Below are 72,089 nucleotides of genomic sequence, written 5' to 3'. Positions count from 1 at the left end.
CCAAAGATGCCTAATCGCCCATCATTCTCCACTTACTGCTGCAGAGATGACATCCTATCACAGGGACAGGTGACTGCTGCAGGCAATCACTGACTGTAGCAGGTCATCACTGTGGCCAGTAATTGGCTGCAGCAGTCACATGGCCCAGTATCAGAACATCATCCCTGCAGCAGGAAATGAAGCATAGCAGAGAACTGGGAGCCTTGGAGTGGGATTGATATGTATCAATGAAGTACGTATTCCTTTTTTTAAATTTTATTTAAAAAATGCTGAGCCATGCTCCCCCTGGAAAACCCCTTAATTGTTGTAGTCAATGGATATGAACAGCTTCAAAAGTTTGTGTGTTTAGCATAAATAATAGCTATAGACATTAGGCCTCATGCACACGGCTGTATCCGTATTTGAATCAACAAAAAAACAGATCCAGAAAATATTAATAGTTTTCATATGTATTCCATATTCTTCTCCCTCATATCGATAAAAAGGGCTATCGACATTCACATATATGGAAAGGAATAGGACCTGTGCTGAGATTTACAGCCCCATAGGATAACATGCAGGAAGTCCTTATGTTATGGACCGGCATCGATCCTCTAAAAATTGTCAATCCCTGTGCTGTGTTCTGCTGTGGAATTAACATTCCGCAATGTAAATAAAAGTTCATTATGCATTTTCTGAAGCTGAATGTCATTATTCATTTAACAGGGGATGTAGTTCCACCCTCCTTTAGAAAAGAAAGCTAAGTTTTGCGTGTTGAGTGTTGCCTCCTAGGTGCTCAGGTACTCTCCATACGGAGAAATCCAACCAAGGCCTCTAACCTAAATAAGGCAGTTATCTCTGCTCTGCCCTGATGAAGTCATGCTTCAAGGCCTGTTAAAAAGGGCAAGCAGAGAATTATCTGGCTTATAGGACTACTCACACAGGTGAATCTCTCTAGTCATAACTATCAATGCTCCAACATACTACATCTCCCTAACGCTACAGAGGCGTAACCTTAATACAAACATATATGTTTTAAAAGGAACATTGGAACATGCAATATAGAAAAATACCATCATGCATTTGTTATCTCAATCTAACACAGAACACATCAAAAATACTTAATACTTACATATATATCATTATCTGCTGGTTACTTCAGAGGAGAGTCGACTAATTAATGAAAAATGTTTTTTTTCTTTTGTAAAAGAAACAGAAAGCTAAGCCTCTGATGCCACCAGATGGTAACAATCCAATAATCAATGCTCAGTCTTTTAAACAGGCCTTGAAGCATAAGATCAGAGAAGAGCAGAGATCCTGACCAAGGTTTCTTAGCTTGACAAGCTAGTTCTCTTTGCTTTGTGCTGTTGAGGAGTAATCAACCTGAAACAGTTGTCCGCAGATAAGATGCTGGCTTAGCTTTATCCAAGTTATACTTTGAGATCTGTTTTAAATGTTGAACATTGACTTCACAGTATAGCTACCAGAAACAAAACTTCTTTTTTCCTGTCTCCCAAACAGAAGCTAATTTTTATTTTTATTAATTCCAATTCAGCATAATCAATTTGCTCGTCTCAAAATATTTCAGATAAAGTAATGTTACCATCTGAATAATATATTGCAAGTAAATCAAAAGATTCAAAATATCTTAAGGCATTGCAGGAGATCATTTCTTCTTACAACATGGAAGCAGTTAATTGCATTCACTTTGTGTCATGTAGTTTGATTCTAGCCTCCTTGTCGGACCACCAGCTGTCTTTGGTGATCAGTGCTAAAATGCCAGATCTTTGCAATCAAGCAAGAAAAAAGATGCTATAACACTACCAGTAGCCGAACACTAATTTTACTAAAACATTGCGATGCTCGGCACATCGTGGTGTTCGGCCAAATACTGAGTGTGCTTAAGCGCAATGCTCGAGTCTCCTCCCCGTACGTTTGTTGGCTGCTACGCAGCCCAAAAATGTACAGGTAGGTGCTGCCATTCACTGTAATTCCGTAGCCATGTTGGCTACTGGCATTACAGCGATTGGCTGTCCGGAATGCGTCATCAGTCTTAGTCAGGGAGAGCTGGAGAGCAGAAGGGAGAGATAGTGTAGGGAGTGAAATAGGAAAATTTTAGCTTTTATACTTGTTATAAGCCGTGGCCAGGTACGGGTGGCTTAATGTTCTGTATTTGTTGTGACGCCAATTGCAGCATGCACAGGGTACTATCACAGGGCCCTTCCAAGGTGTTATAACGCACGTCCCAGATTAGGAGTGGTGTAATGGCTTATAATGTCTCTATAGGTGATGATAATTGTGTCAACGATGTCTCCTACCTGGGTATGTCTGGACTCCTGGCTCCTGGCTCACTTGCAATAAATGTGAGTGTAGTGATAGGAAGAGTAATAGAGGAATTTTGCAGCAGAAATGATGTCCAGACCTTTAGAGGAAGTTCAAACTTTTCTTTACTGAAGATAAGTTGAATCCAAACAGTATGCAGCTTTGGTCTTTGGTCTTTTGGTCTTTGGTCTTTGGTTTTGGGAATCGTTGGCAGGAATAAATGCTTCTGCTTTGAACTGTACCTTCTGCTTTGTGGGGACAGACTAGCTGAGGAGGAATGGATTCTCTAGGCCTCTAGACCTGACTTACAGATATATTCTCAGGGGATGCTTTCTTCCTGGAACTGGAAGTCGTCTGTAACTTTCTGCTTTCTTTTAATCAAGTTGAGCTGCAGGAAACTAAAACTGGTTCTAACAGTTTTTTTCCTCCCTTGCTGCAGGAAGCCGGAAACCTCAATTTCTCTTCAGCAGGGGGGCAGAATAGAACCGGATTGTTCCACTCTGAACGGCCATAACATTAAGACTAGCTCTACCAATGATGCTGCCACCTGCTGGCGGACATGTAAAATTACAAGAAAACAATTACATTTAACATGGTTTTAGATGCACAGTTGTGGGGACATAATACAAATTATATCTAATGACAATATAACAGCTCTTAAAGGGCAGTAGCGGAGTAGAGGAGTGTAGTAACACAACTCTGGGGTGTTACATATAGACTATTGTTGTGTGTGGCAGAAATATATATTTTTAGCGCAACATGCACTAAATTGCTAAAACTTGTTAGAGACCCAAAAGTCCTTTTAAAGGGGTTGCCCGAGTTATATAAATATATGCCCATGTGCCTTATAGCCTATCTAATAACACTTTTGTAATTTACATTTTATTTCTATAGTACCAGGATTCTGCAGGACCAATGCGGGTCATGTGATCCGCAAAGTCATCCACAAGGCTCCCTGTGCTGAAGTTTTGTGCACAGGCTTATCCCTGCCTGAGAGAGGGGCCCGGCTCTGTAGATGAAACGTCAGAGCCTGGGTGCCTGCCCCCTTCTCTCCCTGTATCTGGCTGCCAGACAGCTCCTGTGAGGGATCGCGCATGAGTGATCCTTACCAGTGCCGGCAGCTGTGTGAAAACGCCAGAGCCCTGACCCACTGGTGTGCTCTCCCCCTCACTCTGTGTCTGGCTGCCGGATGGCTCCTGCTACCAGTGCAGACGGCCGTGTGAAATCAAGTCCTGTCAGATGCAGGTAATCGGACCCCAAAGCCACCTCCCCCTATCCCCGGACAACCACATACAAGTAAAGCCTTGCCCATGATATATATATATACATATATAGAAATATACTAATCTATACCTGTATATACATTTTTATAGATGGTATATATAGATATATATGTATATAGTGATATAGATCATTAAATATATATCTCCATATACATATATAAAGATGGTGTGTGTGTGTGTGTGTGTGTGTGTGTGTATATATACTGTGGGGATTCGCTCTGGTAGGCAGGTTACCGGACGCAATGGACCAGGTTTTAAATCAATCTTCAGTGTTTATTTACATGCATAACAAAATAAAACAATCCCTTTTCAGGCTTGGTGCGTGTTCAGACACATAAAAACCAAAAAGACATTCACCGGGTTTCCTGGGTGTCAGTTCACACCAGGCTGAATGCTCAGCCTCAGAAAGTCCACTTGCTGGCTGTAAGACGGCCTGCTCGCCTGACACATAGCTTTCAGACCTCACTGCAGAGAGCTCCCAAAACCACAGCATCTCCATAGATTCACTGTGAAGTGGAGGATAATCCATCCAGCTGAGACTGCTAGCTGGGGTTTTATATCCCGGCCAAAACCCGGCCTGGAGCGTGGGGAGTAGCCACCCACCCTGCACTTTGGTGACTCCCAGTAGGAGCCATCCCGGATCGGCTCTACAGCCATACTAACTAACAAATAGTGTCAGTCATCAATAACTGCCGCTGACACTTAAAATTACCGGCTCTTACCTCACCGAGGGCCAGGAATCTTGGTGACACATACCTTCCGTCAATGACGGACCCTTGTGCTTTCCTACAATATATTTTATAGTAACATAGTATATAAGGCCGAAAAAAATGACATTTGTCCATCCAGTTCGGCCTGTCATCCTATAAGTTGATCCAGAGGAAGGCAAAAAAAAAACTGTGAGGTAGAAGCCAATTTTCACCACTTTAGGGGAATAAAAAATTCCTTCCCGACTCCAATCAGGCAATCAGAATAACTCCCTGGATCAACGACCCCTCTCTAGTAGCTATAGCCTGTAATATTATTACGCTCCAGAAATACATCCAGGCCCCTCTTGAATTCCTTTATTGTACTCACCATCACCACCTCCTCAGGCAGAGAGTTCCATAGCCTCACTGCTCTTACCGTAAAGAATCCTCTTCTATGTTTGTGTACAAACCTTCTTTCCTCCAGACGCAGAGGATGTCCCCTCATCACAGTCACAGTCCTAGGGATAAATAGATGATGGGATAGATCTCTGTACTGACCCCTGATATATTTATACATAGTAATTAGATTTCCCCTCAGTCGTCTTTTTTGTAAAAAAAAAAATAACCCTAATTTTGCTAATCTTTCAGGGTACTGTAGTTGCCCCATTCCAGTTATTACTTTAGTTGCCCTCCTCTGGACCCTCTCCAGCTCTGCTATGTCTGCCTTGTTCACAGGAGCCCAGAACTATACACAGTACTCCATGTGTGGTCTGACTAGCGATTTGTAAAGTGGTAGGACAAAGTTCTTATCACGGGCATCTATGCCCCTTTTGATGCAACCCGTTATCTTATTGGCCTTGGCAGCAGCTGCCTGACACTGGTTTTTGCATTATTCCTTCCCATGTGCATAACCTTACATTTGTCAGTGTTAAACCTCATCTGCCACTTCTCTGCCCAAACCTCCAATCTATCCAGATCCCTCTGTAGCAGTATACTGTCCTCTTCAGTGTTAATTACTTTACACAGTTTAGTGTCATCTGCGAAAATTGATATTTTACTGTGCAAGCCTTCTACAAGATCATTAATACATATATTGAAGAGAATAGGGCCCAATACTGACCCCTGAGGTACCCCACTAGTGACAGTGACCCAATCTGTGTGTGTACTGTTAATAACCACCCTCTGTTTTCTATCACTCAGCCAGTTACTTACCATATACAGACGTTTTCTCCCAGTCCGAGCATTCTCATTTTATATACTAACCTTTTATGTGGTACAGTGTCAAATGCTTTGGAGAAGTCCAGATATACGACATCCATTGATTCGCCGCTGTCAAGTCTAGAACTTACCTCCTCATAGAAACTGATTAAATTAGTTTGGCATGACCGATCCCTCATGAAGGCATGCTAATATGGCGTTATTTGCTTATTTCCGTTGAGATGCTCTAATATAGCATCCCTCAGAAAACCTTCAAACAGTTTACCCACAACAGATGTTAAACTTACCGGCCTATAGTTTCCGGGCTCTGTTTTTGGACTCTTTTTAAATATAGGCACCACATTTGCCATGCGCCAATCCTGTGGGACATTCCGTGTCAGTATAGAGTTCGCAAATATCAGAAAAAAGGGTCCTGCTATGACATTACTTAATTCCCCTAGGATACAGGGGTGTATACCATCCAGTCCTGGCGATTTCTATTTTAATCTTTTTAAGTTGCTGTTGTACTTCTTGCTGGGTCAGACAGGACACTTTTAATGGGGAATTTATTTTTGCATTCAGCATTTCATCTGACAGTTTATTTTCCTCAGTAAATACAGTGGAGAAACAAATATTTAACAGCTTTGCTTTCTCCTCGTCGCTCTCTGAGACTCCCCCCTTATTACTCTTCAGATTTATACTTTTTAACATTTATATAAATGAAGAATTTTAGGGTTAGTTTTACTCTCTTTGGCAATTAATCTCTCGGTCTTGTTTTTTACATTTTCTATTTTTTTTCCTTATAGTTTTTCAGTGCTTCCTCGTTACCCTCTTGTTTTAGTGATTTATATGCTTTCTTTTTGTCATTTATTGATTTCTTTACAGTTCTATTTATCCACATTGGTTTCTTTTTGTTCCTTAACCTTTTATTCCCATACGGTATATACCTCTCACAATGAGATTTTAGGATGCTTTTAAAGATATCCCATTTTGTGGCTGTATTTTTATTTTTGAGGACTTTGTCCCAGTTAGTTAGGCCTATGGCCTCTCTTAGTTGGCTATATATAGCTTTTTTGAAGTTTGGTATTTTTGTTTCTCCCTGTAGAAACGCTCTTTTGAATGATAATTGGAAGGTTATTACTTTATGGTCACTATATCCCAGGTGTCCCCCAATCTGCATGTCTGTTGTTCTGTCAGGCCTATTGGTTAATACTAAGTCCAGTATGGCCGTCCCTCTAGTCGGGTCCTGAACCAGTTGGGAGAGGTCATTGTCTTTGGTTATTGCCAAGAACCTGTTATCTTTATGGGATGTACAGCTTTCAGTTTCCCAGTCTATATCTGGCTAATTGAAGTCCCCCATAATAACCACCTCATTATGATTTGCTGCCTTGTCTATCTCGTTTAGTAGAAGATTTTCTGTGGACTCTCTTATATTAGGTGGTTTATAGTAATTTACTATTGTTTTTAGTTCCATGTATCTCTACCCACAGTGACTCCAAATGTTCATGTCCCTCACTTATATCTTCCCGGAGTGTGGGCTATAGACAGGACTTTACATAAAGGCATACCCCTCCCCCTCTCCGGTTTTGACGATCCTTTCTAAACAGACTGTAACCTTGTACATTAGCTGCCCAGTCATAGCTATCATCCAGCCATGTTTCCGTTATTAACATTATGTCATGGTCCTCCTCACACATCACTAATTCCAGTTCCCCAGTTTTATTAGTCAGGCTTCTGGCATTAGTATAAAATATATATATACAGTCAGGTCCATAAATATTGGGACCTCGACACAATTCCAACATTTTTGGCTCTATACACCACCACAATGGATTTGAAGTGAAACGAACAAGATGTGCTTTAACTGCAGACTGTCAGCTTTAATTTGAGGGTATTTACATCCAAATCAGGTGAACGGTGTAGGAATTACAACAGTTTGCATATGTGCCTCCCACTTGTTAAGGGACCAAAAGTAATGGGACAATTGGTTTCTCAGCTGTTCCATGACCGGGTGTGTGTTATTCCCTCATTATCCCAATTACAATGAGCAGATAAAAGGTCCAGAGTTCATTTCAAGTATGCTATTTGCATTTGGAATCTGTTGCTGTCAACTCCAAACTGGAATCTGTTTTGCTGTCGATCCAAAGAGCTGTCACTATCAGTGAAGCAAGCCATCATTAGGCTTAAAAAACCCATCAGAGAGATAGCAAAAACATTAGGCGTGGCCAAAACAACTGTTTGGAACATTCTTAAAAAGAAGGAACGCACCGGTGAGCTCAGCAACACCAAAAGACCTGGAAGACCACAGAAAACAACTGTGGTGGATGACCGAAGAAATCTTTCCCTGGTGAAGAAAACACCCTTCACAAAAGTTGGCCAGATCAAGAACACTCTCCAGGAAGTAGGTGTATGTGTGTCAAAGTCAACAATCAAGAGAAGACTTAACCAGAGTGAATACAGAGGGTTCACCACAAGATGTAAACCATTGATGAGCCTTAAAAACAGGAAGGCCAGATTAGAGTTTGCCAAATGACATCTAAAAAAGCTTTCACAGTTCTGGAACAACAACCTACGGACAGATGAGACCAAGATCAACTTGTACCAGAGTGATGGGAAAAGAAGAGTATGGAGCAGGAAAGGAACTGCTCATGATCCTAAGCATAGAACGTCATCAGTAAAGTATAGTGGTGGTAGTGTCATGGCGTGGGCATGTATGGCTGCCAATGGAACTGTTTCTTTTGTATTTATTGATGATGTGACTGCTGACAAAAGCATCAGGATGAATTCTGAAGTGTTTCGGGCAATATTATTTGCTCATATTCAGCCAAATGCTTCAGAACTCATTGGACGGCACTTCACAGTGCAGATGGACAATGACCCAAAGCATACTGCAAAAGCAACCAAAGAGTTTTTTAAGGTAAATAAATGGAATGTTATGCAATGGCCAAGTCAATCACCTGACTTGAATCCGATTGAGCATGCATTTCCCTTGCTGAAGACAAAACTGAAGGGAGAATGCCCCAGGAACAAGCAGGAACTGAAGTTAGTTGCAGTAGAGGCCTGGCAGAGCATCACCAGGGATGAAACCCAGCGTCTGGTGATGTCTATGCGTTCCAGACTTCAGGCTGTAATTGACTGCAAAGGATTTGCAATCAAGTATTAAAAAGTGAAAGTTTGATTTATGATTATTATTCTGTCCCATTACTTTTGGACCCTTAACAAGTGGGAGGCACATATGCAAACTGTTGTAATTCCTACACCGTTCACCTGATTTGGATGTAAATACCCTCATATTAAAGCTGACAGTCTGCAGTTAAAGCACATCTTGTTTGTTTCATTTCAAATCCATTGTGGTGGTGTATAGCGCCAAAAATGTTAGAATTGGGTCGATGTCCCAATATTTATGGACCTGACTGTATGTGTATGTGTGTATATATATATATATATATATATATATTTATATATGTATAAGAAGATATATATTTACTGATCTATATCACCATATACATACAGTGCCTTGCAAAAGTATTCACCCCCCTTGACTTTTTTCGTATTTTGGTGCCTCACAACCTGGAATCAACATGGATTGTTTGACGATTTGCATCATTTAATTTACAGAACATGCCCACAACTTTGACAAAATAACAGAAAAGGTCTATGTGCAAAACTATTCACCCCCCTAAAGTCAATACTTTGTAGAGCCACCTTTTGCAACAATCACAACTCCAGGTTGCTATGAATTAGTGTCTATGAGCTTGCCACATCTTACCACTGGGATTTTTGCCCATTCTTCCTTGCAAAACTGCTCCAGTTCCTTCAAGTTGGATGAATTGCACTTGTTAACAGCAATCTTTAAGTCTGACCACACATTTTCTATTGGATTGAGATCTGGGCTTTGACTAGGCCATTCCAACACATTTACAAGTTTCCCCTTAAACCACTCAAGTGTTGCTTTAGCAGTGTGTTTGGGGTCATTGTCCTGCTGGAAGGTGAACCTCCGTCCTAGCCTCAAATCACGCACAGAGTGGTACAGGTTTTGCTCAAGAATATTCCTGTATTTAGCACCATCCATCTTTCCCTCATCTCTGACCAGTTTCCCAGTCCCGGCTGCTGAAAAACATCCCTACAGCATGATGCTGCCCAGGGACGTCGTTAGGTCAAAACATTCGGGGATGGAGCCCCGAATGTTTTGTCCAGTGCCCCAAATGTTTATGCTGGTGGTGGGCATAGGCGTTGGGGTTCTTTCAAGACTGGGAAGCTCTATAATTACCTCTTCCTTCCTAGTCCTCGGTGCTCCACTGTGAAGGCTGCGCACAGTGTGAGGCCGCGCTGTGACCTCACACTGTGCGCGCCCACACAACAGACTATACAAGAGGATTACCAAGTGGGGGCGGTGATGAGCAGCAGCATCCGGAGCAGGAACGGTAAGTGTATTTTTTATTTATTTGGGGGCTGATGGAGGCACTGGGGGCTGAAGAGTTGCACTGGGGGTTGAAAAGAGGCTGCTGGGGGGCTGATATGAGGCACTGTGGGTGCTGAAGAGAGGTTACGGGGGGGGATTAAGAGGGGCACTTGGGGCTGATATGAGGCAAGGGGGGGGGCTGAAGAGGGGCATTGGCGGCTGATGTGAGGCACTGGGAGGCTGAAGAGAGGCTGCTGGGGGGTTGAAGAGAGGCTGCTGGGGGGTTGAAGAGAGGCTGCTGGGGGGCTGCAGAGGGGCAATGGGGGGCTGAAGAGGGGCACTGGGGGGCTGATATGATGCACTGGGGGCTGATATGAGGCACTGGGGGGCTGATATGAGGCACTGGTGGGCTGAAGAGTAGTGTTGAGCGCGAATATTCGAATTGCAATTTTTTTTCTCGAATATCGCAATTTCGAGATTTCGCAAATATTTAGAATATAGTGCTATATATTCACGAAATCGAATATTAGTTTATTTTTTTTTTATGCTCCAGTCAGTGCCCGTTGCCGCTTCTGCCGAATTCCGTGCTCATGGAGCGTCCCCATCACCATGGGAATGTCTCCATATACTAGAATGTACTGTCGGATTTGAGAATTATGTTGAAATCGCAATTCGATTAATTCAAGTTATAATAATCGAATTGCGATTTCAACTTAACTGCTATATTCCATATTCGTTAATTCTTGCCTAATATGGAATATAGCAGTACTAAGTTGAAATGGCCATGCGATTACTTCGAGTTATATTAATCGCATTGCGATTTCAACTTGGACCTGGTTTACTATGGTTGGCTTCAATGGCTTGGTAGAATTTGCGAATATGACTAATTATATTACTTAGCTTTTTTTTAAAATAAATAGAATAATTATAATACCTGATAATTATTATAATTATTCTATTTATAAAAAAAAAGCTAAGTAATATAATCGCATAGCGAATTAAACTTATCTGTCTCTATAGTCAACTTTCCTATATGATTGCTAGAATTCGCGAAGTTGATGAATAGGTAGCTAAAACGAAGATGGAGAATATCTTCGTTTTGTAGAATAGACGAATACATTCGTTATCTTTGTTTTGTGGAATATGACGAATACATTCGTCATATTCGCAAATTCTACCAAGCCATTGAAGCCAACCATAGTAAACCAGGTCCAAGTTGAAATCGCAATGCGATTAATATAACTCGAAGTAATCGCATGGCCATTTCAACCTAGTACTGCTATATTCCATATTCGTTAATTCTAGCCTAATATGGAATATAGCAGTGCTAAGTTGAAATCGCAATTCGATTATTATAATTTTACTTAATCGAATTGCGATTTCAACTTAGCACTGCTATATTCCCTATTAGGCTAGAATTAACGAATATGGAATATAGCAGCAACCATAGTAAACCAGGTCCAAGTTGAAATCGCAATTCGATTAATTCAAGTTATAATAATCGAATTGCGATTTCAACTTTTTACATATATACTTAATATTGCTCTAACTTCGTCTTTCAGATTATTCGTAATATTCTAAAAGACGAAGTTATAGCAATATAACGAATATTCTAAAAGACAAAGTTAGAGCAATATAACGAATATTCTAAAAGACGAAGTTATAGCAATATTACGAAATTTCGTAAAATACACATAGACTGCAATTTAGCTAATATACTGCTATAGTAATTTTTTTTAATAGTGTACATATTTAACCAAACTTAAGTTCAGAAGAGACAAAAAAAATTTGAGAAAAAAAGGATTATAGCACTATATTAGCTAAATTACAATCTATATGTGTATTTTACAAAATTTCGTAATATTGCTCTAACTTCGTCTTTTAGAATATTCGTAATATTCTAAAATACGAAGTTAGAGCAATATAACGAAATTTTGTAAAATACACATATTAGCCTAGCCATAGTCAATTAGTCATAAGGACGTTGCATTATACTATTAAAAGAAAAATCGCAATACGCGATTAATTAAATCGCATATTATCCGCGATAATTGGAAATAATTACGAATATTCGATTTTGACGAATATAACACGAATATTCATACGAATATTCGCGAAATATCGCAAAATCGAATATGGCACCTCCCGCTCATCACTACTGAAGAGGGACACTGGGGGGCTGAAGAGGGGCACTAGGGGGCTGATATGAAGCACTGGGGGTTGATATGAGGCACTGGGGCTCTTATCTGAGGTCTGATTGGGGGTCATTCACATTCAGGTCTGATCTGAGGTCTTATTGGGGTCTGATTAACATTGGGGGTCTTATTGGGGTTGTTAGCTGAGGCCTGATTAACATTGGGGGTCTGATTGGGGGTCTGACCTCGGGTGTAATGAAAAATATTTGTTTCTTATTGTCCCCTTCTAAAACCTAGGTGCGTCTTATGGGCCGGAGCGTCTTATGGGGCGAAAAATACTTCTCCCTTCTTTATATTGATAGTGCGGGTCTGTATGTATATATGCAGAATGTATTTGTGTATATATATATATATATATATATATATATATATATGTATATATATATATATATATATAATTGTGTGTATGTGTATATAATATATGATAATACAATAGGCTGCGCACGCTAGCCATCTGGGCAATCCCACAGATCCTCCCCCAACCTCCCTTGTACTTGTTCCACTACTTGCAGACAGCTAGGACCTTCACTGTAGTTTTTAACCCCTTTCTGCAGCCCCCCATTCATTGAAGGGGTGACTGCTGAAAGGGGTTAATAACTACTGTGAAGGCCCCCCCCCCCGTTGCCGATGAGGGCGTGGCTTCATGGGGAGGGGGTGTGGCTTAATGTGGGCTCATGCCCCGGATGTCTTCAGACCCTAGCAACACCCTTGATTCTGCCACCACTATGTTTCACTGTAGGGATGGTGTTCTTTGGGTGATGTGATGTGTTGGCTTTGCGCCAGACATAGCATTTTCTTTGATGGCCGAAAAGTTCAATTTTAGTCTCACCAGACCAGAGCACCTTCCTCTATAAATTTTGGTAGTCTTCCACATGCCTTTTCGCAAACTCACAGCGTGCCTTTTTGTTTTTAGCTGAAAGTAATGGCTTTCTTCTGGCCACTCTGCCATAAAGCCCAACTCTATGGAGCGTACAGATTATTGTCGTCCTATGTACAGATAATCCAGTCTCTGCTGTGGAACTCTGCAGCTCCTCCAGGGTTACCTTAGGTCTCTGTACTGCCTCTCTGATTAATGCCCTCCTTGCCCGGTCCATGAGTTTTGGTGGGCGGCCGTCTCTTGTCAGGTTTGCTATTGTGCCATGCTCTTTCCATTTGGTTATGATAAATTTGATGGTGCTCCTGGGGATCATCTAAGATTTGGATATTTTTTTATAACTTTACCCTGACTTGTACTTCTCCACAACGTTGTCCCTTACTTGTTCCTTGGTCTTCATGACAGTGTTTGATTAGTCATGCCTCTTGCTTAGGTGTTGCAACCTCTGGGGCCTTTCAAAAAAGGTGTGTATATGTAATGACAGATCATGTGACACTTAGATTGCACACAGGTGGACATAATTTCACTAATTATGTGACTTCTGAAGGTAATTGGTTGCATCAGAGCTTTTTATGGGCTTCCTAAAAAAGGGGGTGAATACATACGCGCATGCGAATTTTCTGCACGCTATTTCTAAACAATAGTTTTATTTAGATATTTTCTAATTTCATTTCACCAACTTAGACTATTGTGTTCTGATCCATCACATATAATTCAGATTAACAAAACATTGAACTTAAGGCTGTAATGTAACAAAATACAAAAAAAGTCAAGGGGGGGGTGAATACTTTTGAAAGGCACTGTAGAGTTTGGTAAATGAGGTGTGGTAATGATAACCCGCATGCCGAGGTGTCCCACGGCTGTGTGAGACCACCACCACAGCCGTGGGACGCCTCGGCGTGCGGGTTATCATTACCACACCACATCTACCGAACTCTGTTTGGATTTAACTTTTGCTGTGGGTCCCCTTGACTGGCAGGTTTTATCAGAATCTATTTGTTCTATATGTATCAGCCTGTTTGAAGCTATATTGACTCTATCCATCGTCTTCAGGACGTTTTACTCCTTTAAAGGGAGTCTGTCACCACATTTGAGCATATTAGACTGATCAAATAGCGTTTTCTTTCAGCCAAAAATGAACTTTTAAGATTCTGTAAATGCGCCCTCTCAAGTGCCCAGGGCGGCGTCTCAATCGTCCGAGCCCCAGGCAGCACCTCCTCAACGGCTCATAACCCCGCCCTCCGTGTGCCTCTGCCCGCCCGTTTACTCTCCTCCTCTCTCTTTTTCCACTGCGGCTGCGCGGTCAAATTCGTAGCGGGCGCAGTGGAAAAGGAGAGAGGAGGAGAGTAAACGGGCGGGCAGAGGCACGCGGAGGGCGGGGTTATGAGCCGTTGAGGAGGTGCTGCCTGGGGCTCGGACGATTGAGAGGCCGCCCTGGGCACTTGAGAGGGCGCATTTACAGAATCTTAAAAGTTCATTTTTGGCTGAAAGAAAACTCCATTAGATACAACAAGGTACAGTTTTTAAGTTCTCGTGGCACATAACGCTTTTTGATCAGTCTAATATGCTCAAATGTGGTGACAGACTCCCTTTCAGAAATACGCTTTCAAGCACAAGCACTTTATATAGAGTTTATCTCCAACTAAGCCCCCCCAACTCGAGTCTTATTATCCGGATATTTATATTTCCATCTTTATTTTCAGTTTTATTTGCATTCTGATGTTTTTATTGTATTGCATTTAGATGTTTGTTAAATGTTTTATTAACGATTTTCGTTCCATATGCCTGTATGTGAGTGCTCGGACTATACTACATTTCTATAGGACTATAGTTATATCTGGCAGCAATATATATTTTAAGCGCAACCTGTGCTAAATAGCTTGCAATTGTTTGGCCGCTGCAGAAAGCGACATTATATGCGCTACATCTCTTGTCTAACGTGTGCGCAGCCTAAAAATATCTGTGACATCCAGTGTACTTTTTCCGTAGACGGTGTCCGCAGCGGACAGTTACATTACCTGCGCAATACCTCCTGTATAACATTTGCCCATCCTAAATATCAATTACATTAATTCAGTGTAATTTCTAATTAGACGCTGGTGACAGGGGATATGATAGAAACTTTTAAATACATAAAGGGAATCAACAAGGTAAAAGAGGAGAGAATATTTAAAAGAAGAAAAACTGCTACAAGAGGACATAGTTTTAAATTAGAGGGGCAAAGGTTTAAAAGTAATATCAGGAAGTATTACTTTACTGAGAGAGTAGTGGATGCATGGAATAGCCTTCCTGCAGAAGTGGTAGCTGCAAATACAGTGGAGGAGTTTAAGCATGCATGGGATAGGCATAAGGCTAGGGGCTATCCATAGTTTTCAGTATATTGGGCAGACTAGATGGGCCAAATGGTTCTTATCTGACGACACATTCTATGTTTAAATTATTTTTTTCGCTGCTGATGATAGCAACATTATCTGCACTACATCTCCTGTGTAACATGTGCGCAGCCTAAAAATATCTGTGACATCCAGTGTACTTTTTCCGTAGATGGTGTCCGCAGCAGACAGTTACATTACCTGCGTTACATCTCCTGTAAAATTTTATATATCCGAAATATCAGTGATATTCAGTCTAATTTTTTTGCTGCTGGTGGCAGCGACATTACCTGCACTACATCTCCTGTATAACGTTTGCTCATCCTAAATATCAGTGACATTAATTCAGTGTAATTTCTTATTAGACACTGGTGACAGCGACATTACCTGTGCTGCATCTCCTGTATAACAATTGTGCATCCTAAATATCAGTGACATTCATTCAGTGTAATTTTTTATAAGCCGCTGGTGACAGCTACATTACTTGCGCTATACCTCCTGTATAATGTTTGTGCATCCTAAATATTTGGCCAACACCGACTACTGGTTGATCACCATTGTCGACCCCCACTACAAAGAGAACTTCTCATCTCTCATGGTGTCACAATCGACAACTAACAAACCCCTTATAACTAATTCCTATAATAACGACAGACAACCAACTGTGGATAAATAAGGCCGCGGTCTTTATTAAAATCTGGGGGTTAACCAATAAATATTACCACAATAAATTAATCATACTGAGTTTAAATTAAATAAATAACTAACAATCCCTTAAGTTAATATCCGTCCACCCAAAAGACTGGGCGACTAACCCCCCCCCCCCCCCCCCATATTCAACAAGACCGCAACATAAAATGGGAGGGCGGGCGGGGGATGCTTGCTTGAAGATTCTAACAGCCCGGACCCAGGTGAGTGACCGACCTTAAATAGTGATCCCATTCCCGCCACAGAACCTCCTGGCCAATCCTTGATTCAGGCTAAAAATAGCCTGAGCCCAGCAACCGGACAGCAACCCTCCTGAGCCAATCACCTGCCGTCCAGTTGCCAGCTTCACCTGAGGAGAAAAACAAGGAGAGAAAAGAGAAGGGGGGGGGGGGGTGAGGAGAAAACATGGCCATAACATAAAAACGTGTCTCAATGAGGGGCAAGCGCCAATTTCAGCCTTGCCCCTATCATTCCTGTGGTTGAGAGGACGAGCAAAATGGTGCAATACCAGAAGGTCCATGTGGAAAAATTGCTCCAAAAGTTTCCAGTTGACAACGCTGGCAGCAGAGTACGTAGTTCCATGGCCAACAGAAGAGGGGAGACGAGGGGAACACACAACAGTTCCATCAAAGGCAGGGCAACACTCTCCAAGGCCTGGGACAGTTTTATGACACCCGCCAGCATCCTCAACCTGATGCATGGCCTAGTGTCACAAGGAGGAAAAAATTTTGGAAGATGGTGAAGGAGTACGTAGCACACCGTATCAGCGTCCTCAGTAATACCTGTGTTCCTTACAACTATTGTGCACGAACTGGCGCTCTACGCATTGGAGGTGCTGGCCTGCCCAGCTGCCAGGGTTTTATCAGAGCGTGTATTTAGTGCTGCTGGAAGCATAATAATTGATAAGGGCATCCGCCTGCTGACCAGTTTACTCTTCTAAAAATGAACAAGGCCTGGTTTGCCCCTGACTTCCTTACTCCACCAGAGGAAAGCAGCTGAACGTAAAGGCCCTCTAAATGTGGCTTTTATGGTGTATTGAATACACTGTATTCCCATGCACTTCTTCCACTACTAAAAAGTGTATATGGTTCAATCTCCCTTTTCTCGTCCTCCTCCTCCTCCATCATATCAACATGCTTATTAGACTACCCTCTCTCCTAATGTTTTAGATTGTCAGATCAGCAACAGGCCCTCGCCCCTAATGTTTTAGAGGGTCACCAGCAGGCCCTTGCTCCTAATGTTTTTGAGGGTTACCAGCAGTCCATCAATCATAATTCTTCAAAGGTGTGTAATAAAGGGTGTATTGGAGTGCCGTTTCCTTGCAATTTTTGGCAGCCCTTTCACTTAGTGCATAGGCTTTATGAGTGTAGGAGTCCCACTACCTGAACAATTGTACCACAATGTGAATGAGGCCCTCCTTTATGTGATATACAGGTTGTATCGGAGTGCCTCTTCCTTGTAATTTTTGGCAGCACTTGCACTTTATATACAAGTAAATATACAGGAAAGAATGTTTCCTAACAATTTTGTCCTCTAAAATCGATTTTATCTTCGGTTTGGTGCGTATTATTGTCAGTCTGTAAAAGTGGCATACTACTCGGACAACATCATTCCCAGCAGCGACCTGGGTATCCCAGATGCATCCAGACATGCTCCCCATGCTGTTCCCGAACCATTTCAGTGGTGTTTCCATCAATTTCTGACCTTTTCCTATGAACCACATACTCTCCCCTCTTCAGAGCAGGGGGTGCCTGGTTTAGTGCTAGGGTTCTCCCATTGACTTCCATTGTGCTCGGGTGCTTGGTAGAGCACCCGAGCATCCCGAGGTGTTCTAATCGAGCACCCGAGCACTTTGGTGCTTGAACAACACTAACTACCAGTTTAACAAGTCATCCAAGTCTGATGACATTTTTAAAAGAATTTTAGGATCCAATGTTAGGAAACAACCTAAAATCACAGATATTCATGTAAAATACAGATATTACAGGTATTGGCACACAACTATTAATCATTGAATTCAGGTGTTTCATTCGGTCCCATTGCAAAAGGTGTATAAAATCCATCCCCTAGCCATGCAGTCTGCCTTTACTAGCATTTGTGAATGAGTAGGTTGTTCTAAAGACCTCACTGAATTCCAGGGTGGTCCTGTAATAGGATGTCACCATTGTAACAAGTCACTTCATGAAATGTCTTCCCTCCTAGACATCCCACCATCAACTGTGAGTGATATTATTGCAAAGTGGAAGTGCATATGAACCACAGCAACTCAGCCATGAAATGGCAGGCCACATAAAGTTATGGAGCGGGATCGTCAAGTGCTGAGGAGCATAGTGGTTAAGTCACAAATGCTCTGCTGACTGCAGAGTCCAAACCTCTTCTGCTATTAACATCAGCACAAAAACTGTACCAGGAGCTTCATGACAGGGGTTTCCATGGCTAAGAAGCTGCATGAAAGCCTTTCGTCACCAAGCAAGAGGCCAAGTGTGGTGTACACCATGCCACCAATGTATCCCAAAAGAAAGAAAGATGGTCCAGCTTCACTGAAAAATACTTGAGGCTTTATTCAATCCCGTGCAGATAAAAACCAACATACAGCAATGCAGAAAATCAGATTTTCTGCATTGCTGTGTGTTGGTTTTTATCTGCACAGGATTGAATAAAGCCTCAAGTATTTTTCAGTGAAGCTGGACCATCTTTCTTTCTTTTGGGATCCGTTGTGCGCCCAAGGTTCAGGACGAGGTCCGGGCTCCTGGCTTCCTGTGGAAGAGCGCGGCATTTTCCAGTGTTGCTTTACATGCCACCACTGTACTCTGGAACAGTAGAAACATGTTCTGCGGCATGAATCACACTTCCCTATCTGGCGGTCTGATTGAAGAGCATTGGTTTGGCAAATGCCAGAATAAGGTTACCTCCCTGACTGCATTTTGCTTACTGTAAAGTTTGGTGCCTAAGCGATAATGTTATGGGGTTGTATTCCAAGGGTTGTCCTAGGCCCCTTAGTTCCAGTGAAGGAAATCTTAAAGTATAACTGTCATATATATATTTTGGGGAGTATTGGATTGTGGTGATTAATATCTCCTTGGTGGCCCTATTTCAACTTTTCACTGTGTATTCAATTACCCCTTAATTCCACATTTTTGTTCCCTGTACTGCCTGCTTTTACCTGTGCTTAAAATAGGGTTGCTAGGCATGGTCCGTCTCTCTATTGAAGGACGGAGGACGCGGAAGCAGGCTACATGCAAGGTCACATTCCTGACAGCCAGGGATTGTAAGTAAATGATTAAAGCCAGGTCCTCCCCAGCAGCTGATAACAGTGCCTGGGCTGTGTGCACTTCTCCCTGTCCCTGCGCTTGGCAGACGCTCCCTCACTCACCAGACTGGGACAATGCAGAGCCGAAGCAGTGCAGAGCAGGGAAGGGAGATCTGCCGTCTGCTCAGTGTATAAATGAAAGCAACGTGTGGTAAGAGGACCCCTTTGTGCTGCAGGAGATTAACCCTTTAGAGGGGAGGGCTCTGGTTACTGACACTTTTGGGGGGCTATTGTTACTGGCTAGTGAGGGCAGGCGGGATTAGCCTCAGGGTGAGGGCAGTGGCGGCCATCTTAACTGAATAGTGAAATTGCAGTTTTATGCAGACTGGTTGCTAAGGGCTGAATCTTATTAAATATGGGGTAAGTCAGTCTAATAGTAACTGATTCTGGAATATCATGTTATTAGTAACTACATATATGAAAATTGAAATTAGGGTCTAAGTGTGACAGTTATCCTTTAATGCTTCAACATATTAAGTTATTTTGGTTGATTGCATGTTTCCAAATGTAAGAGAACAGTTTAGTGAAGGCCCTTTTCGGTTCCAGCATGACTGTGCCCCAGTACACAAAGTCCCATAAATGCACGGTTGGGTGAGTTTGGTGTGGAAGAACTTGAGTGGCCACATAGAGGCCTGATCTCAACTACCTTTAAGACACCTTTATGAACTAGAACAAAGAAAGCAAGCATGTGTCGGATCTCACAAATGCTCTTCTGGAGTTAGCAAAATTCCCATTGACGTACTCCAAAATCTTGTAAAGCCCTTCCCAGAAAGGTGGGAACTGTTTTAACAATAAAGATGGGACCAACTCCATAGCTATGTAGGATTTTATAAAAGCCTCTATAGGTAAAATGTAAAGGTACGTCAATACTTTTGTACATATATTGTATGTTCTATTCTGGACAATTTAGTCAAATTATCCCAAAATAGAGCGATGCCTTCAATCATGTTTACACGCAATAGAAAATATATTGGTAGTCCTGTTCCAATACATTTATGGTAGTTGTATACTTGCATCAAAAAAATGTGAGTTGGCCAAAACTTTTTGTGTCGAGAGGGGCGCAGATAGGGCGATCTGTCACAAAGATCGGGATCGTCGAACGGTGTGTTGTCTTCCTGGTGCCAAACATTGCGGATCGGGTTGACAGATTACTGGGAGAGGCTGGAGAAGAGCCAGCAGTCATGGTCCATATTGGAACCAAAGACAAATTTAGAGGTAGGTGGAGCTTCCTTAAAAATTATTTTAGGGATTTAGGTCACAAGCATAGGGAAAGGACCTCAAAGTTAGTGTTTTCTGAAATGCTACCTGCACCACGAGCCACACAAGAAAGGCAACAGGAGATTAGGTAGGTTAACAAGTGGCTGAAGGACTGGTGTAGGAAGGAGGGGTTTGGGTTGCTGAAGAACTGGGATGACTTCTCTGTCGGCTACAGGCTCTATCTTATGGATAGGCTACACCTCAATGGGGAAGGGGCAGATATGGCTAGAAGGTTGGCGGAGTGTTTAAACTAAGGATGGGGGGGGTAATTATGTTATAGGATGGGAAGATAGTGCAGATAGATACCGGGGTCAAGGTAATGGGACTGGGGGAGGAATGGAAGGAGGGACTAGAACAGTTCAGAAGGAAAGGTGTAGGGTTAAAAAATATACATAAACCTCCTAATTGTATGTATACTAATGCCAGAAGCCTGACTAATAAAACTGGTGAACTGTAATTAGTGATATGTGAGGAGGACTATGACATAGTGGGAATAACTGAGACATGGCTGGATGATAGCTATGACTGGGCGGGTAATGTACAGGGTTATAGTCTGTTTAGAAAGGATCTAAAAAAACGGAGAGGGGGAGCGGTCTGCCTTTATGTAAAGTCTTGTCTAAAGCTCACAGTCCGAGAAGATATAAGTGAGACATGAACATGTGGAGTCACTGGGGGTAGAAATATATGGAAGCAAAAACAATAATAAAATACTAATAGAAGTTTATTATAAACTACCTAATATACCACAGTCCACAGAAAATTGGCTACTAAACGAGATTGATGAGGCGGCAGATGATAATAGGGTGGTTATTATGGGGGACTTCAACTACCAAAAAATAGATTGGGAAACTGAAACCTGTATATCTCATAAAGGAAACAGGTTCTTGGCAATAACCAGAGACAATTACCTTTCCCAACTGGTTCAGGACCAGACTAGAGGGACAGCCATTCTGGACTTAGTATTAACCAATAGACCTGACAGAACAACTGATTTTCAGGTTGGAGGACACCTGGGAAATAGTGACCATAAAGTAATAACCTTCTAATTGTCATTCAAAAGAGTGTTTCTTCAGGGAGGAACAAAAAAAGTAAAATTTAGCCAACTAAGAGAGGCCATAGGCCTAACTAACTGGGAAAAAGTTCTGAAAAATAAAAATACAGCCACAAAATGGATATGTTTAACCCCTTAAGGACCTCCGCCGTATATGTACGGCAGAAGTCCGGTCCCTAAACATGGCGCCCGCTCGCGCATGCATTGGGCGCCATAGTCACCAGATTTCGGCACATGTATTCGATCAGCCATAAGGCTGATCACATACCTTTTACCCTTCAGATGCTGCGGTCAAATGTGACCACGGCATCAGAGCAGTCCGGAAGCAGAAGTCACACGATTCCACTCCGGGAACAGCGTTACCCGCATGAGATCGGGGCACCTGTTACATTGCGCTAATAGACCGAAGCCTCAAGCAGGCTTCCGTGTCTATTTCAGGAACACACCAATACAGGCCACTAGGTGGCAGCATTGTATTGTTATATTCCAAATGAAGTGTTCAATGATGGCTATTTAGCCATCAATGAACACAATGGGCAATCTAATGATTGACAGTTATTGTCACCCAAGGTGACTTAAAAAAAGTAAAAAAAAAAAAAAAAAGCTTTTACAAATATAAAAAACAAAAAAATATAAAAGTTAAAATCACCTTCTTTCCTTAAAAAAAAAATACTTAACCAATAAAAAAAATAAACATCACGGTCATTGCCATGTGTAAAAATGCCCATACAATTAAAATATAACAACATTAATGGCATAGGGCAAATGGCATAACGGGAAAAAAAATGTAAACAGGCAATTTGCCATTTTTGCCACTTCAAATACCCAATATTTTTTTTTATAAAAAGTGATCAAAGTCACACACACTTCAAATTAGTATCAAAAGTTATAGGGGTCAGAAAATGGTTATGAATTATTATTTTTTCCCTCAAAGGTTTACAGTTTTCTTTCCAGTATTAAAACGCAAGAAAAATTATACAAGTGTGGTATTGTTTACTGCATAGTGTACAGTGTAAAAAAAATAATAATAATCCTTTATCAGAATTGTATTTTTACCTAATTTTACCCCATTTGGATTTTTTTTTCCACTTCCTACTACATGGTATGCAACCGTAAATGGTGCCATTAGAAAGTACAACTTGTTCCGCAAAAAATAAGCCCTTATAACGCTATGTGAATGGAAAAATAAAAAACTATGGGGAGGTGTGGAGTGAAAAACAAAAATGCTAAAATTTAAAATCTCAAGGTCCTTAAGGGGTTAAAAGCATCCTAAAATCTAATTGTGAGAAGTACATACCTTATGGGAATAAAAAGTTAAGGAACAAGAAAAAACAATGCAGATAAATAGAACTGTAAAGAGAGCAATAAATGACAAAAAGAAACTATTTAAATCACTAAAAAAAGGAGGGTGGCGAGGAAGCACTGAAAAACTATAAGGAAAAAATTTAATATATTAAAAACTAATAAAAGCAGCCAAACTTAGAGCCCGAGAGATTAATTGCCAAAGAGAGCAAAACTAACCCTAGAATTTTCTTCAATTATATAAATGGTAAAAAGTATAAATTTGAAGGTTTCAGCCTACAGAGTAATGAGGGGGGAGTTGCACAAAGCAATGAAGAGAAAGCAAAAGTATAAAATATTTTTTTCTCCATTGTATTCACTGAGGAAATTAAACTGCCAGATAAAATGCAGAATGTAAAAGTAAATTCCCCATTAAAAGTGCCCTGTCTGACCCAGGAAGAAGTACAGCGGCATCTTAAAAAGATTAAAATAGACAAATCGCCAGGACCAGATGGCATACACCCCCATATCCTAAGATATTAAAGGGGTTTTCCGATTTTGCTAATTCGTCTTCACCTGGAGCCAGCTCTGCTGTTCACTTCCTGGATTCATGCTTCTAAGACTGGGCGGGCTTATGCAGTTTGAGTAAAGCCCTGACACGCCTCTTTCTGACATCACACTCTTTGCGTGCTCGATCATGTGTCTCCTATACCCACCGCTACTCTCCCAAATCTCTGGGTTGCGCTTGCGCAGAAGAAAATTATTTTTTCACCCAGGAGGCCGCTCATTGCAGTCCTGTGAGCTCACGCTGCCGAGCATGCACAAAGCTTATTTCTTTAGTGCCGCGTCTCATACAAAGCTGCGCTGCATACAGGGCATGCGTGGCTCTGTATGAGATGGGCACTGAAGAAATAAGCCTTGCGCATGCGAGGCAGCGTGCGCGTTCAGGACTGGAATGAGCGGCCGGCTGGGTAAAAATAAAGTGTCTTCTGCGCAAGCACAGCCCATGAATTCAAGAGGCAAGCACAGGGCGTATCTATGGGATACCATATGACAACAATGAGGTAGGAAGGAAAGAATTTTATCAAGAAGGGTGGGAATTTGCCAATACAATATATTTACAAAAATGATCACTGGCACATCACTAAAAGATTAAACAGTGATCATTGTGATGGGAATACCCCTTGATGTAATGTCATAGCTAGACCCTTATTTCTGATATTTAAGGACTCTATTCTGATAGGGAGTGTTCCACAGTATTGGCGCATAGCAAATGTGGTGGCAATTTTCAAAAAGGGTCCAAAAACAGAGCCCGGAAACTATAGGCCGGTAAGTTTAGCATCTGTAGTGGGCAAACTGTTTGAAGGTGAAGAGATGCTATCTTGGAGTACCTTAATGAAAATAGGCAAATAACACCATATCAGCATGGCTTCATGAGGGATCGGTCATGTCAAACTAATTGAATCAGTTTCTATAAGGAGGTAAGTTCTAGACTTGACAGCAGCGTATCAATGGATGTCATATATCTGGACTTCTCCAAAGCACTTGACACTATCACATGAAAGGTTAGTATATAAAATGAAAATGCTTGAACTGGGAGAAAATGTCTGTATGTGGGTAAGTAACTGGCTCAGTGATAGAAAACAGAGGGTGGTTATTAATGGTACATACTCAGATTGAGTCACTGTTACTAGTGAAGTACCCAGGGGTCAGTATTGGGCCCTATTCTCTTTAATATATTTTTTAATGATCTTGTAGAAGGCTTGCACAGTAAAATATAAATTTTTGCAGATGACACTAAACTGTGTAAAGTAATTTACACAAAAGAGGACAGTATACTTCTCTAGAGGGATCTGGATATATTGGAGGCTTGGGCAGATAAATGACGGATAAGGTTTAACACTGAAAAAATGTAAGGTTATGCACATGGGAAGGAATAATGCAAGTCATCCGTACATACTAAATGGTAAAACACTGGGTAACATTGACATGGAAAAGGACCTAGGAATTTTTGTGAACAACAAACTAAGCTGTAGAAACCAATAATATAATGGGTTGCATCAAAAGGGGCATAGATGCCCGTGATGAGAACAGTCCTACCACTTTACAAATCACTAGTAAGACCACACATAAAGTACTGTGTACAGTTCTGGTCTCCTGTGAACAAGGCAGACATAGCAGAGCTGAAGAGGGTTAAGAGGAGGGCAACTAAAGTAATAACTGGAATGAGGGGAGTACAGTACCCTGAAAGATTATCAAAATTAGGGTTATTCACTTTAGAAAAAAGACGACTGAGGGAAGATCTAATTAATATGTATAAATATATCAGGGGTCAGTACAGAGATCTCTCATCTATGTATCCCCAGGACTGTGACTGTGACAAGGGGACATCTTCTGCGTCTTGAGGAAAGAAGGTTTGTACACAAACATAGAAGAGGATTCTTTATGGTAAGAGCAGTGAGACTATGGAACTCTCTGCCTGAGGAGGTGGTGATGGTGAGTTCACTAAAAGAGTTCAAGAGGGGCCTGGATGTATTTCTGGAGTGTAATAATATTACAGGCTATAGTTACTAGAGATGGGTGTTGATCCAGGGAGTTATTCTGATTGCCTGATTGGAGTCAGGAAGTTTCCCCTTTAAGTGGGGAAAATTGGCTTCTACCTCACTTTTTTTTCCCCTTCCTCTGGATCAACTTGCAGGATAACAGGCCGAACGGGACGGATAGATGTCTTTTTTCGGCCTTATAAACTATGGATTCATGAAGACTTCATATCTTTCACCATTACTGATTTCCATATTGTACATTTTGCCATGTTCTGAAAACTAATTATCCAATCATTCTTAGGGTGGGTTAACATTAGCGTTATTAAATCCATTATAGGGTTCCGTTATGACAGAGTTATAATGGAACATAACGGACTTCTGGACGGATTAATAGGCTTTCAATTTTGCTCCATCCTAATAAATGTCTATGGCCCCAAATAACGGTTCCGTTATACATGACGGAAAAAATAATCCTGTCGACTGTTATGTTCCATTATAACTCTGTTATAACAGATCCCTATAAAGGAATTCATAACGCAACTGCGGACCCACCCTTACCTATCTCCTCTGCTTTAAGAATATCTCTTGTGCACAGCACTATTAAGTGCCTTTTGCGCTGTAACATTAGAAGAATTTTGATATGTCTGACTTTTAGTCTAACCTACTGTCTGTTACTCTGTAATTCCTCTAGCGCCGTTCTATGGAAACAATAGGTTTAAAGACCACACCAAATGCTTGAAATAACTTCACAAAAAGATATCACAAAATGACGGTATGCATAAGATGGTGGTTCAACGGTTCAATCTTGTCATTCAACATAAAATGGTGGATATATTTCTCTCTTGAGTATATGTACTCTCATTTTTATTTATTTAGGACTTTATGATCTCCCAGAGAGGTATATCTGAGGTCTAACTAATAGTTCACTTGTTGAATTTGGTCACAATTTGCAATATGCAGTTGGCAGTAACTATTTGCAGATTGGTTGAATATGATCTGGTATGGTTGTATGCAATTTGGACTGCAATATAGAATTTGAATTTGGATTGTGAACTTTGCAGTTTGCAATTGGTGGAACTGTAAGTAAACACACACATAAATGGTTCAGTATACAGTTCTATTCACTATATTAACAGTAGGAACATTATATTACTGTTTTAAATACCTATTTTGGCCTCTTTGCTTCCATAAAACACAGCTCTTAGTGGAGTGAATGTCTGTTCAGCTTCTCTCTCTGGTGAATAATGCTAGGGAATTTCCCACACAGACTGTGTGTGAGGCTGGCTGTAAGTGGCCAAGACTCCTGCTGTGTGTGAGGCTGGCTGTGATTTGTCTAGAATCCTGCCCAGCAACAACAGTTTAACTCTATGCTTTCTGTTGTTTCTTCTGTGTCTTTGAGCTTACCTCACATCCATATAATGAATCTTAATAGCATATTATCTTTTCTGCTTCTGTGAACACAATATATATAATAGTTATATGACATCCAAACATGAAGTCACTGTAATTAACTCTGCTTTTGTCTTTAACACACAAACATAGGAACTGTATTAAGGTTATTGGCAGGGCTAGCTGTTTAAATATACAGTATATGCTATGTTAGCAACCTGGGACAGGTCTTAGCTGGCCAGCTACATCTCTCCTTAATGTGATCCATCTGGTCTGAAGTCTTTAAAGCAATTTATCTTTCAAGTGCCACCTATAAGTAGCTAACTACCATGTAAATCAACATCCAACCCTTGCAGAGATTTGAAATATCACTAAACTTATTAAGCACACCAGACACCCATTTGTTGCTCCTTTTCAACCAGAATCCTATTGTGTACTGATGAGCAGCAACAAACAGTACTGTCCACAGATATGCGTCTCTGGGTTGGCAGATAAGAAAGTCATGCTTTACCTTTCTATACAGGTCAGATGAAACTACCTATAGATGGCACTGGTGAAATTGTGTTATTCAATAACATTAGTTAATTTATCACAGTTTTGTGATTACATAACTTTCATTAAAATCTTTAGAACTCAGCAAATGACAAGATGAAGTAAAACAAAAATAACATATGTATGCCTAAAATTACTTACTAAAGGCATACTAAACTCTTAGATGTGAAAAACATTTCCGAAATGCTAAGCTACATGATTACAAAAATCCTTTACAGTATAATTAGAAAAATCGCCATCAAGAAGGTTGTCATAGTAATCACAGGGGAACATAGCTTCACATAAATACCAAGAACAAGGTTATTTCAGTTATCTCTTGCCTGTAAACAAATGACTCATAACTCATCTAAGAAAAACACATAAATACAGTTTATGGTTGATTTACAGGTGGCTAAATTAACGTTTTTTGTATTCTAAGGTCTGCATGACAAAGGGGACATTTATGATATCCCCTGCCCTGCCGGAGGATGCTCCTAATATACAGACGTGGACAAAATTGTTGGTACCCTTTGGTCAATGAAAAAAAAAGTCACAATGGTCACAGAAATAACTTTAATCTGACAAAAGTAATAATAAATTAAAATTCTATAAATGTTAACCAATGAAAGTCAGACATTGTTTTTCAACCATGCTTCAACAGAATTATGTAAAAAAATAAACTCATGAAACAGGCATGGACAAAAATGATGGTACCCCTAGAAAACACAGAACATAATGTGACCAAAGGGACATGTTAATTCAAGGTGTGTCCACTAATTAGCATCACAGGTGTCTACAACCTTGTAATCAGCCATTGGGCCTATATATATGGCTCCAGGTAATCACTGTGTTGTTTGGTGATATGGTGTGTACCACACTCGACATGGACCAGAGGAAGCAAAGGAAAGAGCTGTCTCAAGAGATCAGAAAGAAAATTATAGACAAGCATGTTAAAGGTAAAGGCTATAAGACCATCTCCAAGCAACTAGATGTTCCTGTGAGTACAGTTGCACATATTATTCATAAGTTTAAGATCCATGGGACTGTAGCCAACCTCCCTGGACGTGGCCGCAGGAGGAAAATTGATGACAAATCTAAGAGACGGATAATCCGAATGGTAACAAAAGAGCCTAGAAAGACTTCTAAAGAGATTCAAGGTGAACTTCATGCTCAAGGAACATCAGTGTCAGATCGCACCATCCGTCGTTGTTTGAGCCAAAGTGGACTACATGGGAGACGACCAAGGAGGACACCATTGTTGAAAACGAATCATAAAAAAGCAAGACTGGAATATGCCAAACTACATGTTGACAAGCCACAAAGCTTCTGGGAGAATGTCCTGTGGACAGATGAGACAAAAATCGAAGTTTTTGCCAAGGCACATCAGCTGTATGTTCACAGACGAAAAAATGAAGCATATCAAGAAAAGAACACTGTCCCTACTGTGAAACATGGAGGAGGCTCTGTTATGTTCTGGGGCTGCTTTGCTGCGTCTGGCACAGGGTGTCTTGAATCTGTGCAGGGTACAATGAAATCTCAAGACTATCAAGGAATTCTAGAGAGAAATGTACTAGCCAGTGTCAGAAAGCTTGGTCTCAGTCGCAGGTCATGGGTCTTGCAACAGGACAATGACCCAAAACACACCGCTAAAAACACCCAAGAATGGCTAAGAGGAAAAAATTGGACTATTCTAAAGTGGCCTTCTATGAGCCCTGACCTCAATCCTATTGAGCATCTTTGGAAGGAGCTGAAACATGCAGTCTGGAAAAGGCACCCTTCAAACCGGACACAACTGGAGCAGTTTGCTCATGAGGAGTGGGCCAAAATACCTGCTGAGAGGTGCAGATGTCTCATTGACAGTTACAGGAAGCGTTTGATTGCAGTGATTGCCTCAAAAGGTTGCGCAACAAAATATTAAGTTAGGGGTACCATCATTTTTGTCCATGCCTGTTTCATGAGTTTATTTTTTTACATAATTCTGTTGAAGCATGGTTGAAAAACAATGTCTGACTTTCATTGGTTAACATTTATAGAATTTTAATTTATTATTACTTTTGTCAGATTAAAGTTATTTCTGTGACCATTGTGACTTTTTCTTTCATTGACCAAAGGGTACCAACAATTTTGTCCACGTCTGTATGTTGAGGCATTCCCCCCCACCCAAAAAAAAATGCACAATAAAAACTCCTGTATTTGTTAACCACATGCAGACTACTGGATAACTTTTAAGCATCCAGCAGGTTCAAATGTAACTCTGCAAGGATGTTTCTGAATGGAGATTGTGCAGTTTCTGGAGTGCCGAGTAACTCACTCAGTGACAGCCGGAATCTCTACAGAAAAGGCAGAAACAGCCTATTACCTTATCCGCCTTTGTATACATCATGCTCCATGAGAGTCCTTTATACAGAAATAGGAGTGGCAGTGCTACTACCTCCTCCTGCTAACTTCAGGAACTTATGTGTCATGTTCCAAGGTTCATACAGACCCCAAACATCTCACAGGTATACAGTGATGGACAACAGGCCAGAGACAAACAGAATACTTTATTAAACAGGAAATCAGGTGTTCCTTTTGTACGTGCAGGCACACCAATTATCGTTTCTCAGCGGCAGTTCATGCGATATAAACAGCAATCTGCTGCCAAGAAACAATGATTCTGTATGGGGACTATAACTATAGGGATCCCTCATCCTCATACTGTGGAGGTGATCACTGCATGTGAATGCAGCTTTCTCCTTCACTGAGCGAGCAGCCGACTTTCAGGAAGACATTTTATATACAGTAGTTTTAGGTCATATTTTTGCAAAAAGGTAAACATTTTTGAACAGTTCATAGACTTTTAAGCACCAATATGCTTATTTTAAATATTTTCCTACTTTTTCCAAATAAAAACATTTTTTTCTTTAAAGAATATTGTCATGAACAGTGCTGTCATTTACTACCTTGTATGTCTATGCTATCCCCCCACATCCTTGCAGTGGTTGCATTGTGTCACTAGGAGATCAGTGCAGAATGCTGATGTCACTGACTATTACGATCCTACAGGCATCTTAAATGATAATAATGCTTCTTTTTGATTCTTTGAGCTTGTGACCAAACCCTCCTGCTTCAGTTATTGCTAATTGCCTCCTCCGGTGCTGTGCTCCTGTGTCTCTGTAGCTATACCTTCATTTTTTGATTCTATGTTGAGGTTATCAAAGGTTGCTATATACTCCAACCAGCCTATCAATTCAGTGCCTGGCTGCAAGTCAGTCTGTCTGTGCCTCTTGCCTGAGATACTTCTACATTGATTACTACATTGATTTGTCTATTTCTTAGCTCCTGGACTGGCTTGCTGATATCTCTAATTCTACCTCCCAAATACTGACTTTGGCCTGCTTCTGGTCTCTGTTTACAACTAGAGATGAGAGAATCGAAGCTGATGAAGTAGAATTCGATCCGAATTCAAGGAAAAATTTGATTTGTAATGAATCAGAATTTCCTCGTGCTTCGTGTTAACTTATCGCAATTTTTCCTAAAATGGCAGCTAAAATGGTGGCTACACGTGTGAGGACATGGGGCAAGGAACTCTGGTAAGGTGGGATGATCCATATTGCCATCCATGCAGCCAATCAGCAGCCACTGATGTCACAGCCCTATAAACATGGCGGCCATGCAGGGAGAGGCGTGAGAAGGCACTAGGGACAGCAATAGGAAAAACCTCATTGTGACAAAAAAAAAGTAAAAAAGCGATTTATAAGTGCAGGGAAAGGATAGGGAGGAATCATTTCACAGCATCTTAGTGCAGGGAGAGACGTTAGAAGGTGCTAGGGACTAGAAAATCTATATACTATATAAGTGCAGGGAAAGATTATTTGGGGATCCAAATAGCCATTATACAGCTTTGTCATTCCAGCAAATTTGTTCTTGGGGTGCAAGTGCTATGTTGAAAAGCCTTTAGTGGCTTATAGCTGGGGAAAAAGAAAAATATATATGCAGTTCACTTCTGCAGTTATATGTGGTGAAAGCGTTTAGTGGCGCATTTCATTACAAAAAAAAAAATATGTTCTCAGTTCACTTCTGCAGTTATATGTGCTGAAAGAGTTTTGTGGCCTATTTCAGTACAAAAAGAAAAATATATACGCACTTCACTGTTGCAGTTATTTGTGTTGAAAGCGTTAAGTGGCCTATTTCAGTACAAAAATAAAAATATATACGCACTTCATTGTTGCAGTTATTTGTGGTAAAACTGTTTAGTGGCCTATTTCAGTACAAAAATAATATATATTCTAAGTTCAGTTCTGCATTTATATGTGTTGAAAGCGTTTAGTGGCCTATTTCAGTACAGATAGAAAAATACATACGCACTTCCCTGTTGCAGTTATTTGCGGTGAAAGCTTTTAGTGGCCTATTTCAGTACAAAAATAAAAATATATACACACTTCACTGTTGCAGTTATTTGTGGTGAAAGCGTTTAGTGGCCTATTTCAGTACAAAAATAAAAATATATTTGTCGCTTTTAGGGGTGTTTTAATTTGCTTTTAATTTATTTAGCTCATATAAAAGTATGTCAGACAGAGAAGTGCCAGGCCATGCACAGAGGAGTGGCAGAGGCCTAAATGTTTCTGGCACAGGCAGAGGTTGCAACAGAGTAACGGGATGTGGCATCAGAAGTTGCAGCGAGAGGCCTGAGCTTCCGGTGTCATCTACCGATCGTGTCTTGACCAGCAACTCAGGGGTTCTTGATTGGTTAACTCGATCATCCATTTCATCCCAAGTGACATCAGACACCCCCATCCAACAGTTGGTGGGTTTGTCAGACACAACCCTTAGTTGGCATGGCCTGGGAGCAGGACCTGTGCCCTCACCTGCCTCTGTTTTTTCCTCCACTAGGCAGCAAAGTAGTGATGAGGAGAGTGTCGTGGGAGCTGGTGTTGCCAGTGGTTAGGCTTCTGACCCAGAGACGGTTGAGGAGGACATCAGTGATGTGCAGACAGTACTCGATGGTGATGATGTAGCTGATCGCACTTGGGAGCCAGGTGACTAAGGGGCTTCATTTTTTCTTTCTTTATATAATAATGTAATATTACAAAATCCAGTGTCTCCATGATAAATCTGCAGCGTGGGGGCTCAGTTTGGCTTCTACACACTTTCAAAATAATCCTTCAGCGAATAGATGCCGGATTAGTGGGATGCTCCATGACCTTCCTAGTAGCTTCTGTCGGTAGCAGCGGTTCTTTTCTGAGACATCCGTATAGTGCGGGAGGAATCCGAAGACCCTCTCCATTTTCGTGCACCACAGGATGTCCTCCTTCCCATCCATGCTGACTGGGAACTTGTGATGTTTTCCACGACGAAGAGACCAGGGGCTGGCTTTGAATCTTGATGAACTCTTCCGGGCTCCAAGAGGTCTTGAAGCGTTGTCTTCTCATTGTCTGTAGCTACTAGAGGACTGTTCATGCCAGGCAGGTTCCCCCAGAAATATCTGGCTCGATGAGCAGCTGATACCGCACTTGGATCAATCTTGACAGGATTCGTCTCCAGGTGGAGAGAAATTGTTTTTAGAATGCTTTCTCCATCGCAACCACGTTCTCGAATAACTAGAAGACTGGCCGATTCTCTCCTGTCTTAGGCAACACTTTATTGAGTAATCATGGAAAGTCAAAAAACTGTTGTCCACTGCCTCCATAAAGGCCTTTCCGGTGTGGGTTAACCACAGATAATTCATTACAAGGACTGCCACTAATTATCAGATCGAATTGTCCCCATTCTTCAATCTGTTTCCTGGTTATATTCTGTATGTCGCCCACATATACAATCTTCCCTGGATGGCATACCCGTCCACGGCTGGTGCAAGGATTTTTGCCACCCTAGGCAAAAGCTAATTTTGCCACCACGTTTACTCCACCCATTGACCATGCCCTTTGATCCGCCCCTTTTTTTTGCTGGCCACCTATTTAATGATTGTTGCATGCAACACTTTACTTGACAGCTAATTTTAGATATTCTACAGCAGTCCCGTTACAATCCTCCCTCCCTCCCAATCCACCTTTCGACCAAATAATAAAAATAGTAAAATAGAACATTTAATTAAAACATTTTATTGTAAACATTTTTCATATGCAAAACATAAAATAGCAGCATTGCACATATACAGCAGCACGTACCTCTCACATCCAGGGCCTCCGGGTGACGTCTCCTCCAATCTAGATCTTCTCTGTCATCATCTTCTCCATTCGGTCCGGACACTTTTCTCAGCCACCTCGTCTTTGCAGAGTGTGACACACAGACATCTTAGTGTCCTCACTTTTTTATCATCATCCCCCAACCTGGAGTCCCCACAGTGTTATCCTGATGCTCGCTGTGCCCCGACCCCAATACCACAAATACTATCCTGAAGAAATAATAGTGCCCCCATAGTAATAGTGCTCCTCATAGCCCCACCAATAGTAATTCCCTTTTAGAATGCCCTCATTAGTAATACTGCCCCCTACTCTGCCCCACATTAAGTAATATGCCCCCCACACTGACTCAAATTAAGTAATTTCCCCTCACACCGCCCCACATTAAGTAATTTTCCCCCCACACTGCCCCACATTAAGTAATTTGCCCCCCACACTGCCTCACATTAAGTAATTTGCCCCCCACACTGCCTCACATTATGTAATTTGCCCCCACACTGCCCTACATTATGTAATTTGCCCCCCACGCTGCCACACATTATGTAATTTGCCCACCACACTGCCTCACATTATGTAATTTTCCCCCACACTGCCCCACATTATGTGATTTGCCCCCTACACTGCCCCACATTAAGTAATTTGCCCCCCACACTGCCACACATTAGGTAATTTGCCCCCCACATTGCCCCATATTAAGTAAGTTGCCCCCCACACTGCCTCACAATATGTAATTTGCCCTTCGCACTGCCTCACATTATGTAATTTGCCCCCCACACTGCCCCACATTATGTAATTTTCCCCCCACACTACCTCACATTAAGTAATTTGCCCCCACACTGCCCCACATTATGTAATTTTCCCCACACACTGCCTCACATTCATTCCCCCCCCATACTGCCCCACATTATGTTGTTTTCCTCCCCACACTGCCCTCCATTATATAATTTGCCCCCACACTAATTTATTTTGCCCCCACACAAGTTAATTTTGCCCTCAGACTGCCCTCCATTATGCAGTTTGCTCCCCCGTACTTGTGTCGCTGATCCTGTACAGTCTGTACTTGCCGACTGCGCGAGCATGAGTTCAGTTAAGTTCACTGTTTTTGCTGCACAATTCTGTCCTGCAGCGTGACTGAACTCATGCCCGCGCAGCTGGAAAGTACAGGATCAGATCAGTGACACAAGTACAAGGGGGCATAAGACTGGTGTCACCCGGTGCGGCCCGCACCCGTCGCACCCACCTTGCAATGCCACTGGCGGACAGACTTCAGAGAGCCGGTGCCCCCAGCAAGAGTGCGCTCTATGCGGTGGCCTACTTTGCTTATGGGTGGCGCCAGCCCTGTACCCATCCTACATGATGGCGTCCTTGCACACCTCTAATGCCATATATTTTTCAACTTTGATTCTAAGCTTTTTCAATGATGTTTTCCCTGACGAAGACACCAGGGGCTGGTAGTTATGGTTTGAATGTTGATAAACTTTGTGACTTTTCCAGGCTCCAAGCAATCTTGAAGCTTTGTCTTCTCATTGTTTGTAGCTACTAGAGGCTTGTTCATGCCAGGCAGGTTCCTCCAGAAGTTTCTGGCTCGATGAGCAGTTGATACTGCACTTGCATCAGTCTCCAGGTGGAGAGAAATAGTTTTTTGGAAAGCTTTCTCCATCTGAACCACGTTTTTGTATAACAAGAAGACTGGCCGATTCTCTTCTGTCTTAGGCGAAACTTACCGTATTTTTCGCCCTATAAGACGCACTTTCCACCCCCCCCAAAAGTGGGGGGGAAATAGCAGTGCATCTTATGGGGCGAATGCTGCTGATTTTGCCGTATTTTCAATGATACACCCGCCACGATGCAGCGCGGCGGGTGTATCAGCTGTGAGGGAGGAGGGGCTGGGCGCTGGCATCTGCATTTGTAATGACAGCGGGGCCAGTGCAGTGACTGTATTCTACTACACGGGCCCCGCTCACTGTATAATCGTATCTGTATTCTGTAATAGTTAATTGTGTATATACCGGTAATCGCATAATCAGCGCTACTTACAACTACAAGCGCTGCCAGCGCCTGTCCTCCTGGCCTGCCTCCTCCCTCCTCTCTGCTACCTACCGAGCGCTTGTAGTTGTAAGTAGGGCTGATTATGCGATTACCGGTATATACACAATTAACTATTACAGAATACAGATGCGATTATACAGTGAGCGGGGCCCGTGTAGTAGAATACAGTCACTGCACGGGCCCCGCTGTCATTATAAATGCAGATGCCGGCCCCCAGTCCTTGTATTGAGGGTCATTCACTACAGGGACACTGTTATGGAGGGGATCTGTGGATGACACATAGCATAAGATGCTATTGTAATGACCGGCAACACGCACAGGGAGGAAAAAGGGAAAGTCCTGCCCAAGGGAGAGGGAAAGGTGGTGACCCCTAACTCTCCTTGCGGCTGGCACCTGATTGCCCTGACGTCCCTAGACGGGTTCCTCACCTGTGCGGCGATCACGTGCCTAAACCCTGGCTTTCCCTGAAATGAACCCTAGATAATGAACGGGCTGGTGGGATTGCTAGTCCTCACCACTGCACTAAGAGGGAAACACCAGGGAGAGGACAGACAAACACAGACAAACACAAACACCCAAGTGGGCGACCACAGCAGTCCACAAAGGTCCAACAGGGATCCGGAGGGTAGCGTTCTAAAGCAACAATCAGAGAACGCAGCAACACAGCTCCAGTGGGTCAGAATAGATGTCCAGGCAGGAAGCTCTATATCTGGCAACCAGAGAAGTGTGAGAGGGGAATATAAGGAGGATTGGGAGTGCTGGACAAGGAACAGCTGAGAGAAGGAGCAACGGATCCCTGAGTGAGCCAAAAGGGTTTGCAAAGCAAACCCAAAAAGCTACAATAAGGAAACATCCCTATCTTACATAGAGCGTGCAGCCAACCGCTGCGACCTCCTGACCCCGGGTACAACGGAGTCAGGCGTGGCTCTTGACACCCTCGTGACAGTACCCCCCTCTCTACGAGGGGCCTCCGGACACTCAGGACCCGGTCTCTCAGGATGAGAGGCATGAAAAATCCGAACTAGCCTGTCAGCGTTTACCTCAGACGCAGGAACCCACATTCTTTCCTCGGGACCGTAACCTCTCCAGTGCACCAGATATTGGAGAGAGCGGCGGACCCGATGAGAATTAATAATTTTAAACGTCTGAGGTAACTCCAGGCGAAAACCCACGGGGTTGATGATGGCTACAATCTTGTAAGGACCAATAAACCTAGGACCCAGTTTCCAAGAGGGAACCTTCAATTTGATATTCCTAGTAGATAACCACACATAGTCATTCACTCCTAGGTCCGGACCTGGCGACCGTCTCTTATCAGCCATGCATTTGTATTTACCTCCCATATTTTTCAAGTTAGCTTGCACCTTCTGCCATACCGATGAAAGAGATGACGAAAACTGTTCCTCTTCGGGAACCCCAGAAGATCCCCCCTCTTTGAAAGTACAGAATTGGGGATGAAAACCATATGCACCAAGAAATGGTGACTTGCCAGTGGATTCCTGACGGCGATTATTTATGGCAAACTCAGCTAATGGTAAATATGACGACCACAACTCTTGGTTTTCAGACACAAAACATCTTATATATGTCTCCAGGTTTTGGTTGGTACGCTCAGTCTGTCCATTCGACTGAGGATGGAAAGCTGAGGAAAAGGACAAGTAAACCCCCAAACGGGAACAAAAAGCTTTCCAAAATTTAGAAATAAACTGGGTTCCCTGATCCGAAACAACATCGGAGGGGACCCCGTGAAGCTTCACGATCTCACTGACAAATACCTGAGCAAGAGTTTTAGCATTAGGTAGTGCGGGTAACGCAATGAAGTGTGCCATTTTGCTAAACCTGTCCACTACTACCAAAACACAGACAAAGGTAAGTCAGTGATAAAATCCATAGACAGATGTGTCCATGGTCTATTGGGAATGACGAGTGGTAATAGAAACCCTGCAGGACGTGTATGTGAAACTTTTGCGCGCGCACAGGTAGAACAAGAAGACACAAAATCCAATACATCCTGACGCAACCTTGGCCACCAAAAACGACGAGACAATAGCTCTAAGGTTGCTTTACTACCCGGGTGCCCAGCAAGTGCCGAATTATGATGTTACTTTAATAATTCGAGACGTAGGTTCAACGGTACAAGCAATTTCTCTGAGGGGCAAGAGACCGGGGCGTCCCCCTGGGCCTCTAACACCTTCCCCTCCAAAGCAGAGTGTACCGCAGAGAAAACCACTCCTCTTTGTAGAATGGGTACCGGATCACTCACATTACCCCCTCCAGGGAAACAACGAGATGGTGCATCAGCCTTGGTATTCTTTACCCCAGGACAATAGGTAATCACAAAGTTAAACCTGGTAAAAAATAGCGACCACCTAGCCTGTCTAGGGGTGAGACGCTTAGCTGATTCGAGGTACAGCAGATTTTTTTGGTCCGTTAACACAGTGATGGGGTGGACTGCCCCCTCTAAAAAGTGACGCCACTCCTCAAACGCAAGTTTAATAGCTATCGGTTCCCTATTGCCAATATCGTAGTTCTGTTCTGCTGCAGATAGTTTTTTAGAAAAGAAAGCACAAGGACGTCATTTGCTAGGAGACGGACCCTGAGACAGTACAGCCCCCACTCCCACCTCTGATGCATCGACTTCAACAATAAAAGGCTGAGAGACATCAGGTTGGACTAGTACAGGTGCTGAGATAAACCTCTCTTTTAGAGAGGAAAAAGCAACTTTAGCGGCGTCAGACCATTTAGAAAAATCAGTCCCCTTCCTAGTCCTGTCAGTAAGGGGTTTTACGATCACCGAATAATTTTTAATGAATTTCCTATAGAAATTTGCGAAGCCCAAGAACCGTTGTAGTGCTTTGAGGTTCTCAGGAAGATCCCAATCCAAAATTGCCTGGACCTTCCTAGGATCCATACGGAAACCTGACGCAGATAAATAATAACCTAGGAATTGTATCTCCTGAACGGCAAAAACACATTTTTCAATTTTAGCATATAATTCATTCGTCCGTAGGACCTGTAGTACTTGTCTGACATGCTCCTCATGTGTTCTCAGATCAGACGAATAAATTAGGATATCATCTAGGTATATTACCACAAACCTGCCGATTAGATGACTAAAAATGTCATTCACGAAATGTTGAAAGACGGCAGGAGCATTGGTCAGGCCGAAAGGCATAACTAGATTTTCATAATGCCCCTCAGGGGTGTTAAAAGCTGTTTTCCACTCATCCCCCTCTTTAATACGAATCAGATTGTAGGCCCCCCTAAGATCGAGTTTGGAGAACCACCTAGCACCCGCAATCTGGTTAAACAGGTCAGGAATGAGAGGAAGAGGGTATGGGTCTCGGATGGTTATCCGATTTAATTCACGAAAATCTAGGCAAGGACGCAGGCCCCCATCTTTCTTTTTAACGAAGAAAAACCCTGCAGCCACGGGTGAAGAAGAGGGTCTGATGTGTCCCTTAGCCAAACTCTCGGAGATATAATCCTTCATGGCTTGTCTCTCTGGACCTGAAAGATTATATAACCTGGTCTTGGGTAATTTTGCGCCGGGAATAAGGTTAACCGGGCAATCATAAGGACGATGAGGTGGTAACTTCTGACAACCCTTTTCAGAAAAAACGTCCTCAAAGTCCGAAACAAATGTAGGTACGGTAGCTATGGAGGCGACTAAGCAATTGCTATTTAAGCAATTTTCTCTGCACGGCTCACTCCACTCCAATATCTCCCTGGCCTGCCAATCCACCACTGGATTGTGCGCTACCAACCAGGGAAGACCCAGCACTACCGGAGCGGGAAGCCCCTCCAGAACAAAACATGAGAGCATCTCGTTATGGTGATCCCCTACCCGAAGGTGTAAATTATGAACAATGTGGGTGAGATTTCTCTGAGACAGAGGAGCAGAATCAATAGCAAATATGGGAATAGGTCTCTGTAGTGTACAGAGAGACAAACCCATAGTGCGGGCAAAATGGGTACCTATCAAATTTACCCCTGCTCCACTGTCTAGAAAGAAAAAAATAGTCTCTGTCTTATCACCAAAAACAATAACCGCTGGCAACACAAATTGCGATGTACATATGGAGGAAACGTATACCCCCGGCTGACATCCTCCACACAGCCTGGGGTTAGTAGCTTTCCGACGTTTTTTTGTTTCTGAGGAAAGAAGGACAGACATTAATGAAATGACCCCTCTCCCCACAAAAAAAACAAACCCCACGCCTACGGCAAACCTCAGGAGGACGGACCTGACGAGTAGTTCCTCCTAGCTGCATAGGCTCGTCTAAGTCCGTACAGACTAACTGCTGCTTGGGAGGGGTTACCAATGGCTCCGGTTTTTTCAACCTGTCCCTAAGGCGTCTATCTATACGGATAGAAAGGGACATAACTGCATCAAGGGAAAAGGGGGTCTCATACAAAGCAAGCGCATCCTTAACCCTTTCGGATAACCCAGAGCAGAACTGACTCCTGAGAGCCGGGTCGTTCCATTGGGTATCCATAGCCCACCTACGGAAGTCAGAGCAATACTCCTCTACCGGACGCTCTCCTTGTAGGAGTCTCCGCAATTTTGATTCAGCCAGTGCGACTTGATCAGGGTCGTCATATATGAGACCCAAGGCCCTGAAAAACTCATCCACTGACCGAAGCGCCTGAGAATCAGTAGGTAAAGAGAACGCCCAGGACTGCGGGTCCCCCTGCAGCAGGGAAATAACAACACCCACCCGCTGTTTTTCATTACCAGAGGAGTAAGGACGCAGTTTAAAGTATAATTTACAGGCCTCACGGAAAGTCAAAAACTTGTCCCTTCCATAGAAACATAGAAACATAGAATGTGTCGGCAGATAAGAACCATTTGGCCCATCTAGTCTGCCCAATATATCTGAATCCTATGAATAGCCCCGGCCCTATCTTATATGAAGGATGGCCTTATGCCTATCCCCCAGAAAATCTGTCAGGGAGAGGGACCTTGGGTTCCGCAACAACCTGGTTACCAGTAGCAACCGCTGGGCTTGCGGTCTGTTGTAATTGCTGCTGTTGCTGGAGGACCGACGCCTTCAATCCTGCCACCTCCAAAGACAGGCCATGAAATTGTTCGGACAGAGCAGCAATGGGATCCATACTGGATTCGAAGTAGGTAAAAAAATGTTTTTTTTTTGTTTGTTTTTTACCTACAAAAAAAATAAGGGCCAGATATAATGTAATGACCGGCAACACGCACAGGGAGGAAAAAGGGAAAGTCCTGCCCAAGGGAGAGGGAAAGGTGGTGACCCCTAACTCTCCTTGCGGCTGGCACCTGACTGCCCTGACGTCCCTAGACGGGTTCCTCACCCGTGCGGCGATCACGTGCCTAAACCCTGGCTTTCCCTGAAATGAACCCTAGATAATGAACGGGCCGGTGGGATCGCTAGTCCTCACCACTGCACTAAGAGGAAAACACCAGGGAGAGGACAGACAAACACAGACAAACACAAACACCCAGGTGGACGACAACAACTGTCCACAAATGTCCAACAGGGATCCGGAGGGTAGCGTTCTAAAGCAACAATTAGAGAACACAGCAACACAGCTCCAGTGGGTCAGAATAGATGTCCAGGCAGGAAGCTCTATATCTGGCAACCAGAGAAGTGTGAGAGGGGAATATAAGGAGGATTGGGAGTGCTGGACAAGGAACAGCTGAGAGAAGGAGCTACGGATCCCTGAGTGAGCCAAAAGGGTTTGCAAAGCAAACCCAGAAAGCTACAATAAGGAAACATCCCTATCTTACATAGTGCGTGCAGCCAACCGCTGCGACCTCCTGACCCCGGGTACAACGGAGTCAGGCGTGGCTCTTGACACCCTCGTGACAGCTATATATGTGTCATCCACAGATCCCCCTCATAACAGTGTCATACACAGATCCCCATAACAGTGCCATCCAGAGACCCCAATAAGAGCCACCCACAGATCTCCATAATTGTCACCCACAGATCCCCCATAAGTGTCACCCACAGATCCCCCATAAGTGTCACCCACAGATCCCCCATAACAGTGCATCACCCACAGATCCCCCATAACAGTTTGCCATCCACAGATCCCCCATAACAGTGCGCCATCCACAGACCTCAAAACCTAGGTGCGTCTTATGGGCCAGTGCGTCTTATAGGGCGAAAAATACAGTAATTTTTTTAATTACATTTATTAAATATTTAATAATAAATCGAACCAAAACTTGATTGAAATTATAAGAAACTAAACTTAAATTTGCCAATATATTATCCCAATCTTCGATGGAAATTCCCGGACAATCAATTTACCAAGCCTTTTGTGCCGGAGAATGTGTGCAGAGCTGAAGTGGCCTCTTCCTGCTGCTGTCACCTCCATACTTTGTTGCCGTGCCACTCTATGGCCTTCTCATGCTGCTGCCCCCCCCCCCCCCACACACAATCTCTCGTCATTCTGCTACTCTGTGGCCTCCTCATGCTGCTGACACCTCCACAATCTCTTGTCGTCATGCTACTCTGGCTTCCTCATGCTGCTGACACCTCCACACTTTGTCGTCGTGCCACTCTTTGGCATCCTCATGCTGCTGCCACCTCCTGTCTGTGTAGCAGCTGTAAGGCCTGTATGGTCCTATCAGAATTGGCTTATGATTTGGTAGCCAAAAGCAGGAGTGGGTACAAAACACAGAAGACATGCAAATATTCCAATCACGTGTCATCTCTGTTTTAGATCCGTTCCTGTTTATTTTTGGGCATTAGCAATACTGATGGATTATTGAGCAAATGCTGACCTAATGAAGGCGTATGCTCCACAGACAGGATCTGTTTTTTTGTGGGCTATTGGGCAAAATTAATCAGTGACGTCAACACAAACTTACTGCTGACACCCTCTCCACTCTGTCAGGGGGGCTCTACTTGTATAAGCGTTTAATAGAACAGGTTCTGTGGACATCTATGAGGAATCAGCTGTCGACGGTGTAAAAGGAGTGCGCTTCTTCTTGGAACTAACATCGACCTGTAAGGCTGAGTTCATACTTGAGTTATTTGGTCAGCTTTGGCTTTGGCTCCGTGACTGCCCAAATAAGTGAAGTGTGCAGTGATTCTAAGAGCGAAGCCTGTCATCTGCATGTCTTACGGACTCACAGTATTATTTTAGTGATAAGCGGCATAGGCAATATTTGTTAATTCGCGAATTCTAGAATCCGTCATCTCCAGTCATTATTTTTGCGATTGTGCAAATCGGCACTAATAATGCACATATTTTGGGCGCAATACATGAAAATTCTCATTTTTTCAGGTCTGAGAAGATATTAATGATTGGTGCACTAAGTATTGTTGTGACATCACAGCACTATGCATGTATCATGTATGTATGGACAGCAGAGAAACAGTAATTCCTATCACACTACCTAACACCCTGCACTGGAACCTATCAGCTACACTATATCACTATATAACCTACACTGACTATCTCCCACTAACTATTTGTATTATATTTATGAGCTAACTAACTATCTAATGTAACTGGATAAGGAATAGGATCCAGATGAAAGCACAGAGCACAGCAATGACACTGCTCTCTCTCAGAACTTCAAAAAAACTGTATTAAATGGCTGCTGGGGAGTTTCTTATATAGTAAGGGGTAGGCAGCTAGGGATGTTGCTAAGCTCTGACAAAGATATTGCAGCCTTCTCATCAACCCATAAGAAAGAAGGGCGGTTACTGATGAAAAGAAAATCTAGAATATTCGCGATTTCGAAGTGCCGATATTCACGAAAAAAATTAGCAATTAGAATATTTACATGTTACTGCAAGGCACAGTGTTCTACACCACTATAAAGGCTCTCTGCAGCCAGAAAATAGCAGTTTTTTAACGTAATTCACTGTGAATACATTTGGATCGAAACAAATTCTTCCAAAAAATTCAGTGAACCGGCGAATCGAATTTTAGAAAAATTCGCTCATCTCTATTTACAACCTAGCTCCTTAGATTTGTCTGTTCAGACCTTTCATTTTATACCTGGCTCCATCTGACCACACTTTCATCCCAACAATGCTGTACATTTCAGTGTGTTCTTTACCCCTGTGTCCTGTTGATGCTACTGTGTCTGCCTGCCTACAGATAGCAGCCACATGGATCCAGATGTAAGTTATGCGGTACGTGACGAGTCTTAACTTTTTTTATTTTCTCATCTATAAAGCTTCATCAGGACATGTTTTCTGTGGAAAGCATAGTTTTCATTGGTACCATTTTGAGATAAATAGACCTTATTGATTAACTTTTATTCCTTTTTAAGAGAAGAGGTATGATCACTATTCTGTCAGCATTTTTTTTTTTACAGCATCCCTCATGCAGGATAAATTATATTCATCTTGCCAATTATGTGTACATTTTTATATTTTTATTTACAATAATAAAGCATTTAAGTAATGGGAAGCAATTTATTACACTTTAAAAAAAATAACATTAAAAAAATTAAGTATCCAATAAAATATTAATTATAATGCATTGTTTTGAAAAAAATAACTTTTTAATGTGGGCTTTTAGGAAATCAAGGTCCTGGTAATAATGTAGTTAAGGACTAGAATCTGTCAGGATTTGCAAACTTAAATTCAGGAGGGGAGCCTACAGGGTCACGCAGGACCTCCCTTTGTCATCACTCCTTCCTGAAGCTAATCAATCACCACTCGTCATATCAGGCTGGCAAGACACCTTTGCATGAAATATCATCTAAGTACACGCTACAACTGCTAGCATTCACAGGGTTAATAACTCAATATAGGTAACGCTTCTTCTAAGGTCATGGAATTGTTAGAACACAAAAAGCTCTTATTAAAATGAAGTTTTAATATAAAAAAAGGACAGTGCATACAAACAATGGGGTTATCAGAGAAAAGACAAAATAAAATATACAGACCTAGACATACAGTGCAAAATAACAGTTTGCTAAATAAAAGGGATGAAAACAGAACTTACGTTATGTGACGGTTAGGTCCAGTTGCCTGGGGAAACAGAAATATCGGTAAGTCCATCAGCAATTGATCTGCAAAGAAATGATAGTTTGCTTTTCTCCATGCATGTGTTAAAAAGGTTCAGTGTCTTCCCCCCATCACTATTAGGACAGAGAGCCATTGAATGCCTTTTAAAGGCTACCGTTTTGTATTCCGACATAATTCAAGTCTTTAGGTAGAAGAACAGATCCGTCCTTTCGTCTTATGGATTCCGTTATTTTACATTATAACCATGTTATAACGGAAAGCCATAACGGAATCCCTAACACTAGTATGAACCCACTCTTATCTAATTGCTCCCTGTTACTGAGCTGAGATCGATTTGGTTTTAATACCATGGAAGTATATACATGGCCTGAGTTCTCAGGAGGAAGCACGTGGCTCAAATATGGATTTGTCCACTTGTTTCTTCCATGTATATTTGTCACGGAAGGTGTACAGGAAACAAGACAACACAAAATGAATATACGACTCACTGGATCCGAAACTAAGGAACAAAAAGGGAGACCCCTGCATCAGACCTGGCACTCTCCCTGACTTCTCAGCCTATGCGAAAATCCCAATGGTAGATGATCGCATATACTCGTACCTCGACTGTATAACACCTGAACACCCTATAATAGTGAAGGGACACGACCACCGGCTCCCTACACTATATACGGAGGGAGTCAGGGTCACCTGAGATCCAGCAAACAGAAAACACAAATGAATGCACAACACTTAACTTGTAGAAGACTGGGAAGTAGGATCAGCATGCACACACACTCCAGGAAGTAATATAAACCGCAAACTGATGCACTATGGGGAGGAATTTAAAGGGATGCAATCAGTACAACTACATGACAGCTGAGAGAGGCTAATGAGATGAGGAACTGAAAGTAAAACAAAGGAAGCTCAAGGAGGAGGTTCTGAAAGGCATCTGTCAGAGCTTCTCAGATGTCTGGTGGTGACAGTACCCCTCCCTCTACGAGTGGACTCCGGACACTCAGAGCCCACCTTCTCAGGATGGGACCTATGGAAAGCCCTAATGAGACGAGTGGCCTTAATGTCCGTCACTGGGACCCACATCCTCTCCTCAGGACCATAACCCTCCCAATGAACGAGGTACTGGAGAGAACCACGGACAACACGAGAATCCACAATCCTAGAGACCTGAAATTAAAGATTACCATCAACCATAATCGGAGGAGGAGGCAAAGACTAGGGTACAATGGGTTGGACATAAGGTTTTAATAAGGACTTATGAAAAACATTATGGATCTTCCAAGTCTGAGGAAGATCAAGACGGTAGGCAACAGGATTGATGACAGACAAGATTTTGTATGGCCCAATAAACTTAGGACCCAACTTCCAGGAGGGAACCTTCAATTTGATATTCTTGGTAGACAACCACACCAGATCACCAACATTCAGGTCCGGACCAGGCACACGTCTCTTATCTGCCACACGCTTATATCTCTCACTCATGCTCTTTAGATTATCCTGAATCTTTTGCCAAATAGATGACAAAGACGAGGAGAATCTGTTCTTATCAGGTAAACCAGAAGACCCCTCTCCCGAGAATGTCCCAAACTGCGGATGAAACCCATATGCACCAAAAAATGGTGACTTATCAGAGGACTCCTGGTGACGGTTATTTAAAGCAAACTCAGCAAGGGACAAAAAAGAACACCAATCCTCCTGATTCTCCGCCACAAAATAGCGCAGATATGTCTCCAGATTCTGATTGACGCGCTCTGTCTGGCCATTCGACTGCAGGTGGAAAGCAGAAGAGAATGACAACCGAACCCCCAAGCGAGAACAGAAAAACTTCCAGAATCTGGAAACAAACTGCGTGCCCCTATCAGAGACTATGTCTGAAGGAATACCATACAATTTGACAATGTGATCAATAAATAACTGCGCAAGCGTCTGAGCATTGGGCAAGCCAGGAAAAGGGATGAAATGCACCATTTTGCTAAAACAGTCCACCACCACCAGAATCACAGTCTTCCCCAAGGAACGAGGCAGGTCCGTAATGAAGTCCATGGACAGATGGGTCCAAGGACGGGAAGGAATGGATAAGGGAAGGAGAGGACCTGATGGCCGTGAATGAGGGACTTTGGCATGAGCGCAGGTCTCGCAGGCTGCCACAAAACTCTCAACCGACTTACGAAGCGCCGGCCACCAGAATCTCCGAGCAATGAGATCCACTGTGGCTCTTGCCCCCGGGTGCCCAGCAAGGACCGTATCGCGGTGTTCCTTAAAAATCTTGTGTCTTAAAGCGAGAGGTACAAACAACCTCCCAGGAGGACAAAGATCAGGAGCCTCTGACTGGGCTGCCTGCACCTCTGCCTCCAATTCAGGAAAAAGAGCAGAGATCACCACACCTTCAGCCAAAATGGGACCCGGGTCTTCAAAATTCCCACCTCCCGGAAAACAACGTGACAGGGCATCTGCCTTCACATTCTTAACCCCAGGGCGGAACGTGACAACAAAATTAAACCTTGAAAAGAACAAAGACCATCTGGGCTGTCTCAGGTTCAGACGCTTGGCTGACTCCAAGTGGGCTAGATTTTTATGGTCAGTAAACACGGTAATAGGGTGCCTGGCTCCCTCTAGCCAACGGCGCCATTCCTCAAAAGCCAACTTGATGGCCAACAACTCCCTATCCCCCACATCGTAATTTCTCTCTGCGGAGGAGAGTTTATTTCGAGAAAAAGGCACACGGTCGCCATTTGGCAGGAGAGGAACCTTGAGACAAGACCGCACCCACACCCACCTCAGAAGCATCAACCTCAACAATGAAGGGTAGAGAAATATCAGGTTGTACCAAGATGGGAGCGGAAGCAAAACTCTCCTTGATATCAAAAAAGGCCTTACGCGCCTCTACCGACCAGGAAGAAAAATCTACCCCCTTTCTAGTCATATCAGTGAGTGGTTTAACAACAGAGGAATAATTCAAAATAAACTTCCTGTAATAATTAGCAAAGCCCAAAAAACGCATCAGCGCCTTCTGATTTTCAGGAAGCTCCCACTCAAGCACAGCGCGGACCTTCTCGGGGTCCATGCGAAAACCAGAAGCAGAGAGAAGAAACCCCAGAAATTGAATTTCTGGAACCGCAAACACACATTTTTCCAGTTTTACGTACAATTTATTCTCCCGCAGGATAAGCAAGACCTGACGTAAGTGTTCCTTATGAGTTTTGAAATCAGGAGAAAAAATCAAAATGTCATCCAAATACACTAATACAAATTTCCCCATTAAATGATAAAAAAAATGCTGTTCACAAAATGCTGAAAAACGGCTGGAGCATTCATCAAACCAAAAGGCATAACCAAATTCTCAAAATGGCCCTCAGGGGTATTGAAGGCCATCTTCCATTCGTCTCCTTCTCTGACCCTGACCAGGTTGTATGCCCCTCTTAGATCTAATTTGGAAAAAACTTTAGCCCCAACAATCTGGTTAAACAGGTCCGGGATCAGAGGAAGCAGATAAGGGTCACGAATTGTGATACTGTTCAGCTCCCTGAAATCCAGACAAGGTCTTAAAGAACCATCTTTTTTCTTAACAAAGAAAAAAACTGCGGCAACAGGTGACTTTGAGGGTCGTATGTGTCCTTTTCTCAGACTCTCAGAGATATAAGCATGCATAGCGACCCTTTCAGGTTGGAAGAGATTGTATAAACGAGATTTAGGCAGCTTGGCGCCTGGGATGATATTAATAGGGCAATCGTACTCCCTGTGCGGGGGCAAATCCTGAACTGCGCTCTCAGAGAAGACATCTGAAAATTCAGAGAGAAAAGATGGTACAGTCTTAGTATAAACCTCAGAAACAGATGTCGTGAGGCAATTCTCTCTGCAAAAGTCACTCCAACCATTTATTTGCCTCGCTTGCCAATCAATGGTGGGGTTATGTTTAGTGAGCCAGGGTAGCCCCAACACTAGAGGAGTAGGCAATCTGCTAAGGACGAAACATGACACATCCACAACATGAGCATCACTCACAATTAAACGGATATTGTGAACTATGCCCTTTAATGATTTCTGAGAAAGTGGAGCGGAATCAATAGCAAAAACAGGAATATCCTTTCCCAAAGTGCATACCTGGAAACCATGAGTTATTGCAAATTGATTATCAATGAGATTGACAGCTGCTCCACTATCTACAAAAATCACACAAAAAATGTTCTTGCTCTCTAGCGCCACCCTGGCAGGCAGGACAAAACGAGCACTACAAGGAAACGGAAAACCTTCAATTTCCGCCTCAACCCTGCCAATGTTAACAGAGGAAACATTTTTAAAGGATTTTTTCCTTTTTGTTTCTTTATTATTCTCAAAAGACTGTCTGAATCTCCTAGAGGGACAAACATTTGCCAAATGATTTATACCTCCACAACAGAAACAAACCTTCCCATGCGGGCTGAATCTTCTAATTGTCAGAGGCAATCAACCCCAGCTGCATGGGCTCCTGCTCAGAAGGGGTTGACAGCGACTGAGACCCCTGCGCATTGAATGAGAGCGCCGCACTGTCCTGGGATTGAGTATGACAGGAAGGAGTGATCTCTCCTCTCTCTCTAAGATGCCTGTCAATACGAACGGCCCGAGACATGGCAGAGTCCAAGGAGGTAGGCCTCTCATGAAAGGCAAATGCATCTTTCAATCCCTCTGAAAGACCATGGCAAAATTGACTTCGGAGTGCAGCATCATTCCAACCAGTATCAGCTGCCCATCTCCGAAATTCTGAGCAGTATATCTCTGCGGATTGTTTACCCTGGCATAACAGACGTAGTCTAGACTCAGCCAAAGCAATACGATCCAGATCATCATATATCTGACCCAGGGCTAAAAATAATTCATCCACTGAACGGAGGGGGCGTGCCCCCACCGGCAGCGAAAAGGCCCAGGACTGAGCGTTATCCCTGAGCAGCGTTATAATGATCCCCACCCTCCGTTCCTCATCACCAGAGGAGTGGGGAAGTAGACGAAAATTGAGTTTGCAAGCCTCTCTAAAATGAAAAAAATTCTCACTACCCCCGTAGAACGTATCCGGAAGCGAGATCTTAGACTCAGAACAAACTCCATGAACGTAAGCAGAAACGGTCACCTCAAACTGAGAGACAGTTTTCCGGAGATCTTCTACCTCCAGTGAAAGACCCTGCATGCAGTCAATCAAGGTTGAAACCGGATTCATGCTTAAGACGGTTTTGACGGTTTATAATGTCACGGAAGGTGTACAGGAAACAAGACAACACAAAATGAATATACGACTCACTGGATCCGAAACTAAGGAACAAAAAGGGAGACCCCTGCATCAGACCTGGCACTCTCCCTGACTGCTCAGCCTATGCGAAAATCCCAATGGTAGATGATCGCATATACTCGTACCTCGACTGTATAACACCTGAACACCCTATAATAGTGAAGGGATACGACCACCGGCTCCCTACACTAGATACGGAGGGAGTCAGGGTCACCTGAGATCCAGCAAACAGAAAACACAAATGAATGCACAACACTTATCTTGTAGAAGACTGGGAAGTAGGATCAGCATGCACACACACTCCAGGAAGTATTATAAACCACAAACTGATGCACTATGGGGAGGAATTTAAAGGGATGCAATTAGTACAACTACATGACAGCTGAGAGAGGCTAACGAGATGAGGAACTGAAAGCAAAACAAAGGAAGCTCAAGGAGGAGGTTCTGAAAGGCATCTGTCAGAGCTTCTCAGATGTCTGGTGGTGACAATATTGCATAATAAGGGTTTCATTTGTGACTTCGGCTGGAAAGGACACTAGCCTTTTTCTGACCCCTCTAATGATACTGGTCTGTATCAAACTGGTATCTGACATCTTCACACTTTATGATAGGGGTCTGGTTTCTTACTGATTTTTATTGCTGCAATCTCAGGCCTGGACAGACATGAAAGAGGTGATGACCCCTTACAGGAATGTAAAGGGAGTGGTTGTCTACTCCTAAAAATAATTTTTATATCTGGATTAGTGTTGAGCAAGCATGCTCGGCCGAACACCACGTGTTCGAGCACTTTGGAGCTTGATCAACACTAATCTGGATCCCTCTATCACTACAACAGCCATTTCCATTATTATTAGGGCTAACATCTAACTGTTACCTCAACAGCTTATAAAGATGTCTATTTCAGACTAAACTAAAGGGTGATTCCGAAATTAAGGTTCAAAGGTTCTATATGAAGAGCTTAAACTAATAATGCCAGCCATAACTTCTAGCCATCTACATTGTAGAAAACAATGCACACAACCATATTTTCGGGTCTATCCGATCCTTATTTTTGGTGTGTCGCATGTTGATCCATTCATTTCTTTCGGACCTCAAAAAATGTGGACAGAACATGGATGTCATTCGTATGCTGTCCGCATCCGCGCAACCATGCCGCAAATTATAGAACATCTCTTATCCTTGTCCATTTTGCAGACAAGAATAGGCATTTTGACAATGGGCCCAGAAGAAAGTTCAGGATGCACACAACCTGTGTCCACCGTTTGCAGACCACAATGCAGGATCAAATTGGATCAACCACTTCCAAACAAAAATTGAGTTTAACTTCTTTATACAGTAAAATTAAATAAAAATACTTATCAGTCTAGTGATGATCCAATATATAGACCAACACCATAGGAGTATAAATGGTACACTATAATGGTATTCGACAGATGGACAGTGTCCACATTCTCATGTGCATCCTCCATGATACATGATACAATGCACAAAGTGCTCCAATGATGGCATCTATATTGGAGAAACTATGCAGAATCTACATTCTGACATGAATTTATATTGGCATACAAAAAAATATGAAAAATTGGACTCAATTCTTTGGCTCAGATCACAGTATCATGGACTTAATGGGGTTGTCCGGGTTCAGAGCTGAACCCGGATATACCCTTATTTTCACCCAGGCAAGCCCCCCTGAGTCTAGCATCGGAGCAGTTCATGCTCTGATGTGCTCCCTTGCCCTGCGCTAAATCGTTTATAATAACACACTGCCAGGAGGAAGCTTCCGCCCGGCAGTATGTTAAGTGATGTCACCAGCTCTGATGGGCGGGCTTTAGCACTGCCCTAGCCGTTTTACAGGCTAGGGCAGCGCTAAATCCCTATCAACCGTCAAAATACTTGACTGGTAGTTGTATACTTAACACTATCACTGAAACCAACTACCTAACACATAGCTTTTATTAACAATATAGTAAAAATCAAGAAGGTCCCTCACATGGGGACAGATGTACATACAACAAGACAAACAGTAAGAAACCAATTAAGGATCAGGTGTAGGTATAGATGTTAAAAATGGTGTACCGAAGGCAATACCATATGGGTCCCTTGTACATCCCTAGGGTATCCCTGGTCTAGTCTCTGCCCAGAGATAAATCCCGCCTATCAGTGCCGGTGATGTCACCGGGCATCCTGGCAGCCCCATGGAGAGCCCAATATGTCACCGGATCTCCCAAAAATGCCTTTGCCCTGCACGATTTAGAGCAGGGCAAAGGAGAGCACCGGAGCATGAACTGCTCTGATGCTTAAGTCAGGGGGGGCTGCCTGAGTGAAAATGGAGGAATGTCCGGGTTCAGCTCTGAACCCCTTCAAATGTCTTAATACTAAAATGCTATTTTAAGATCAGCAGGGAGATCATTGAAAAGAGGACTCAATCTGATTCCTGGATTTATGACACATTATATGGATGTCCTTCCACCCCCTCCCCATTAGACTGACTCCAAATTTACTTAACTTCTAAAGGTGGATTCAGATGGGCCGATGAGCCACAGAATGTCAGGAAGGAAGTGTTCCTTCTCGACAGTCAGCTGCTCGTTACATGGTAGCAAAACACTGCATTTACCTCCACAGTTTCAGAACAAGGAATCACTATTGCTCATCCTCATACAGTTGCATTGTTTCTCGGCAACAGATCGCTGTTTAGGACACACAATCTGCTGCCCATAAATTATAATTTAGGTGGCTGCATGAACGACAGTTTCACCCGATGAACGAGTGTTTTTACTTAATCATCAGGTGGTCTGCTAAACCAGCAGATTGTTGGGAACAGGTGTTTGAAGGTACGTTCATTCCCTATAATCTGCCCAATTATCCCCTATTGCGTGTTTGGAACAATAAATGCAGTTTTATTGCTCTCTTATCTTGATGATGTATCACTACATTTGGAATTGTCTGTATACTCTTTTAAAGGGGTTGTCCTGGATCACATAAAAAAAAAAAAAAAAAAAAAAAAAAAAAAAACATGATATCTCACTATGTCTTGTTGATTCAAGGTCCCCCTTTCGTTTTTCTGTAATTTTTACCACAACTCCAGTGCTCCTACGGCCCCCTACTGATTGTTTACATGTTTGTGTATGTGTGCGGTAACTTCCTGCCGCACTGCCTTGTGGGTCCCAGCGCAGCATCGAGTCATTCGGGCTGTCCGTCATATTAGTCACCACTCCTCCGTGCATCCTTTCCCCCTCATTGATATTCCGCTTCATAGATAACGCTGCACATTGCCCGGTGACATTACCGGACCAGCGGGGCATTACATATAGCTCCCTGCTACCGCCTACAACCCTCCCTTCATGTGCTATGCATATTTATCATGTGTGGCGGTGACGTCACCGGACCAGAAGGGCGTTACTTAGAGCTGCATATTGCCGCCTACTAACTGCCCTCTCTGCTCTCTAAATATTGCCTGTGGCTGCCGGTGATCACTGTGCTACTTGCAAAGTGGAAGAAGAGGCTTTGTTCTCCACAGATTGCATGCAGGCCTTCCTCTTCTTCTCCTTCTCCATCCTCTCTCTCCTCCTCGGCGGACTCCTCCTTTTCCGCTGCACACGTAACACCAAATCTACACGAGTGTCACAGGTTGCATGCTTGACGGCCGTCAGAAGGTTCACCCAGTGGGCAGTAAAAGTTATGTACCTTTCCTGCCCGTGTTTGCTAGACCACGTGTCTGTGGTCAGATTTATCTTGGTACCGACACTGTGTGCAAGAGATACATTCACTTGCCGCTGAACGTGGCCATATAGCTCTGGGATACCATTCTAGGAGAAATATTTCCTTCCGGTGACCTTCCATTGCGGTGTGCCAATGTCCACAAATTTTCTAAAGGCCTCTAAGAGTCCACCAGTTTATATGGCAGTAGTTGGCGGGCTAGCAGTTCTGACAAGCCAGCGGTCAGCCGTTGGGCAAGAGGGTTATCCGACGTCATCATCTTTTTTCGCTCAAACATTTGGGGCAAGGAAGTCTGCATTTTTCCAGATGAACGCGACGACAGCACAGTGGAAGGTGGAGTGGAGGACAACTGGGAGGAGAGAGGAGAAGGAGACGAGGCAGGATGGGGAGCGCCGGGAGTTTGGCTTTGTGGGTTCTGACGGTGTTGCTCCCACTAGGCTCGGTGATGGGAGGCCAGGTGCCTTCTTAATGCGGTCGTCCCTAGGTGAGTGTTGGGCTTACCTTAAGCGACTTATGTGTTGACAGCACAGTATGCAGATGGCAATTATTGTCACCAGGGGACACGTGCCGGTGTCCTAGAAGCGCCAGATGCGAATGTGCATGGTGGATGGCTAGTTCCAGATACATTAGCAGCCTGATTTTGCCTCCTGTGTCCTGCGAGCTCTGCCTGCTTCTCCTCCCTCTCTGCTGCTCCGTCTCTTCCTCTGTACTCCCCTCCTCTTCCTGTCTTGAGGGCACCCACATGACATCCATCGACACGTCATCATCGTCACCTTCACCAAAACTGACATTAGAGATCTTGGAGTAGGCAGGAACAGCGGGGACCACCCTCCTTGTACTGATCTGGGTACTGTCGTCAGACTGCAAGTGGCGGCTGTTGATACCTCTTCTTCCTGATCCGATGCCAAGAATGACTGCGCATCGGTAAGGTCTTCTAGGAATAGTTGGGAAAATAATTTCTGTGACTCTGGCGGAGGGAATATTGTGGTGGTGGTGTCTTTGGGGGTGCACACAGCAGAGAGTGAAGAGGGTGCAGATAGAGAGGATGAGGAGGGTGCAGAAGCGGAAGGCTGAGTGAGCCACTTAACCAAGTCTGGTGCGTCCTTTGACATAATCGCACGCACCTTCTGCTACTTCCCACTTTGGCTCCGGCCTGGTGCACCTGCTCAACCCCTACCACCTCTTCGGAATGGCCTGCCTCTTCCTTTGCCTGTTACAAACCGGATTCCCAAAAAGTTGGGACACTAAACAAATTGTGAATAAAAACTGAATGCAATGATGTGGAGATGGCAAATGTCAATATTTTATTTGTAATAGACCGTAGATGACAGATCAAACGTTTAATCTGAGTAAATGTATAATTTTAAAGGAAAAATACGTTGATTCAAATTTTCACGGTGTCAACAAATCCCAAAAAAGTTGGGACAAGTAGCAATAAGAGTCTGGAAAAAGTAAATTTGAGCATAACGAAGAGCTGGAAGACCAATTAACACTAATTAGGTCAATTGGCAACATGATTGGGTATAAAAAGAACTTCTCAGAGTGGCAGTGTCTCTCAGAAGCCAAGATGGGTAGAGGATCACCAATTCCCACAATGTTGCGCAGAAAGATAGTGGAGCAATATCAGAAAGGTGTTACCCAGCGAAAAATTGCAAAGACTTTGCATCTATCATCATCAACTGTGCATAACATCATCCGAAGATTCAGAGAATCTGGAACAATCTCTGTGCGTAAGGGTCAAGGCCGTAAAACCATACTGGATGCCCGTGATCTCCGGGCCCTTAAACGACACTGCACCACAAACAGGAATGCTACGGTAAAGGAAATCACAGAATGGTCTCAGGAATACTTCCAGAAACCATTGTCAGTGAACACAATCCACCGTGCCAGCCGCCGTTGCCAGCTGAAACTCTACAGTGCAAAGAAGAAGCCATTTCTAAGCAAGATCCACAAGCTCAGGCGTTTTCACTGGGCCAGGGATCATTTAAAATGGAGTGTGGCAAAATGGAAGACTGTTCTGTGGTCAGACGAGTCACGATTCAAAGTTCTTTTTGGAAATCTGGGACGCCATGTCATCCGGACCAAAGAGGACAAGGATAACCCAAGTTGTTATCAACGCTCAGTTCAGAAGCCTGTATCTCTGATGGTATGGGGTTGCATGAGTGCGTGTGGCATGGGCAGCTTTCATGTCAGGAAAGGCACCATCAATGCAGAAAAATATATTCAGGTTCTAGAACAACATATGCTCCCATCCAGACGTCATCTCTTTCAGGGAAGACCCTGCATTTTTCAACAAGATAATGCCAGACCACATTATGCATCAATCACAACATCATGGCTGCATAGGAGAAGGATCCGGGTACTGAAATGGCCAGTCTGCAGTCCAGATCTTTCACCTATAGAGAACATTTGGCGCATCATAAAGAGGAAGGTGCAACAAAGAAGGCCCAAGACGATTGAACAGTTAGAGGCCTGTATTAGACAAGAATGGGAGAGCATTCCTATTTCTAAACTTGAGAAACTGGTCCCCAGACGTCTGTTGAGTGTTGTAAGAAGAAGGGGAGATGCCACACAGTGGTGAAAATGGCCTTGTCCCAACTTTTTGGGGATTTGTTGACACCATGAAATTCTGATTCAACATACAGGTCCTTCTCAGAAAATTAGCATATTGTGATAAAGTTAATTATTTTCTGTAATGTACTGATAAACATTAGACTTTCATATATTTTAGATTCATTACACACCAACTGAAGTAGTTCAAGCCTTTTATTGTTTTAATATTGATGATTTTGGCATACAGCTCATGAAAACCCTAAATTCCTATCTCAAAAAATTAGCATATCATGAAAAGGTTCTCTAAACAAGCTATTAACCTAATCATCTGAATCAACTAATTAACTCTAAACACCTGCAAAAGATTCCTGAGGCTTTTAAAAACTCCCAGCCTGGTTCATTACTCAAAACTGCAATCATGGGTAAGACTGCCGACCTGACTGCTGTCCAGAAGGCCATCATTGACACCCTCAAGCATGAGGGTAAGAGACAGAAAGAAATTTCTGAACGAATAGGCTGTTCCCAGAGTGCTGTATCAAGGCACCTCAGTGGGAAGTCTGTGGGAAGGAAAAAGTGTGGCAGAAAACGCTGCACAACAAGAAGAGGTGACCGGACCCTGAGGAAGATTGTGGAGAAGGACCGATTCCAGACCTTGGGGGACCTGCGGAAGCAGTGGACTGAGTCTGGAGTAGAAACATCCAGAGCCACCGTGTACAGGCGTGTGCAGGAAATGGGCTACAGGTGCCGCATTCCCCAGGTCAAGCCACTTTTGAACCAGAAACAGCGGCAGAAGCGCCTGACCTGGGCTACAGAGAAGCAGCACTGGACTGTTGCATGTCATTCGGAAATCAAGGTGCCAGAGTCTGGAGGAAGACTGGGGAGAGGGAAATGCCAAAATGCCTGAAGTCCAGTGTCAAGTACCCACAGTCAGTGATGGTCTGGGGTGCCATGTCAGCTGCTGGTGTTGGTCCACTGTGTTTTATCAAGGGCAGGGTCAATGCAGCTAGCTATCAGGAGATTTTGGAGCACTTCATGCGTCCATCTGCTGAAAAGCTTTATGGAGATGAAGATTTCATTTTTCAGCACCACCTGGCACCTGCTTACAGTGCCAAAACCACTGGTAAATGGTTTACTGACCATGGTATTACTGTGCTTAATTGGCCTGCCAACTCTCCTGACCTGAACCCCATAGAGAATCTGTGGGATATTGGGAAGAGAAAGTTGAGAGACGCAAGACCCAACACTCTGGATGAGCTTAAGGCCGCTATCGAAGCATCCTGGGCCTCCATAACACCTCAGCAGTGCCACAGGCTGATTGCCTCCATGCCACGCCGCATTGAAGCAGTCATTTCTGCAAAAGGATTCCCGACCAAGTATTGAGTGCAGAACTGAACATAATTATTTGAAGGTTGACTTTTTTTGTATTAAAAACACTTTTCTTTTATTGGTTGGATGAAATATGCTAATTTTTTGAGATAGGAAATTTGGGTTTTCATGAGCTGTATGCCAAAATCATCAATATTAAAACAATAAAAGGCTTGAACTACTTCAGTTGGTGTGTAATGAATCTAAAATATATGAAAGTCTAATGTTTATCAGTACATTACAGAAAATAATGAACTTTATCACAATATGCTAATTTTCTGAGAAGGACCTGTATTTTTCCCTTAAAATGGTACATTTTCTCAGTTTAAACTTTTGTTCCGTGATTTATGTTCTATTCTGAATAAAATATTAGAAGTTGGCACCTCCACATCATTGCATTCAGTTTTTATTCACGATTTGTATAGTGTCCCAACTTTTTTGGAATCCGGTTTGTATTTTCAACATGACCCTGTGACAAATGTCCCTATAGAAGAGCAGTATTTGTGGAATATCACACCTCAATCAGTTTTTTTGGGGGGCAACTGGTAAATCACACCAGTAGAAATTATTAGTTCCAACAGCCTTTGGCACTCTGTGTAGCTGAGGTAACGCAGCAAACCCGCAAATAAATGCTGCACTACCCAAATGCACTATATAGAAAGGATATTATTGGTATATAACACCCCTGATTCAATAACTTTTTTGGGGGGAGCAACTGGTTAATCACACCAGTAAAAATTATTTGTTCCAATAGCGTTTGGAACTCTGTGTGGCTGCAGTATCGCAGCAGAACCGCACGCAACTGCTGCACAATACACACATAAGTGCACTATAATATAGTAACATAGTACATAAGGCCGAAAAAATACATTTGTCCATCCAGTTCGGCCTGTTATCCTGCAAGTTGATCCAGAGGAAGGCAAAAAAGAAAACCTTTGAGGTAGAATGTGAATAAAAAATTCCTTCCTGACTCCAATCAGGCAATCAGAATAACTCCCTGGATCAACAACCCCTCTCTAGTAGCTATAGCCTGTAATTTTATTACGCTCCAGAAATACATCCAGGCCTTGAATTCCTTTATTGTACTCACCATCACCACCTCCTCAGGCAGAGAGTTCCATAGTCTCACTGCTCTTACCGTAAAGAATCCTTTTCCATGTTTGTGTACAAACCTACTTTCCTCCAGACGCAGAGGATGTTCCCTCGTCACAGTCACAGTCCTAGGGATAAATAGATGATGGGAATAGATCTCTGTACTGACCACTGATATATTTATACATATTAATTAGATCTCCCCTCAGTCGTCTTTTTTCTAAAGTGAATAACCCTAATTTTGATAATCTTTCAGGGTACTGTAGTTGCCCCATTCCAGTTATTACTTTAGTTGCCCTCCTCTGGCCCCTCTCCAGCTCTGCTATGTTTGCCTTGTTCACAGGAGACCAGAACTGTACACAGTAATCCATGTGTGGTCTGACTAGCGATTTGCAAAGTGGTAGGACTATGTTCTTATCATAGGCATCTATGCCCCTTCTGATGCAACCCATTATCTTATTGGCCTTGGCAGCAGCTGCCTGACACTGTTTTTTGCAGCTTAGTTTGCTGTTTATTAAAATTCCTAGATCCTTTTCCATGTCAGTGTTACCGAGTGTTTTACCATTTAGTATGTACAGATGACTTGCATTATTCCTTCCCATGTGCATAACTTTACATTTGTCAGTGTTAAACCTCATCTGCCACTTATCTGCTCAAGCCTCCAATCTATCCAGATTACAAAATCCAAAATTACTTTACACAGTTTAGTGTCATCTGCGAAAATTGATACTTTACTATGCAAGCCTTCTACAAGATCATTAATAAATATATTGAAGACAATAGTGCCCAATACTGACCCCTGAGGTACCCCACCAATCTGAGTGTGTACTATTAATAACCACCCTCTGTTTTCTATCATTGAGCCAGTTACTTACCCACATACAGACGTTTTCTCCCAGTCCGAGCATTCTCATTTTATATACTAACCTTTTATGTGGTACAGTGTCAAATGCTTTGTAGAAGTCCAGATATACGACATCCATTGATTCGCCGCTGTCAAGTCTAGAACTTACCTCCTCATAGAAACTGATTAAATTAGTTTGGCTTGACCAATCCCTCACAATGCCATGCTGATATGGCGTTATTTGCTTATTTCAGTTGAGATGCTCTAAGATAGCATCTCTCAGAAAACCTTCAAACAATTTACCCACAACAGATGTTAAACTTACCGGCCTATAGATTCCAGGCTCTGTTTTTGGACCCTTTTTGAATATTGGCACCACATTTGCCATGTGCCAATCCTGTGGGACATTCCCTGTCAGTATAGAGTCCGCAAATATCAGAATTAAGGGTCTGGCTATGACATTACTTAATTCCCTTAGGATACGGGGGTGTATGCCATCTGGTCCTAGCGATTTGTCTATTTTAATCTTTTTAAGTCGCTGATGTACTGTACTTCTTCCTGGGTCAGACAGGACACTTTAAATGGGGAATTTATTTTTACATTCTGCATGTTATCTGACAGTTTATTTTCCTCAATGAATACATTGGAGAAAAAAATATTTAACGGCTTTGCTTTATCCTCGTCGCTCTCTGCCACTCCCCCCTCATTACTCTTTTAAGGGCCGACACCTTCAGATTTATACTTTTTAACATTTATTTAATTGAAGAACATTTTAGGGTTAGTTTTACTCTCTTTGGCAATTAATCTCTCGGTCTCTAGTTTGGCCGCTTTTATTTGTTTTTTACATGTTCTATTTTTTTCCTTATAGTTTTTTAGTGCTTCCGTGCTACACTCCTGTTTTAGGAATTTATATGCTTTCTTTTTGTCATTTATTGCTTTCTTTACAGTTCTATTTATCCTCATTGGTCTCTTTTTGTTCCTTAACCTTTTATTCCCATACGGTATGTACCGAATTTTTAGGAGGTTTTTAAAGATATCCCATTTTGTGGCTGTATTTTTATTTTTGAGGACTTTGTCCCAGTTAGTTAGGCTTATGCCCTCTCTTAGTTGGCTACATTTTTTGAAGTTTGATATTTTTGTTCCTCCCTGTAGAAACGCTCTTTTGAATGATAATTGGAAGGTTATTACTTTATGGTCACTATTTCCCAGGTGTCCCCCAACCTGCACGTCTGTTGTTCTGTCAGGCCTATTGGTTAATACTAAGTCCAGTATGGCCGTCCCTCTGGTCGGGTCCTGAACCAGTTGAGAGAGTTAATTGTCTTTGGTTATTGCCAAGAACCTGTTTCCCTTATGAAATATACAAGTTTCAGTTTCCCAGTCTATATCTGGATAGTTGAAGTCCCCATAATAACCACCTCATTATGATTTGCTGCCTCGTCTATCTCGTTTAGTAGTAGATTTTCTGTGGACTCTGGTATATTAGGTGGTTTATAGTAAACTCCTATTAGTAATTTATTGTTGTTTTTAGCTCCATGGATCTCTACCCACAGTGACCCCACATGTTCATGTCCCTCATTTACTTACTATGTTAGGCCTCTTTCACACTACTGTTTTTTTTTTACGTTTTGCGTGCCGTTTTTTGCGTTCCATATATGGAACCATTCATTTCAATGGTTCCGCAAAAAAAAAAAAAAGAATGTACTCCGTATGCATTCCGTTTCCATGTTTCCGTATCTTTGCAAAGATGGAACATGTCCTATATTTGGCCGCAACTCACATTCCGTGGCTCCATTAAAGTCAATGGGTCTGTAAAAAAAACGGAATGCATACGGAAATGCATCCGTATGTCTTCCGTATCCGTTCCGTTTTTTGCGGAACCATCTATTGAAAATGTTATGCCCAGCCCAATTTGTTCAATATACTTACTGTATACTGTATACTCCATACGGAAAAACGGAAACATAATGGGAAAAAAAAACTGAACAACGGATCCATGAAAAACGGACCGCAAAACACTGAAATAGCCATATGGTAGTGTGTGAAGCCTTAGAAAGTATATTATAAGTCTATTACATGAGGGGCTCCAATATGTTCCTGACTGGAAGATATTGTCAAAGTTCTCAGCTTTTACATCGGCCTGAGGAATTAGCTAGAATTGTCAGTTGCGTATCATTTTGGTGCATTTTTTGCAGTGATTTTTTGTATGTATATTTTTTCACTGCACAATGTATCATTTTGTGTAAGATGTTCTTGTGGTGCATGCGGTCCGCCCTGGCATCCTCCATTGTACGCATTTTTTTCTGGGGATTGCCGTTGTCAATGGACCGCATGCAGAGGAATTGCTCCCCCGGTTATAGACACGCCACAGTCTCTGGGTTTGGAGTATTTTCACCCATTTAGGCCACTTTTTTTTAGTGAGTTTTAAGTTTATTACACCCCTCAGTAAGTGACACCTATAGATAGCACACCTATACCAGTCCTTAAAATGACTTTTGTGACCCTATTGGCTAGTGTTTTGTGTCCCTAACATCCTGTCCCTGCTCCACACAGCAACCTCTCCCTACACTAGCAAAAGACTGAATGTAAAATGTCTGCCAGCTAGTTTTTTTTTTAAATGGTGGGGGTCTGTCCATGTGCTGAAACATCTCAATTGGCTCTCCTGTACCACCTGATGGATGTGTCATGGGTCAAAGTTCTTCACAATGTAAAAGAATATGGCGGGCGCGAATATCGCCATATGTTCGCATGTTCGGCGAATCGCGATAGCGCAAAGTTCGCCGTGCAACGACCGCCGGGTGAACTGCAAGGCCATCTTTATGAGCTACTCCAAATTGTTATATGCCCTTTCAGGTCATCTTGCACTAATCACTGTATTTTCCTTTGTCAATGCAGCTAAATTCTTATTACAGGCTGGTGAAATGCATTACACACTACCAACACTAGAGGTCACTATAACACCATTTATATAGGTCAGCCACAGGAAGTTAGTGGACATTGGGAGATTAGGAGTGAGGAGATATGAGAAGAAGAGGAGACAGACTTGTCTCTGTTCTCCTGGGCCTTGCCCAGGAGGTAAGCTACTTTAACTTTTGGAATCCAGAAGCAGGATTTATCTGCCATGGTTTGTCTGCCATGAGGGAGACCGCCCTTGGGTTGTATATTATTAGTCCTAGAGGATCCATGTTATTGCAAGACTGAATAGCCCGAGCAAGATCAGGAACCAAGTAAAGTATCATCATCACTCCTGCATAAGTTAACCTGGAACCTACATGCATCACCTGACAGAGCCTGCTAATTGGGATTTGCAGCTTTATCATCTTTACCAACTTCATGTAAGACAAAGTACTGCTATTAAACGCTATACTTATTGCAAGACTACTACTTACAAGTAAAGTTCCTGTTTGGTTCAACTACTGCCTCTCTCATCATTCAAATCTATCTCCTAATTGCACCTTACAGTGCTGACGTCACAAACACAGGGGCCTATCCACCAAAGCACCCTAAGCATACCTACTACCATCAAGGGCACCTCAACTTCCATCTGGCTAGTGTTCCCTGCAATAAAGAGTGCCCCGGAGGATTTAGTGCTGTCTTCCTCTTCACTGCACACCGACCCAGGGAGCTACAGAAAAGTGAGTACAACTACTACACCGATTCGGCACACCACTACTGTAACACTCACTATACCCCTGTGGCTCGGACGTTGCAACTCCACCGTACAATTACAAGTCGAGCCAAATCTGTCTATGGAAGTCTATATTTTAAATGTATAAAAATGCAACAATAATAAGATTGGAAGCCTGTAGTCCTGGAGATATTTCTGTCCTGCAACAGAAAATAATACATACAGGACAAGCACCCATATGCACACTATACAGTAGGTAGAGCTCCAAAGCATGACTTCAGTCCCTGCAAAAATAGCTTTTTGCATGAATCAAATGTCTAAAGTGTAGACTGGAGCCATAAGCTTTTCCTATCCATCACTGCACTCCAAAGAACATCTAATCATAACTAATCATTTTTCATAGCCAGGTTTTAACTCAGCAGAATATGTACATTATACAGATATCGTCATACTTGGATATCTAGAAAAAAAGCAATGCAGAAGTACAACCTTGAACTTCATTATTAATTGGATGGACCATCTCAGAGAGGCTTAGATGAAATTATGCAACCTCAAAAATGAACTATGCTAGAGTTCTGACTAGTAGAATTCTTGATTCACTGGTAGATTATTGGTAAAAAAAATATAGTAAACATAGACGCTGGTCTATGATATCATTGTGCGCTGATGGAGGCTGTGCCTATTTTTTGTGATAAATTAGGTGCAGCACCAGCAGTCTGTGTGCCTAAACTGAAATCTATGCCAGATTTTAGCATTTTACAAAGTCACAAATACTGTGTTTGCAACTTTTCTATGCCAGAAAACTGGAGTAGGGGGAAAGATAAATTCTGTGTGTAATTTAGTAAATTTTGATTACAAGCTGGTGGATTTATTTGCTAAATATTTTAATTTCCTCTATAAAACCCTATGGTATTTAAAAGTACTTCCAGGATACCACTTTTTAAGATGGTTTCAGCTAGAGAGATTTCACAAATTCAGGAACGTTGTAGGAAGATTGCATTGGCTATATAGCAGAGGACATTCAGTTGGTTAAGACAGGACATATCTTTAAAGGACTGTCCAGACTAGGGGACAATAACCCCAAAATAACCTTAAAAAAGAATAACACACTCACCCTTCCACAGTCCCTCCTTTCTGTCTCTATACCCAATATACAATCAGTATGTTTCTCTCCCCTCCATCCAAGCAGAATATAAATGATATCACTCTCCCAATATATAATCCCAAGGCACCTTCCCTCTATTCCAGCCAAATACAAACAGCATCCATCATCCATATATCACCACCATTATCCCATCGATCCTCCCACCATCCTTCTGCATATACCAGCGCTTCACATGCCCTTAACACCAGCACTCAGCGCTACACACTCCCCACAATCCCCTGCCTGCCGAACAGACTGCTGCTTTAGCCCCCCCCCCCCCCCCATGGACTCTCCTCCAACAGAGTGGCGCTCCTCTCTCACTCCCCTTTATCTTGTGCAGCAGAGAGCACTCGCTGTGTATGTCACCAGGGCTGGCCTTAGGTGTTCAGGCGCCCTGTGCGAGCTAATCTTGTGCCCCCCCGCCGCTTCACTTAAACATACACAAAGAGGAAAACAATCTTTGTAACAAACAGTTTTTTTTTATTACAGATAATTTAAGTGCAAGTGCAAACAAGTACAATCATACCCAGTGTCACCCATAGCCAGTCTCCTGCCCCCTTAATCATACCCTGTCACCTTTGCCCAGTCCTGTGCCCCCCTTAATCATACCCAGTGTCAGGCAGAGCCAGTCCCCTGCCCCCCTTAATCATACCCTGTCACCTTTACCCAGTCTCCTGCCCTTCTTAATAGTACCCAGTGTCTCCCTTACCCAGTCCCCTGCCCCCTCAATTAGACCCTTCCCCCCTTAAATTAAGGGTGACAGACACTGGGTATGATTAAGGGGGCAGGGGACTGGATAAAGGTGACACTGGGTATGATAAAGGGGCAGGGGACTGGCTTTGGTTGACACTGGGTATGATTAAGGGGGGCAGGGTCTAATTGAGGGGACAGGGGACTGGGTAAGGGTGACACTGGGTATGATTAAGAAGAGCAGGGGACTGGGTTAAGGTGACAGGGTATGATTAAGGGGGGAAGAGGACTGGCTCTGGGTGACACTGGGTATGATTAAGGGGGGAAGGGGACTGGGCAAAGGTGACTGGGTATGATTAAGGGGGGCAGGAGACTGGCTATGGGTGACACTGGGTATGATTAAGGGCCTTATAATGTGCCAGTAAAAAGGGACCCCCATAATGCCCCCCAATAATGTGCCAGTAAGTGTCCCCATAGATGCCCCCCCATCATGTGCCAGTATCAAGTGCCTCTCTCCTCCCCCACAAATGTCCCAGTATCATAGTGCCATCTCGCCCCCCCCAAAGTGCTAGTATCATAGTGCCATCTCTCCCCCCAATGTGCCAGTATCATAGTGCCATCTCCCCCCCAATGTTTCAGTATCAAGTACCTCTCTCCTTCCCACCCTCCATGTGCCAGTATCATGGTGCCAACCCCCCCATGTGCCAGTATCAAGTGCCAAACCCCCATGTGCCAGTATCAAGTGCCTCTCTCCTCCCCCCATGTCCTAGTATTATAGTGCCATCTCGCCCCCCCCCCAAAAGTGCCAGTATCAAGTGCCTCTCTCCTTCACACCCCCATGTGCCAGTATCGTAGTGCCAACCCCCATGTGCCAGTATCAAGTGCCAAACCCCTCCATGTGCCAGTATCAAGTGCCTCTCTCCTCCCCCCATGCCCCAGTATCATAGTGCCATCTCCCCCCCAATGTGCCAGTATCAAGTGTCTCTCGACTTCCCACCCACCCCCCCATGTGCCAGTATCATAGTGCCATCTCCCCCCAATGTGCCAGTATTAAGTGCCTCTCTCCCCCCCATATGTGCCAGTATCAAGTCCATGACCTCTTTGAACCAATGAGTTAATCTAATTAATCGTTTCTATAATAACACAATCATGCTATTTTTGGGATATTACCAATTATTTATGTCCCTCGCCATTGACCTCTGCATATGTGGCTATGTCCTTTTTGAGTCACTACCACCAGTATATATATATATATATATATATATATATATACATATATATATATTTCCATACTTTATATAAAGCCATTCACACTTATATGGTCTCTTTGTATATCCCCATCCCCATACTCTTTACACATAACTTTACATTACCACACATTGTTTTTTAAACGATACCGCCTCTGGAGCTAACAAATTATTTCTCATCAAATAGGTTTTTATTAATGATCACAAAAAAAAACTCTGGCATGTACAAGCTATTTTATATATTTTATATATTATATTTTATTTTATTTCTTAAAATGTTACTGGTCGGATTTTACATAAAATAGGATTATTTTTGAGTATTCTAGACACATGGTGTTTTTATCTATTTTCTTACTTTTATGTACCTATGCATATTTTCTATATATAATAATGTATTTATTTATACTATTTTAATGGATCTATATACCCATATATTCACATATGTCTATTTTATTTATATGGATGACATTTCCCTGTCATTATTATTATTAGGATTTTTATTCTTTTTCTCAGACCTCCTTCGTTTATTGCCGTATATTTTGTACATGTATTTTTTGTGCATTTTTTAGACTTGATAAAGGGGTCACAATAAACTTGAAAATTGCAAAATACCCGGTTGTGATAGTGCGCCTCCTTCTGTCGATACGTTTGACTGAAAAAATCAAGCGTCCTTTCATTTAATTTCTCCTTTCTGTCTCTGGAAGTGGCTGTGCTCCTTAAAAGAATCTGTCAGCTCCAAAACACCCCCAAAATAGTACAAGCAGTGTATCGTGTAAATGATGCTGAGTCCAATTATGTAATTTTTATCGTCATGCTTTCTTCCATTGCTTCAACAAACCAGCAATAAAATGCATGGAGAAGACTCCTCCATTATATGCGTGAGCTCGAGAGTGCTCTTGATGCATTTTACTGCTGCTTTTTGGGTGCAGAATGTCAAAATGTAAGTAAGTACGCGAAGTTATTAACATTATACACTACTTGCTCTAGTTTGGGGTGGGGGGCGTTTTGGAGCTGAAAGATTCCCTTTAAAGAGTTTATACAGTTTTTGGAGAACATTCAAGAACAACTTTCTCATGGTTTATGTCTGGCATTGCAACTTCACTCCATGAAACTGAACTGCAGTATCACATACATCCTGTGGACAGGTATGGCACTATTTTCAGAAAAAAACTAAAACATTTTTAATGCTTTTTAGTATGTGTCAAACTCCATTGGAGCTTTGAGAATCCACTAGTTTTATAAATATAAGAAAATAGCAAAAGATCAACAATTCTTTTAGATAGTCGCAAATTTCATAGGCTATTTTAACCCTTGTATTTTTTATTACATTTACTGAAAACCTATAGAGACAAATTTGATTATTACAACAGATCTGTAAGAAATTTACCCATGTTTAAAGATTTTATTGATCATGAACATGAGGGACAAATTACTGTAGCCAAAGTGCAACCTTTTATAGAAGGAACAGTAAAGTGAAATTCCCTAATGGTATTGATGTTACTGTACTTAACAGATGCTTACTGGGAAAATAATGTTTTACGTGTTCTAAAGCATTGAAAAACATTGTGCTTCAGACTTAACTGGAGAAGAACAATAACACAAAGAAAATGTGTGAAGAAGATGGCTATATTTGTGCTGAATAAATGAAAATTGTCTTTTATATATAATTTTTATACATTTTCCTTACAGCATCTAATAATTTTGTTCTAAAATAGTGATGGACGAATATCGGCCGGGAGGTTTCGCGAACGCTAATGTGCGTTCACATACAAATGTTCCCGAACCAAGCGTTCTTGATGGGCCCCATTCACTTGATTAGCAGGCAAACCTGAAAAACCTTCAGGTCATATTTGCAGCCACTAAATACTTACTAGAAGTGCACAAATAGTCCCGGTCACCGCCAGATCTCTGAGAAGCTCTGACAGACGTTCTTCAGTACCTCTTGCTTGAGGTTCTTTTGTTTTGGTTTTGTTTTGTCATCTCGTTTCCCTCTCTCAGCTGTCATCTAGTTGCACTTATTGCATCCCTTTATATCCCCTCCCATACTGCATCACTTTGCAGTTTATACAACTTCCTGGATTGTGCTCACTGCTAGATGCTGCAACTGCTGGTTCCTCAAATAAGTCTGTTCCTTTATTTGTGTTTTCCTGTTAGCTTGATCCTAGGTGACCCTGACTCCCTCCGTATTAAGTGTAGGGAACTAGTGATCGTGTCCCCTCACTGTTATAGGGTTTTCAGGTGTCACACAGTCTGGATACAAGGGCATACAATTATCTATCATAAAGATCTTTGCATGGGCTGAGTAGTCAGGGAGAGCTCTAGAGCTTTTATAGGGCCCAGCCTTATGTTCCTTAGTTTGGGATCAAGTCAGTCGGATCTTTATTTGTATCTTCTAGTTTTCTGCAACACCATCCGTGATAGTTTATTAAATAAAGTCCATTTTAGGAACCCTCGGGATATTATTAGTAATAACACATCTATGGTCTATTCAGACCCTAAATTCCCTGTAGGGGTCCCTAACTGAAAATAAAAATATTTCTTTATTAGTTATTATTTTAAAATAAATGAACCAAACAACTATAGAAAACTATTAAAATTATCAGTGTCTGATGGAGGGTACAATTGGAGTGTATGAATGTATTTGCCTTTGTCACATGTAGCCACTGTGGAGTGCAGTGCCTCCCATTCATTTATATGGGGTATAGCTGCACTTACAAGCCTCTGCTAATACTTTATTTGTGCATTCATACAATGTGATGGCAGATTGGGCGCTCCTATTAAGATCCTTTTATCGTTCGGCCTTTATATTCAGGCTGGACAACAATGAAACAATGTTGCTAAGTTTGTGTGTACTTTTGAAGCTGCCACTAGTCTGCTCAATTCACTTGTCTCTAGGCTACACTCTACACTTCTGTGCTACTGACTGCTCTATTTCATCCATAGAAGTCACTGTTCGTGCTAAACCGCTCATGTGGCATGCTCAATTCCACTCCTCAATGTCTGGTGCTGTCTCTGCAGCGTACTCTTTTTTACTAGTCCCTAACATTTCAGGCACTGTTTAAAATACAGGACGTCATACCACCCCTCCCGACATGTTTCGCCACGCTCGGTGGCTTCGTCAGGGGATGTGGGGTATGTGGACGCCGCGCGCATGTCTCGACCCTTCTAAATAGCTTTCTAGGTCCCGCCCACCTATCCCAAGTTTCCCTTCAGCCAATCACTGTGGGCGCTCCGGTAAGGTCCTCAAGTCAAAGCACAGGATGTCTCTCTGACACACATCCTGTGCACCATTCTCCTCCCCCGTAGTGACTCACTGCTGACGTCACATTTGTTTCGTCAGATGACTAATGGGGCGGTATCCACCAGGGCGGTACCCGGTAAGGTCCTCAAGTCAAAGCACATGATGTCTCCCTGACGCACATACTGTGCGCTATTCTCCTCCCCCTTTGTGACTCACTGCTGACGTCACACTTGTTTCGTCAGATGACTAATGGGGCAGTATCCACCAGAGCGAATTAGGTGAGATCGTCACTTCTCTCCACCTTTTATTCGCCCAACCCCATCTCCTTCTCCTTAATTACACTTTTAACCCATCCATGTCCCTCATTGACATACAATATTTAATGCATGCCACCTTATTGTATACACCATTAGGTGCAGAATTAGTCTGCAATTTACATTCTGTATGAGGGGGATGGACAAGCAGCGTTTTTGGAGTATGGGGTTTAACACTCTGTCAGTCACAATGGGTTGATGTTTTAATATTAATTATATTTTCAATATAACATATGGAGTCCCCACTATTTTTAAGGATATGTCCACAAGGGCTCCACAGACATCTGACCTGTATTTGGACCCATTCTCGGAGCTGCCTATATCAGTTGTCCACCATGCTTTATACATGACCAAGAGAGCTCTATTGCTCTAATTCATATGTACCTCTTCCTTTTTGGGTGGTTTTGCATTTTCCAACCTAAATATGGGGACTCACAACAAGATAGATCAAGTGGCCTCCGTGAGATCCAAAATACCTCCTGTTGTATCGACCCCCTTGGAAACCACAGCATTGGTACCCACACATGGAAATACAGGTGGCACAAATGCAGTGGCATCACAAAATCAAGGTCCAATTGCGGCTGGACCATCAAACCTGTATGGTACACCACCTATTGCCCCTCTTTTTTTAGGACAGAGCAATGTCCAACAGAGGGACAGAGAAAAGTGGGGATACAATATGAAGTAGCCCAGAGTGGAATTATAGAATCGACCCAGATTATAAACCTTTCATCACAGAATCTCACAGAAACACAAATTACTGTATTAGAGAAAGGTCTTACGTTCACGCCAGTAGCGAATTTTGATAAATTCAACTGGATAAAAGATATCAATTTATTTGCACGAAAATTGGCATTGCATAAGCAATTCTCAAGCACAAACATAGAAACTGGTAAACTTATCCAGAAAGAGCAGCAAGCTCTAGATATATTGTAGAGTCTATACTTGGAAAGTGAAGGTGCCAGTGTAGAGATCATGCCCCCATTAACGGACCTCAAACCAAGGTCCAAATGGACTCCCCCCTTCTCACAGTTTCAAAAAATTGACACATTTGTGCAGTTGGTATCCCATGACATAAATAAGGTCAGAATAAACAGGGACTTGAGCCCTGGGAACCTAACCAAGGAAGAACTTGAGTCATTGGATGAGTTAAAAACCAACAAAGACATAATAGTGAAACCAAGTGATAAGGGGGGCAACATAGTCATCCAAAATAGGAAGGACTATGAGAGCATGGTCAACAAACTATTGGGGGATAAAGAAATCTATCATATTTTATTGGAGAATCCAACCAAGAGATATTTGGCAGATCTTAAAAAGATCTTGACAACAGCCAGAGTAAATAATCTAATATCCAAGGATGAGTTGGATTTCTTATACAATAAAAGCCCCACTATTCCTACCTTTTATGCACTACCTAAGGTGCACAAGAGGAAGCACCCAATACCGGGACGCCCGATAGTTTCGGGTAACGACTCCCTAAGCCAACCTGCCAGTGAGTATGTGGATGAAATATTGAGGCCTTTTGTGTCATCTCTCCCTTCGTACATTAAAGACACCACTGACGTACTAACGAAAATAAGGGGAATTTCCCTATCTTCGTCCACATACCTGGCAAGCTTAGACGTAGAGGCCCTCTATAGCAATATAGATCATGAACTGGGCATCCGGGCTACAAAGCACTTTCTGGACACCAAGAGCACAAATTTTCAGGAGCACAATGATTTAATTTTATCACTATTAAGATTTATTTTAACTCACAATTATTTTCTCTGTAGCGGTACCTTTTATCAACAGATGAAGGGTACCGCTATGGGGACTCCTTGTGCACCGACATTCGCAAATTTATTTTTGGGGTGGTGGGAAGACACTGTAGTCTTTACAGATGACATGGCACCATTCACCAGCCACGTTTTATTTTGGGGAAGATTCATCGACGATGTTTTGATTTTCTGGGAGGGGGAGAAGGAAGAATTCATCACCTTTGTGGATAGACTCAACCACAACGACATTGGAATGCACTTTACCTCCGAAATTCATCCAAATCAAATATGTTTCCTGGACCTGTTGATCCAGAAGGATGCAGATGGGCAAATCCTTACAGAGATCTTTCGAAAACCTACCTCTACAAACAGTCTCCTGCACTGGACGAGCTGGCACCCAGTGGCATTAAGAAAAGGAATACCAACGGGGCAATATTTGAGAGCCAGAAGGAATTGTGCCACCGAAGAGACTTTTAAGAAAGAGGCAGATGAGCTCTATAATAGATTTAGGAGCAGGGGTTACCCACGCAAATGCCTTAAGAAGGCATTCAATCGTGCTAAAAGCACAAACAGGGATGAATTATTATCTCAGGAATATAAAACCAATCAGAAGAGAGAAGGAAAAGACAAAAGGATCAGATGCATAGGAACTTATGATTGTGGCAACCA

This window comes from Bufo gargarizans, chromosome 6 (assembly GCF_014858855.1).
Source record: "Bufo gargarizans isolate SCDJY-AF-19 chromosome 6, ASM1485885v1, whole genome shotgun sequence".
NCBI lineage: Eukaryota > Metazoa > Chordata > Amphibia > Anura > Bufonidae > Bufo > Bufo gargarizans.
Note: the sequence above shows the minus strand (reverse complement) of the source record.